The sequence below is a fragment of the Phocoena phocoena genome, chromosome 12 (assembly GCF_963924675.1).
Source record: "Phocoena phocoena chromosome 12, mPhoPho1.1, whole genome shotgun sequence".
NCBI classification, from domain to species: domain Eukaryota; kingdom Metazoa; phylum Chordata; class Mammalia; order Artiodactyla; family Phocoenidae; genus Phocoena; species Phocoena phocoena.
The window spans coordinates 63,001-134,465 of NC_089230.1; the positions used below are offsets into that span (position 1 = coordinate 63,001).

Consider the following 71,465-nt stretch of genomic DNA (forward strand, 5'->3'; position numbering starts at 1 on the left):
CTAACCCTAACACTTACCCGAAGCCTTACCCTATCCCGTACCCTAAACCTAACCCGTACAATAACACTAACCTGTACCCTAACACATACGCTGACCCTAAAGCGTTGTTGTACCCTAACCCGTACCCTAAACCGTATCTGTTCCCTAATCCTAACCCTAAACCTAAGTCTTACCCAAAGCCTTACCCTAACCCATACCCTAATCCTAACCCACACACTAACACTAACCCATACCCTAACACGTACGCTAACCCTAAACCGTTGTCATACCCAAACCTGTACCCTAAACCGTCCCCATTCCCTAACCCTAACCCAAAACCTAACCCTAAACCTAACCCTTACCCAAAGCCTTACCCTAACATGTACCTTAATCCTAACCCATACACTAACACTAACCCATACCCTAACATGTACACTAACCCTAAACTGTTGTCGTACCCTGACCTGAACACTAAACCATACCCGTTCCCTAACTCCGACCCTAACATTAACCGTAACTGTAACCCTTATCTGAAGCCTTACCCTAACCCGTACCTTGATGCTAACCCTTACACTAACACTAACCCATACCCTAACACATACGCTAACCTTAGAGCTTGATCGTACCAAAACATGTACCCTAAACAGTACCTCAGACCTAACCCTAACCCTAACCCTAACCGTAACCGTAACCCTTACACAAAGCCTTACCCAAACACGTACCTTAATCCTAACCCATACACTAACAGTAACCATTACCCTAACACGTACGCTAACCCTAGAGCGTTGTCGTACCCTAAACTGTACCGTAAAACATACCTGTTCTCTAACCCTAACCCTATCCGTAACCGTAACTCTTACCCGAAGCCTTACCCTAACCCGTACCTTAATCCTTACCCATACACTAACACTTACCCGTACCCTAACATGTACACTAACCTTAGAGCATTGTCATACCCTAACCTGTACCCTAAACCGTACGCGTTACCTAACCCTAAACCTAAGCTTAATTGTAACCCTTATCCGAATCCTTACCCTAAACCGTACCTTAATCCTAACCCATATTCTAATACTTACACGTATGCTAACCATAGAGCGGCGTTGTACACTAACCTGTACCCTAAACCGTACCAGTACCCTAACGCTAACCCTAAGCCTAACCATAACTGTAATCCTTACCGGAAGGCTTACCTTAACCCGTAACTTAATCCTAGCCCGTACACTAACTCTACCCTATACCCTAACAGGTATACTAACCCTAGAGCATTGTCATGCACTGACCTGTACCCTAAACCGTACCCTTTCCCTAACCCTAACACTAACACTAACCCTAGCCGTAACCCTTACCAGAAGCCTTGCCATGACCCGTTCCTTAATCCTAACCCATACACTAATACTGACCTGTACCTTAACATGTACGCTAACTCTAGAGTGTTGAAGTACCCTTACCTGTACCCTAAACCGTACCAATTCCCTATCCCTAACTCTAACCCTAACCCTAACCCTTACCTGAAGATTTACCCTAACCCGTACATTAGTCCTAACCCGTACACTAACACTAACCCATACTCTGACACGTACGCTAACCCTAGAGCATTGTCATACACTAACCTTAAGGCGTACCTGTTCCCACCCTAACCCTAAACCTAACCGTAACCGTAAACCTTACCCAAAGCATTACCCTAACCCGAACCTTGATCCTAACCGGTACACTAACACTAACCCATACCGTAACACATACACTAACACTAGAGCGTTATCGTACACTCAACTGTACCCTAAATTGTACCCGTTCCCTAACCCTAACCCAAACCCTAACCATAACAGTAACCCTTATCCGAAGCCTTACCCTAACCCTAACCTTAATCCTACCCCGTACACTAACACTAAACCTTACCCTAACACATATGCTAACACTAGAGCGTTGTCGTACAATAACCTGTACCCTAAAGCGTACCTATTCCCACATTTTAATCCTAAACCTAACCGAAACTGTAAACCTTACTCAAAGCCTTACCCTAACCTGTACCTTGATCCTAACCTGTACACTAACACTAACCCATACGCTAACACATACACTAACACTAGAGCGTTGTCAAACAATCACCTGTACCCTAAATCGTACCCATTCTGTAAACCTAACCCTAACCCTAACCGTAACCGTGACCCTTACCCGAAGCCTTACCCTAACCCATAGCTTAATCCTAACCTGTACACTAACACTAAACCATACCCTAACACATACACTACCCCTAGAGCATTGTAATACCCTAACCGGTACACTAAACCGTACCTGTTCCCTGACCCTAACCCTAATTGTAACCCTTACCCGAAGCCTTACCCAAACGCGCACCTTAATCCTAAACCATACATCCTAACCCATACACTAACACTAACTCATACCCTAACATGTACGCTAACCCTAGAGCGTTGTCATACACTTACCTGTACCCTCAACCGTACCCGTTCTCTAACCCTAACCCTAACCGTAACCGTAACCCTTACCCGAAGCCCTACTCTAACCCGTACCTTAATCCTAGCCCGTACACTGACACTAACATGTACCCTAACACGTATGCTAAACCAAGAGCGTTGTCGCACACTAACTGGTACCCTAAACCGTATCCATTCCCTAACCCTAAGTATAACCATAACCATAACCGTAAATTTACCCGAAGCCTTACCCTAACCCGTACCTGAATCCTGAAACATACACTAACCCTAACCCATACCCTAACACATACGCTAATCCTACAGCATTGTCATACCCTAACCTGTACCCTAAATCATACCCCTTACCTAACCCTAACCCTAACAGTAATTGGAACCCTTACCCGCAGCCTTGCCCTAACCCGTACCTTAATCCTAACCCGTACACTAACACTAACCCATACCCTAACACATACGCTAACCCTAGACCGTTGTCGTACACTAACCTGTATTCTAAAGTGTACCCGTTCCCTAACACTAACCCTAACCCTAACAATACCGTAACCCTTACCTGAAGCCTTACCCTAACCGGTACCTTCATCCTAAAATGTACACTAACACTAACGCATCACCGAACACATATGCTAACCCTAGAGCATTGTCATACCCTAACCTGTACTCGAAAACGTACAGGTTCCCTAACCCTAACCATAACCGTAACTGTAACACTTACCCGAAGCCTTACCCTAACCCGTAACATAATCCTAACCCGTACCCTGACACTAACCCATACCCTAACATGTGCACTAAACCTAGAGCGTTGTCGTAACCTAACCTGTACCCTAAATCACACCCGTTCCCTAACACTAACCACAACCATAACCGTAACCTTTATCCAAAGACTTACCCTAACCCGTACCATAATCCTAAAACGTACACTAACACTAATCCATACCCTAAAACATATGCTAACCCTAGAGCATTGTCGTACCCTAACCTATACCCTAAAACGTACCCGTTCCCTAACCCTAATCCTAACCCTAAACATATCCCTTACCTGAAGGCTTACCCTAACCCTTACCTCAATCCTAACCCATACACTAACACTAACCTGTACCCTAAAAGGTAGGCTAACCCTAGAGCGTTGTCGTACACTCACCTGTACCCTAAACCGTACCCGTTCCCTAACCCTAATCCTAACCCTAAGCGTTACCGTAACACTTACCTGAAGCCTTACCCTAATCCGTAACTGAATCCTAAACCATACTCTGACACTAACCCGTACCCTAACACGTACGCTAACCCTAGAGTGTTGTCGTAAACTAACCTGTACCCTAAATCATACCCATTCCCTAACCCTAACCCTAACCATAACCGTAACCTTTACCTGAAGACTTACCCTAACCAGTACCTTAATCGTAAAACGTACACTAACGCTAACCCATACCCTAAAACATACGGTAACCCTAGAGCATTGTCATACTCTAACCTATACCCTAAAATGTACCCGTTCCCTAACCCTAACCCTAATTTTAACCGTAACCATATCCCTTACCTGAAGCCTTACCCTAACCCATACCTTAATCCTAAGCTGTACACTAACACTAAACCATACCCTAAAACATATGCTAACCCTAGAGCGTTGTCATACACTCACCTGTACCCTAAACCGTACACGTTCCCTAACCCTAACCCTAACCCTGTTACCGTAACACTTACCCAAAGCCTAACCCTAACCCGTAACTTAATCCTAACCCGTACGCTGTCAATAACCCATACCCTAACATGTACCCGAACCCTAGAGCATTGACGTAACCTAACCTGTACCCTAAATCATACCCGTTCCCTAACCCTAATCCTAACCCTAACCGTAACCCTTACCAGAAGCCTTACTCTAACCCGTACCTTAATCCTAACCCGTACACTAACACTAACTCGTACCCTAACACGTACGCTAACCCTAGAGTGTTGTCGTACACTAACCTGTACCCTAAACCGTACCCGTTCCGTAACACTAACCCTAACCCTAACCATAACCATAACCCTTACCTGAAGCCTTTCCGTAACCCATACCTTAGTCCTAACCAGTATACTAACATTAACCCGTACCCTATCACGTACGCTAACCCTAGAGCGTTGTCATACACTAACCTGTACCCTAAACCGTACCCGTTCCCTAACCCTAACCCTAAACCTAACCATAGCCATAACCCTTACCGGAAGCCTTACACTAACCCGTACATTAATCCTAACCTGTACACTAACAATAACCCGTCATCTAACACATATGCTAACTCTAAAGCGTTGTCATACCCTAACCTATACCCGAAACCGTACAGGTTCCCTAAACCTAACCCTAACCCTAATCTTAACTGTATCCAAATCCCTTACCCGAAGCCTTACCCTAACCTGTACCTTAATCCTAACCTGTACACTAACACTAACCCATACCCTAACACATACAGTAACGTTACAGTGTTGTCGTACTCTAACTTGTACCCTAAACCGTACCCGTTCCCTAACTCTAACCCTAACACAAACCGTAACCATAAACCTTACCCAAATCCTTACCCTAACCCGTACCTTAATCCTAAACCTTACACTAACAATAACCCATACCATAATACGTACACTAACCCTAGAGTGTTGAAGTACCCTAACCTGTACCCTAAACCGTACTCGTTCCCTAACCCTAACTGTAACGGCAACCCTTACCCGAAGCCTTAACCTAACCCGTACCCTAATCCTAACCCGTACACTAACACTAACCCGTACCCTAACCCTAGAGCGTTGTCATACACTAACCTACACCCTACACCGTCCCCGTTCCCTAACCCTAACCCTTACCATATGCCTTACTCTAACCCGTACCCTAATCCTAACATGTACACTAACACTTACCCTTACCCTAACACATACCCTAACCCTAACCCGTTGTCATACTCTAACCTGTACCCTAAGCTTTACCCGTTCACTAACCATAACCCTAACCCTAATCATAACCCTTACCCGAAGCCTTGCCCCAACACGTACCCTAATCCTAACCTGTACACTAACACTAACCCATACCCTAACACGTACCCTAAGCCTAACCCGTTGTCATACCCTTACCAGTACCCTAAACCGTACCCGTTCCCTAACCCTAACCCTAACCCTAACCCTTACCCTAGGCCTTACCCTAACCCGTTCCATAATCGTAACCCGTACACTAACACTAACCCATACCTTGACCCTAACCCTAACACTAACACTAAACCTTTGTCAAACCCTAAGCTGTACCCTAAACCATAACTGTTCCGTAACCCTAACCATAACCCTAAACCTAACCCTAACCCTTACCCTAAGCCTTACACTAAACCGTACCCTAATCCTAACCCATTGTCTTACCCTAACCTGAACCCTAAACCATACCCGTTCCTTAACCCTAACCCTAACCATAACCCTTACCCTAATCCGTACCCTAATCCTAAACCGTACACTAACCCTTACCCTAACACATTCCCTAACCCTAAGCCATTGTCGTACTCTCACCTGTTCCTGAAACCGTACCCGTTCCCTAACCCTAACCCTAACCCTTACCCTAAGCCTTACCCTAAACCGTACCCTAATCCTAACCCCTACACTAACACTAACACATACCCTAATCCTAACCTGTTGTCGTACCCTAACCTGTATCCTAAACCGTACCCGTTCCCTAAGCCTAAGCCTAAGCCTAAGCCTAAGCCTAACCCTTACCCTAAGCCTTCCTCTAAGCCGTACCCTAATTCTAACCCGTACACTAACACTAACCCATACCCTAACATGTACTCTAACCCTAACCCATTGTCGTACCCTAACCTGTACCATGAACCGTACCCGTTCCCTAACCCTAACCCTAACCGTAACCCTAACCCTTACCCTAACCCTTACCCTAAACCGTACCGTAATCCTAACACGTACACTAACACTAACCCATACCCTAACCCGTACCCTTTCCCGTACCCGTACCCTAACCCTAACCCTTGCATAGCGGGAGCTCAAAGCTCTCTCCTCAGGCACGGCTGTGGTCTCTGGGGGAGGCAGAACTGTGGTCTAGGAGATGCAGCTGTGGGGTCTTTTCCTCTGCCTGATGACGGATCCCCAAGGTGAGTGTCTCAGGTTCAGGGCCGGTCTATGGGGATGATTGTGGCTTCAGGTGGCTAAGAGGGACTGATTCTCCTTGTTCTCAGGTGTCCTGTCTGATCTGACACTGCAGAGTCTGGCCCAGGACTGGTGAAACCCTCACAGACCCTGTCCCTCACCTGTGCTGTCTCTGGGGGCTCTGTAACCAGCAGTTACTACTGGAATTGGATCTGCCCATGCCCTGGGGAAGGGTTGGAGTGGATGGGGTACTGGACAGGGAGTACAAGCTACAACCTGCTTTCCAAGGCCGAATCTCCATCACTGATGACACGTCCAAGAACCAGTTCTCCCTGCAGCTGAGTTCTGTGACCACCGAGGACACAGCCGTGTATTACTGTGCAAGGGACAGTGAGAGGAAGTCAGTGTGAGCCCAGACACAAACCTCTCTGCAGGGAGACAGGAGAGGCTGGGCTGTAGGGGGAGCTCAGAGACTAGTCCCAGGAGCCGGTGCAGCGGGTGGCAGGGAAGGTGGTTTCGGTTGGGATTGAGAATTACCTCTCCACGACGTTCAGCTGCCCCAAGGGACATTTCAAGTTTTTTTCTGTCTCTGAATTCTCATATTCTCAGTGCAGCCAACAAATGAGAAAGTTATATTGTCTATTTGCAGATGGGATATCATCAGTCACTAGGGATGTGTCCATCAAGTTCCTATATCTTATTTATTTTTCTTGACAAAGAGAACATCCAGAAGACTCTCAGCTTCCCTGTGATTCGAAAACATTTCCACAAAGGGAGGTACCAGCACATTTCATCAACTCTGTGTCCAAACCCAACTTCGACCCCCTCACGCACAGGTGGCCCACATATAGGACCTCCTGTCAGACAGGCACATATGACCTCAGGGGGTTATGATCAGTGCATCCCCAGGACCTCTGTTCACAGGGTCTCTCTCCCCCCAGGATATGTTAACCTCCTGCTTCTGATTTACTGGGGTGGATGTTGAACCCACCCCAACATAACGCTCTGCCTTCTACCTTTTAAATTCTCCCTCTACCTGTCCTAGACCCTGAGCACCGTGGGGTTAGGGTTAGGGTTAGGGTTAGGGTAGGGTTAGGGTCAGGGTTAGGGTTAGGGTTAAAAAGAAGCACACAAGAGCTCAGAAAACCAAGTAGTGTTTCCCTCTGTAAGGGGAATTTATGAGGTAAATCTCCATTTGAAAGGGTGTCTCCCTCTCTGTACCAGGAATAGGGTAACTGAAGCTCAAGAAACTTTTACCTATGGCGAAGGTCTGGACTTAAATCTACATAACAAACATACCCTTGTTTACTATGCACTGCCTGATGACCTCCTTTAACTGGCTTCCCTCCTCTCCCAACACCTTTTGTTTTTTAACTGAAGATGGTATATAAGGGAGATTAGGTCATTTCCTGAGTTAGTTTTCCTGGTGTTGACCTGAAACAAACAGCCAGATATTTCTCCAGCAAATATGGGTTTATTCTCAGGATCGGGAGAAAATCACAACTTGGAGGTCTGCAACCACAGCAAGGCACATGAGCATCCCCATGAGTCAAGGGAAGGAAACACCTCTGCAGAAAGGAAGAGGACCCTGGACAGGCTATAGCAAACAGTACACAACTTTTTATTGGCTGAGTCCTTGAGTCCTGGCTCAGTCCTTTCCTGAGGCCAGGAAATGAGAGTCTTTCTTCTCACTGTGGGTCTCCGCAATTGCGGTAACGCATGAGAGCTCTCCGTTCTGGTCTCTCCGTCCTACTTGAGGTTTCTGCTTATTAATTTTTACAACACTAACCCCCAACTCTTAGCCCTTGGCCCAATCTCTAAACCCAAACCTAACTCCTAACCCTTAACTCTAGGCCCTAACCCCTAAGCTTATCCCTTCCCCACCATCCTAAACCCTCTCCCTAACTGCACCCTTCACGCCACCCTCCGTCCCTTTCCTGGATCAACTGGGCGAATGACATTTCTGAATCTTTCAGCATCTCCACCCTGCCTCTCCCCGCCACCCTACAGCCCCGCCTCCAGGGCTCAGGAGGCGACTGGGGTCATCCGCCCCTAGGTGAGCGGATATGTGCTCCCAGACCTAGAGCGTTCAACAGCGTCTGCAGGACGCGCCCAGGCCGTCAGGAAGTCAGAGAGCCCACGCTCCGACTTAGCTCACCTAAACGCCCTCCAAAACCTCCACGTGACCCCCGGGGACTCAACCGGCTTTGCGCCCCTGCCCCAGCAACCAATCGTAAGTCAGGGACAACGAAGCCGGCCCACGCCAGGCCTCCCCATGGCCCCGCCCCCTCTACACTGCCGTCCAATTGCTTCTGGCCGGCCGTCCTCCGCGCTTCCACGCCGACTTCCGCTGTCGGCGGCGGGGCGGCAGTTCGAGGGGCCTGATTCCTGCACCCATGGCATCCGGGAGCGTCGGGCTGGCTGAGCTGGGTTTTGTGGAGGCGGCGCCGGCGTGGCGGCTGCGCAGCGATCAGTTCCCCAGTAAGGTGGGCGGCCGGCCGGCGTGGCTCGGCGCAGCCGGACTGCCGGGGCCCGCGGGGCTGGCCTGCGCGCTGTGCGGCCGCCCACTGGCCTTCCTGCTGCAGGTGTACGCACCGCTTCCGGGCCGCGCCGACGCCTTCCACCGCGGCCTCTTCCTTTTCTGCTGCCGAACGCCACCGTGCTGCGCCGGCCTACGCGGTGAGCGGCCCGGGGCCCGGGTAGCGCGTGCGCGGTGAGTGGCCTGCGGCCCCGGTCGCGCGTGCGCTGCCTTGCTCGTGGTCAGGGCCCAGGGACCGTGCAGCCTCCTCTGCGACCCCGCCGCGGGCCTCTCCCCTGTACCCCGCGAGCGTTTCCGGGGGTGGGGGTTAGTTTCAAGGGCTCGCGCCTTCTTCGACCCCAGCTTTTTGTTAATCAGTCGGTAGTGGGTGTTCAGATAATAGAACCTGTAATTTTTCGGAAACCTGGGTTCCAACACGTTGCTCATATGTATGTAGTCTGACTTAATGTTACTTTTGTTACTAATTTGAACAAGCTCAAAGAGCCTACTTAGTTGTATGGACTTTAAAAAGTTTCTCGTTTTCACTCTTATTTTTTCTTCCTTTCCAGCAAATAAGCTTTTTGAAAGCAAAAACTTTCTATTCTTTTTAAAAAATGACTGTCTTTTCAGTCCTGTGTGAAGGCTCAAGTATTTGAATTGCTATGTTGTTTTATTTAAACATGTGTAACGTTTCTCCTCCTCTCTCCTTAGTTTTTAGAAATCAGTTGCCTAGGAGAAATGACTTCTACGCCTATGAGCCACCTTCTGACGATCCTCCGCCGGAGACAGGAGAATCCGTGTGCCTCCAGCTCGAGTCCGGTGCTCATCTGTGCAGAGTTTGCGGCTGTTTAGGCCCCAAAACATGCTCCCGATGTCACAAGGCACATTACTGCAGCAAGGAGCATCAGACTCTGGACTGGAGATTGGGACATAAGCAGGCTTGTACACAAGAAGGTCAGTCAGTTCTGTTTTTATTTTTAAATCTGAGCTCAGTTTCATAGTGTCTGTCAGGCCAAATCTTTCATTTTGAGGATAAACGTTAACATTACAAAAGGTGTAATACTTTTCAAAGCTTTGGTTAACTAGTGACATAAACACCTTTATGAAGAAGGAACTGTGAGGTTTTCCCACTCACGTCCCAGCCTAGCTTTAGTATAGTCATTTAATTTATGAGCCATAATCTAAAATGCTGGAGCTACGTATGTTAATTACTAGGGAAAACTGTTATGACATGGAATACACTTCAGATATAGGAAATTATTTGACCTTCCAAACTAAATGATTACTAATGATGCTAGTTACCTTACTTTGTTTCAGGTGATTTGGACAGTACAGTTCCAGACCACAGCTTCCTTTTTCCAGAATTTGAAATTGTAATAGAAACAGAAGATGAGATTATGCCTGAAGTTGTGGGAAAAGATGATGAATCAGAGATTATAGGTAGCATGGGTAAGGAATCAGTTTCAAAACTCATTCATTAAATATACACTACTATGTATAAAATAGATAACTAATGAGAACCTACTGTATAGCATAGGGAACTCTACTCAGTGCTCTGTGGTGAACTAAATAGGAAGGAAATCTATAAAAGGGGATATATGTATAAGAAAAAAAAGGAAAAGGGTGGGGGGAAGAATAGTGAATCTAGTTGAAGCAGAGAGAAAGTAGAGGGTCAAGTGTCCCAACATTCCAGCCTCAAGGGACATGTTGTCACCCATTTCAGGGGACACTGACGACCTGCCATGGAGACCTAGGGATTAGAGAACCAGTTTGGAGACACCCGTCTTAGATCATTGCTAAGACAAAAAACGTTTTTCTGTTTAACTAACATATGAGGAGATTCAGTGCCAGATGTTTAAAAGCACCTAGGGAGAGGGATGCTATGTTTGTTGGTGGGTAGTAGTGTTAGAGAGTGTGCTTTGGGGAAGAATTCACTGATGAAGGAGTCTGATAGAAAATTTCCAATAACAGGTGAGAGAGAACTCCCTGTATTGAGTGTCCAGTGAAATGAAACCATGCTGTATCTAAACTGGACAGTGCATGCCATTGATCCACACTGTCTCTACTCCCTCAGACATGGGGCCAATAAAGTAATAAGCAATAGAAATGTAAAAAAAAAAAAAGAATAAAAAACTCTTTCATTAAGTGATTAAATATAATGCTTGAAAGGAAGGGCTCAAGATGCCAAGAAAAGAAGCACTGATAGGAAAAGGCAACTCACTTGGGAGGCTGCAACCTATACTTTTCAAATACTGCCTCATTTGAAGATATCCTTTCTGTACTTCCCTCCTTGGCATATACAGGAGCGTTCTGGGTCCTGTAAAGGTGTCAGAGGAGGTATCCAGGTGGTCAGCGGGGTGGGGCTGCACAGGATGCTGGAAACTTGGGAAGTTTATCTGGCTCCAGGGTTTGTTTCTCTGATTGAGATGGTGGACATGAGAGTGCCTAGCAGCGTTTGGTGGGCAGCAGGGGGCCCTTTTATCTGGCAAGTTTCAGATACTTGATTTCATCAGTCGCCTCATGGTTATCAGACTCTGGAGCAGTGCCTGTGCTGAGACTGAGCCGTAGCCAGAGTTTATCCAACACTCACTCTGTACCACGGGCCTTTGGTGCACGATCTTACTAAAGTCTTGACATCAGAACAGTATGTTAGAAACTCTGCCCCATTTTGCAGTGAGGAATTTGAGGTTCTGGGTATAACTTGCTTGGTCGTGTAACTGACTAAAGTTGTTAAGTTCTAGAGCTGAAGTTTGAGCTCACGCCTTACTGACTCCAAAACTTGAGCTCAAAATTTAGATTTCAGAATCTAAATTAAATTTTGGATTAGAATGTCACCTTACTGGCTTACAGTTCACTTTCAGGGTATCAGAAATATCTTCTGAGTTACAAAGACTTGATCCTGTTGGGGATGGCGGTGTTTCAGGTAGCTGAGATTCCAGAGGTGAGTGTGAAGGAGTGAGCTGGTAGGGTTAGGGCATGTGATGACTGAATGAGTGTAAGGGAAAGGAGAGATGAAACATGAAGAGATTGGAAGTAAGAGTCCAGATGGGTGAAGGACACTAGTGATAAGCAGGGCTCATATTTTTTGGGTGCCATTTTGTGTGCTGGGCACAGCAGTCCTCAGACTGGGACTTGGGGTCTGTTCTTTTAATTTGGAGTTTTAAAGAGAAGCTCTTACTAGGAGCCGGCATAGTAATAATGCTTCATGGAGTACCTGCAAAGTCAGATGGTCTTAAAGCACAAACATTAATGAATTAAAATAGGAAAGCCTGTGGAAACATCTGGCCTTCACTGTCTGATTTAACACTAAGTTGGTTGTTTAAAACTGGCTTCCCTCAGCATGTGTTTATTGTCCAGACATGGAGATTATTCCTGTTGCATAATAGTTATGTTGATAATCTTTTAGGTGAAGCACCTGAGGAAGAACTGGATTCCATGGCAAAACATGAATCTAGGGAAGATAGAATTTTCCAGAAGTTTAAAACCAAAATATCCTTTGAACCAGAACAGGTAAAATAGAATTCATATACAGCTCCTTCTGTTCTTTTCAGGTGGTGGTTTAGGGGTATAAACCCTGAGTAGGGAATTCCCTGGCAGTCCAGTGGTTACGACTCTGCACTTCCATCGCTGGGGGCCCAGGTTTGATCCCTGGTTGGGGAACTAAGAAACCAACCTGCAACTTTAGCACAAAGACCACTGTGGTTTTGTGAAAAGAATAATGGGTTTTGCTGTTATGAAGAATTCTGGCTTCTTGAATTACATATTGACCTTCTGATGTAATTGTATCTACAGTGTGGGGAAAAAAAAAAAAAGAGTGGTTTTGAGGATTAAGGTAGATTGTAGACTCACGGTAAGTATTCAGCAAATGTTTTCCTTTGCCTCTTTTCTTCCATTAACTTTATTCCCCTTAACTTCCCTTAACATAAACATAAATCACTAAAGAAGACAGCTAAATTCCCATAAGTCAGTCGCTAGAGCAAATAAACATCCAGGGGCTTACAGGAAGAGTAGGTCTAGGTCCTAAACACTGAGAAGGTAGTTTTTAGCAACGCATATGCTTTTAACAAGAAATATTGAGGAAGGTCACTCATTTGTTATAAGATGTTATAACAAAATTTACTTCTGTTTTATTTAAACACTGTGGCTCACTTGGTATTTGTTCCTTTAAAAATTGTTAACTAAGTTTCCTTATATCTGTGTGAAGGTAAGCACAGACCCTGGGCTGCATGTTAGGTTGACAACCTGGTGATGGGGAAACAGGATTATTGTTAGTCTCTTCACAAAACAGTCATAGGATTCAGATTCTAACCATATTGACATCTAAGAAAAATAATTTGGATATCCTGAATCAGATAAGCTGAAACAGTCCCTTTGATCGGGGGCCCCAAACCCTGGGCCAAGGACCGGTACCGTGAAGCTTCAGCTGCCACTCCCCGTCGCTCGCATTCACGCCAGAACCACCCCCTTCCCCCTCCCTGTCCGTGCAAAAATTGTCTTCCACGAGACAAAACCAGTCCCTGGTGCCAAAAAGGTTGGGCACCGCTGCCTTTGATGACACTGAGAACGGTATTAATTGTGCCCAGTGGAGGGGCGCAGGGGGACAGACAATAAAGTGGTTTTCAGATGAGCGTTTCATCAATCGTAAGAGTATGTACAAAGCTTCTCTAGATGATCCTCAGATCACATGAGATGTTGCTGATTTAAACTGATCCTTATTGATTTTAGATTCTCAGATACGGCAGAGGGATTGCCCCCATCTGGATCTCTGGTGAAAATATCCCTCAAGAAAAGGATATTCCAGATTGCCCCTGTGGTGCCAAGAGAATATTTGAATTCCAGGTATGACCTTAAATAAGTACTATTTTAGTATGTAATTACCCTGATTTATAATTTTAAGCATTAAAAAACTTTGCCAAAGTAACATATGTATATGGGTCCCTATGGTGTTACGGAAGGTTCCCTATAATGAAAATCAGTAGTTTCCTACCCCACCTTAGGGCTTGTTACAAGGAGGGAATTATCTTTTACTGGTTATCTGGTAGTTATTTCTATCTTTAAATAGCATGCTTTTTCTGAGATTTATCAGTTTACTAGTTTTTTAGACATCTGTTGACTGACTTCTGCAGTAGTGAGGATTTAAATGTAGTCACTCACACCATCTAGACCATCGCCCACTTCCCAGTGTGGTTAGGGTCAATATTATTTTAGTGCCTCTATTGTTACTTTTATAATTTAAAATAATATACCTTTTTTACAATATTTGACTCTCTCCTTTGTGAGAGTGTTTCAGAACGCTTACTCTGTTTAGTCTTGGTTTGTAGATTTGTTAGGAGAACAAATTAATGTAATCATTAAGGTAACTGCCCCCCCCCACCCCCCCCGCCAGAAGTTGTTAGCATCAAAATCTGTTTGAGTTGGGCGGAAATGCTCCTGAATTGTGTATTCACTAACCTTATAAAGTGATATTTGTCTCTTAGGATAAAAAAAGGATTTTTGTGGACTGATCCAAAACTAATTGGTTCTTACTGCCAGAGCTCTGACTGACGCCCAAGATGAGCTGACGGTGGTTATATAAAGCAACTTGATAACAGTAGTGGCAGTGCTGGCTCTTACTCTTTCCCATGAGACCACTGACTCCTAAGACCCATTTCTAGTCTATACAAATACATCAATAGATTTCCTTTCTGTATTCTACTAGGTTAGTGTTTCTTCAGAGTCATAGGAACAGCATCTGCTATTCAGGTTGTAAATAACCCAAAATAAGAGTTGCCCAAAGAGAAGCCTCATCCCTATTTTGTGGCATATTATTAATAAAAAAATAATTAGGTTAACAGCCAGGTCACATAGATCAGCTGATCTTATTATACTTAGGAACTTCTTTCTTAAACGAAAAAGAAAGACACCAAATAGAGAGGGACTTTAAAGAAACATAGTTGCAAAGTATTTTTAGATTGTTAAGTATGTTAACACCATTAATGTCTGTAATCTTGCTGTGGAGATGGAGAGACCAGGATCCCCAGGAAGGTCTGGTCTGTTGAAAGCAGACTGTGCTCATCACCGCCAAGGAGCGCTCTGACTGTGCTATCCTTTTCCCAGGTCATGCCTCAACTGCTCAACTACCTGAAGGCCGACAGACTGGGCAGGAGTGTCGACTGGGGCGTCCTGGCCGTCTTCACCTGTGCTGAAAGCTGTGGCCTGGGCACTGGCTACACAGAGGAATTTGTTTGGAAGCAAGATATAACAGATACCGCCTAAAGACAACTGTGTGAAGCCTCAAAATATTCATCATCTCTTAGACCTTCCAATTCCATTTCTAGGACTTTATCCTAAGGAAATAATTATACCAGAGATACACAAAGATGTTGTTTTAGGTGTTGTGTATCTGTCCAGCAGGAGGCTACACAGTCTTAATGATACAGACTTATATGCACATCAAGTAAGATAAAGATGCCAAGGTACCATTGTAGATGGTATTCATAGTATGCTATTTTTGTAAAAATATTTATACACATGTATGTACACCAAAAATATCTGGAATGAAATGCACTAGGTGTGAACTGGTTAACTGAACAGTGGGACTAAGTGACATGATCTTTTTACTTATATGTATATTTCTTTCTATAATAAAAATGGGTTATGTGCCTAATTAAGTCAAACCATCACTCAGAGCATTTCTCCCCTAAAATTTGCAAAGTTAAAACAAGGAGAAAAATATTTGGGTAAAACCCCAAGAGACTTCCTGAGTTCAAAGAGAAGCTCTACTTCAAAACTGACTTTGGTCAGCCAGTGGCACTGCTTATAGACCAGAGACTGAAAGGTCTTCTCTTTCCATCTCCCCATCTCACAGCACTGTCCACATGGCAAGTAAACCCAAATAAGGACAGGGAATCAGCCACTGGAATTTCCCTGGGTCAGCCTAAGGGAAGGCTCTGAGGTAGCTTTCAAGTGAGGGATATTGTTTCCTATGCCTCTGTTTACACAAGCGGTTCCTAAATCAATGCCATCAACCATGCTAAGGCTCCTTCCAGCCCCAGGTGATTTATACTTGTGATAATTCCCAATTCTCTTACTGCTGGGCAGGCTTCACTGCTGCTAAGGCAAACTTAGAGACATTGCTGTCGATCACTGCGTGAAGACCAGCAGCTAGTTCCGGTAACATCCCTGCTAACCCTGAAATGCACTGCCACCATAAACACATCTTTTTGGAGGTAATATCACTTGCTAATATCACTGACTTGGCTATTTCACTATAGTTTTTTATCAGGAAAACCTGGCCTTTTAGTCCATATCACGTGTGTGTGGATATGTATGTAATTTATATAAAGATACATAAAATACTGGACTAGTGGGGCCTTCATAGCCCAAACTATAAATCAGAAGTTTGCCCCAGTAGGACAGCATCCTGACTGCGAAGGACTTTTTAAGCAAATTGTTTAGGGTCTGTCTATTTGGAGAGATCCCCAGATTATGTAGACATTCTTGCAGGCATGTTGGTAACCCACCAAGCTATCCTTTAGGTGTGTATCCCTGCCAAGGTCTGGAGATGACAGCAAGTTCACCGGGCATTTCCATTTGGAGACAGACTTCCAGCACTGACTTGGCAACCATGTCCAAAAAAAGCAACTAGTTGAAAATAACTAAAACAAAAATAAGAAAATTTAGATAAATAAAAAAAGCAACTCAGTTGCCTCTAGATATGTCAAGACATTTAAAAACCTTCATGCCAACCATGAAATGACCGACACATCACACCCAGCAGCTGCTCCTGCGGAGGACATCAATCACTACTGCCAACCCATGCATGCTGTCCCCCAAACCTCTGCTTGGCCCAGATACTGCCTGACCAGGCAGCTCACCCTACTGTAGAGAGCAGTGCATTCACCTGTCCTTTTCTGATACATTGTATGCTGGTCTCATCATCCTTTGACAATTCAGAGATCACAGCAAAGAAAAAATGTTTCAGTGCTTTTGATATTCATATTAGTGGTAGTGTTCTGTTATTCTAACTAACTCATCATCCCACGTGTCTTTAAAAATTAAGGGTTCTCAGCGTAAAATAATATAGAACTGATCAAATAAAAACCCCGTAGTCTGAATCTGGATTGGATATATTAGTACGAAATCATGAGGTATTTTATCTTGAAAACTTTTAAAGGGAACGAAGCAAGCAATTATCCTGCTATGTGAAAGAAGTATATAACTATATAAAAAAGTATTCTAACAAATCATGAAAAAAATAATTAGAATTTTATCTTTTGCAACCCACTAATGAATTAGTGGATCAATCAGAAGACGCCAATCAGACATTAAATCCCTAACAAACACTACTTACAGTCTTTACAAAGGGATCAAGCCTTTAGATGCAGTCACCTACCAGCAGGAAATGCAGAAAACAGAGGGACATGCTGGCTGCACCATCCTGAGTTTGCAAATAGCAAGACAGACTGTAAGAAACTACTAGCCAAACAGCCTATAAATTTCCTTAAATGAGATGGCAGGGGAACTTAAGGAATAAAGCAGACATAAAAACATCAATTTATTAAAATGGAAGACTAACCTATATTGGTGTTTAGGTAATTACTGTAAAAGGATAATAATGGTTATTTGGGTGGGTGGTGTGGCTGGACTGGTGCATAAGGAGTAAGAAGAATTCAGTAAAGTGGAAATAAATATCAGCAATAATTTTAAAGTCTTATGAAAAATGCCGTTAATAACGAACTAAAATACTTAGGAATTAACTTTTATGTAATGTAAAGCCCTATATGAAAAAAATTACGAAACTGTACTGAAGAACCTAAAGGAAGACTCACACGTGGGGAAACAATTCTTTCTTGAATAGAAGGAGATTATACTGGACTGATGTCTTTCCAATTCATCCATACATTACTGACATCACTGATGACTGGAAAATGCAAGAAGAGGGCACCTCACACACCATGTCCTCTCTGGACTGTAACCTGGTATGGATCTATCAAACCTAGAATCAAACCTAGAATCAATGCATAAATGCTCTTAATACAGTGACTCCTCTTCTAGGCATGTTACTACAGAAATGCCTGTACTTACCCACAAGTGCACATAAAAGGATGTTCCCTGCAGCACCTGTTTATAATAGTAAAACACTACAGGTAACGTAAATGACCATGATTACGGAAATGGTTAAATATATAAGCTTGTGTAACCATCAGATTCCATCATGTGGCACCATCAGATTCCATTTCCTGGCAGTATGTTTGTCATGGAAAAATGTGTATGATATAGTGACTAAAAAAAGGAAGCTATAGGGGCTTCCCTGGTGGCGCAGTGGTTGGGGGTCCGCCTGCTGATGCAGGGGACACGGGTTCGTGCCCCGGTCCGGGAAGATGCCACATGCTGCGGAGCGGCTGGGCCCGTGAGCCATGGCCGCTGAGCCTGCGCGTCCGGAGCCTGTGCTCCGCAACGGGAGAGGCCACAACAGGGAGAGGCCCGCGTACCGCAAAAAAAAAGGAAGCTATAAAATCAAACATATGCTTTACTATTTTTTCAATATGATAACAAAAGCACCCCCAAAAGAAAAAAACCTGAACAGAAGAGGGCTGGGGAGGTACCCACCAATCTGGTAGTTAACCTGGGGAAGCAGACAGAAGGAGAGGAAGGAAGAAACTTTCTGGTTTCTGAAAAAATATTTTTACAATTAAAAAGAAAAACACACACCCGAACAATGAACCCCAAGAACTTACACGTGCTCACCTGATATTCATGAGAAAAACACACCTCACCAGTCAGTGGACGACCCCAGCTCTAACACTGAAGGCCTTTGGCTTAGAGCCGGTGTTTGCCACTTAACGGGCTCTGTAACCTTGGGCAGACCCTCAGCTGGGGCCTACCTTACCCTACTTGTGAAAGAGGAACAAAACCTAACTGCAGCTTTTGTGAGAAGGCAACATATCTGGGAAAGGGGAGGTGCTCAACGTATGGGATGTAATAAACATGTTTTTGAGCAACTTAAAATTTTCAGACAATTCTTCCATTTTCACTGCAACATACAATGAAATGTTGATTGAAACAAACAACAAGCAAGCAAGCAAACACACTGAAATGGTTTCAGGCATTATATCTAAAATACGACTTTTTAAACAGTATGATCACATGAATCTTACAAAGTTTCATTTATAACATCAATCTAACACTTTTATAAACAGCATTTATTGTACAGAGTACTCTGAAGGAAGAAAAATATGTACAGCCATTTGTTTTCATTAATACATTTCTATTCTGTCCTGCAATACTGGAAAGGCGGAATGTGGCACAAAAATAACCCATAGGAGTTACAAATTAGAAAACAACACTTTTTAAAAAGATTTTTACTTTTCTGGTAGAAATATAAAAACTGTGGTTTATGGGGAAGAAATTAAACAAAATAAAGTCCAATCGATTGTTGAGGTGGCTTTAACACTAAAGTTTTGTCCCTTAAACCAACTTGTCAACAGCAGTAAGTGTTTAAAATCTAAATATAAATAAACGGGCAGCGCTGCCCAAATAGCAGCACAGTTCGAGCAACTTACAGTAACACTTCGGTGTTCTCTGTGCAGAAATAACGCCCCCTTCCTGGCATCCCTATGGGGTACACATGCAGGGGAGCTTCACCTCGTGCTGCAACCTAAAACCAGACATCCATCCTCTCATCACATGGGGCCGTCCACAACACCACTAAATGTACCAGAACTGATTTGTTTTAAAAAAAACAAGTGGGTGGGGGAGGCAGGAGTACATGACAGCCATTACGTTGTCTTCCTGAAACCCTTTAGAATAGGGTAGATGTTCTCAAAGGCTTCATAAATTTCTGCTCTGACTTTAGCACCTATGAAGACAAGTTGGAGTAGAGAAGAGTGTGAAACGTCATTTCTTAACATAAAACCACAAGCACAATTCTCTGCACACCTAGTAAGACAGATGCATTAAAACATTAACGATGGACCCTTGTCATAATCCTATTTTTGTTTTTAAGGTGGTATTTTTTTAAGTTGGCTTTTTAAAAAAATTACAAAAGCAGCGCCCCAGGTGACTCCAGCCTCCTTCCCCACAGTCTGCCCATGTGACTGGTGTTGGTCTCTAGACTGTGTCAGAACCCAGCAGGGCAGCAGTGAGAGTGGCTGAATCTTATTCTCCCAATCGCTGCCTTCAAACAAGCTCTTTTGAATCTTCCTTTGTTGTCACAAAATGATAATGGTGATGAACCCCAAAGTTTTAGACAATGGTACCCAACTTAAAACGCCATCTGTTATGCTGTAATGCCCACCTCCCCCTTCCCCACCAAGGTCATGCTTCAGCTGAAGAACCAGCAGGGCTCTGCTCTGACTTCCCTCGGCTCACTCCCTCTGGTGGGTGTGTTTCCCATCAGAGTGTTAGGGTCAGGGGAAGACAAAAAAGGGGCAAAGCTTCTTTACAAGTCACTAGTCAACTGTCCCGACACTGTGATATTACTTCTTAGCACTGAGAAAATGCCATTCTTCACACTTTCCAAACTTCGAACACTACTTCCTGTTGCAACTTACCTGTTAATACAACTTTTCCAGAAACAAAAATAAGGAGAACAATTCTCGGTTTGATCATTCTGTAGATTAAACCAGGAAATAACTCTGGCTCATAACTAGAAGGAAAATGGCAAAAACAGTTTAGAAATTAACAGCTGCTCATGCCTTTAGAAAAAATGGGGACCTGAACAAGGGAAAATACTGGGTAAGCAGCAAACTAATGAGGAGGTGAAGCCCAATTCTTGAGGAGCGTCACAGGAGAGAGTGCTCAAGTGAGGCCGGCTTTGTAACTGGCACTTGAAGACCAACTAACTCTATTTCTAATGAATCTGGATTTCCTGACATAAGAACAAGAGCTTTATAAATATGTTCTATAGTCTCTGACCTTTATCAAGTTTCATTCTGGACAAGCTTACACCGACTTACAAGAGCCCAATAATCATTCATTTATAAGATCTGACAGTCACAGTTTACCTTGTAATCATTCACATCTCATCTCCTTAAACTGAAATATCTCTAGCTGTTAACTCTGTTCAGGCAATTTAACCAAAGTGATAGAAAAGATACTAGTTGGAGACTGAATCTTTCCCTGACTATGTTGTCTGACTAAATGCACTATTGGTATGTTTTATTCTAATCCTAGTAATCTCATTTTCTTAGTTAGAGAGATTGAAAACAGTTAGGATGTGTGACTCTGTTTAACCTAGTGGAAAATTCAAGATAGTCCTCTCTGAGGAAGAGATGCTAGGGTGGATATGTGAAATGCCAGTGGGACTCTCCTAGGTGAAAAGTGAAATAAGAGTGTGCCAGGTATAAAAGTGGGATGTGCAAGGGCCCTGGTGCAATAAGGGCATGATAAGCCTTGGGGGTGCTACAAGCAGAGAGGCTGGAGAGGTGGGCAGGGACCACCTGCCTTGTAAGTCTTCATCAGGAAGTAGCAGGGAAAATAAATGTTGACTAGCACAAAAGATTCAAACAACTGGGGAAAAAACTGATACAAGAGGTTGTGGACTTTGTTCATGTATTTAAAATGTATTTAGTGAGCAATAAAATGATAAAACATACAGAAGGGGAATCAATTTCATCCCAGTAAAGGGGACTTTTGGGTGTCGTTAAGTGAAATGACAGGGAAGTAGGAGGCTGGTGAGAATAATAGGTGTTACCAAAGACATCAGGAAGAAACTTCAACATTAAATATACCTATAAGTATATCATTTGTTCTTACATACTAATTAGTTGGCACATGTTTTATCATGAACAATGTTTAAATAGATTATAAATTAATTGTTGCCAAAAGCAATCACAATCCATTTCAGACTCACCTACTGAACTGTTGGTGGGTAAGCACAAGGCCTTCTAACCTTATAGGGAACTTCACATCGCAGCTCCCCACCATATTCTGAATCTTGAAGTCCAAGAACTTAGCTGGAAAACCCAACTTCTGTACAACCCTGGCATATTTTCTTGCTGCTAGTCTGGACTGTTCTTCACTAGGGAAAGAAAAAGTGAAATATTCATACTCAAAGACAGCTAAAATAATTATTTAGATGAAAAACTTATAAAAAGTCCAAATTAGGAAAGATATTTTATAAAGTGTAAACTGATCACCCCTTCCAATAAAGAAAAGCTCAACAGACATTAACAGTTTTATGTACAAAGTATTCCTGTGTCCTTGACAGAAAACGTAGGCCTACCAAAATGAATCCCTCTTCAATTCACCAAATTACTGATAGCCCTAGATTTTTTTTAAAAAAATAGTTATTTATTTATTTGGCTGTGCCGGGTCTTAGTTGCAGCACACGGAATCTTCATTGCGGCACACGGGATCTTTAGTTGCGGCATGTGGAATCTTTAGTTGTGGCAGGCAAACTCTTAGTTGCCACGTATGGGACTTAATTCCCTGACCAGGGATCGAACCCAGGCCGCCTGCATTGGGAGCACAGAGTCTTAAGCCACTGGGCTACCAGAGAAGTCCCAACAGCCCTAGATTTTATACGTGTGAAACATAATATCATCATCACCATTATCATTAATATTATTGTATTTTAGCTCACAAATTTCTACTGAGATGAAAACTAACAAGCTTCATTTGGATAGGAAAATAATGATGAGACTTATACTCAAAGAATGCACACACTAATTCCTCTTTTATGTCAAGTCTTTATCCATTCCTAGAAGTCATCTCTTGGACAAAACTATGACTTAGCAGGGCAGGGCTCATGTAACAAAAGCATAATGATAGCAGTATCATCGTCGACAAAAGGCTCTCAAGTGCAGGGTCATGAATGACAAAAATGAGGCATGCATACATGCTGAATTGTATGGAAATAAGGTGATAGTATACACCCTAAACTAATGCCTGGTTTTAAGAAAATGAAGTTACTGCTGTCTAAAAGTGATGAGAATCAACTATTTTAATAAGAAAGCAACAATAACATTTTATTAAAGTATTAGCCTAACACCTAGAAACCATGACACAGCCATTTCTTTCACAACATACAGACCAGGACAATGAACTCCTTTAAACCCACCTCTTGGCTCCTGTGCACACCATCTTCCCAGAACTGAATATCAGTGCAGTGGTCCGGGGCTCTCTTATCCTCATGATTACAGCAGCAAACCGCTAAAACAGCCAGAGACAATAGTTAATGATGTCATGCCAGACTGCTGACTTCTGTCAGGAGAACTAGACAATGAGAAAAAACACCCCAAATAGTAAGAAGGACCTGGTACTTAGACAGTTATCAAGATATCTGTCATGTGTTTCCATACAGGGCTCCCTTACATCACCATGTGCCACACGTCTTTTGCATATGGAGCAAGCACACAAGTTGTGACTCTAAGGCGGCTGGACCAAGATCTCTGTGTTCTGTCATACATATCCCAACACCTGAAGACAAGGAATATTTGCAAAAATATCTTTAACTATAAATTTTGTTTTATTAATTTTTTTAGGCAAATCTACTGATAAACCTTTTCCACCTCCAGAAGGAATTAATAAATCAGATTACAAGCATATCAACGCATAGTGACGTTACCTCCCATTTCCAATAGACTTTTAGAAACTGAATTGGTGGATTGGCATTTATATAAATGTAATGGCCTCAGTGACTAGGTTACATGATATAAAGCAAAAAATTAGTTTCAAATTTTAATATCTGCTATCTAATTACACATGAAAAAATTCGTATTATTTCTAATCAAGATCACTCTTTGACAAATTAGATTGCTTTTACAATTTTAGTTTAAAAACTACTATATGTCTTCTCTCTGATTTTACCACCATGTAAAAATGCTAGCATTATATTCTAGTTTATACAAGTCCCAGGAGATGCCTAATTATTTTGTATTTCCTAAATTCCCTCTACTGGTTTTATTGCTTGGATAACTAATATCATTTCATTAGAAAAAATTATGTAAAATCATGTATTCAACTTAATAAAATTATGACAAAAGATTAATTCTTATAATGCTACATTCATATGGACTTTCCATATGCATTAGGCTGTTTTTTAAAAATAAATTTATTTATTTATTTTTGGCTGCGTTGGGTCTTCATTGCTGTGCACGGGCCTTCTCTAGTTGTGGCGAGCGGGGGCTACTGTTCATTGCGGTGCGCGGGCTTCTCTTTTCGGTGGCTTCTCTTGTTGCAGAGCACGGGCTCTAGGCATGCGGGCCTCAGTAGTTGTGGCTCACGGGCTCTAGAGCACAGGCTCAGTAGCTGTGGTGCACGGGCTTAGTTGCTCCGCGGCATGTGGGATCTTCCCAGAGCAGGGATCGAACCCATGGCCCCCGCACGGGCATGGGGATGCTTAACCACTGCGCCACCAGGGAAGCCCTAGGCTGTTATCTTAAAATCAGAAAACTTGTAGGTATTTTTCCCTTAATCTTTTTATTATAAAAAAATCGGCAGTTATACAAAGGTAGAAAATATAATAAACTTCTTGTACTTATTATCCAACTTTAACAATTATTAACTTTTGGCTAATCTTGTTTCATCCATATGTCCCTTTCCCACTTCTCCAACTGGACTATTCTTAAGTAAATTCCAGGTAGCATGGCATTCTATTCTATATAGTTTTCAAAACATAAATGGGATCATACTATATATTTTGTTCTGTAACTTCACATGATCCCCTCACAATGGATATGTCAAACTTTATCTTGTGGACTGCTGTATTCCTAGAGTCTCTTACTTGGCAGCTATTCAATAAAAATGCTGCATATTTTGCTTTAAATCCTTGTTTTGCTGGTGTCAACAAACTTAAACACAACATATTCTTTTTGATCTAGAGACCTTTGGAAGAAAATTCTGTATTATTATAGTCTGAAATACATTAAAATTGTTCTGACCTTGGGATTATATTCAGCATTCCGGGCACGAAGTGCAATGGTCTTCAGGTCAAGTTTACAACCAAGATTCACTGTGGATACAATATTTCTGTAAGAAATTAGAAAAGAAAACATGATTATTTACTGTTAGTGTTAGATGATTACTTAGAAATTGTATTCTTTCATTAGAACTAATTTAATGAAATTTAATGAGATTAAATTAGTTTAATTTAAACTATCTTAATTTTTTTAATTAAAATTTTAAAAAATTGCTGACATTTATTAAGTGTTTAAACAAGTACCAAACACCATGCCAACATTTTACAAAGATAATCTCACTTAATACTTACAATGCACTATGAAGTAATAACTATTAGTACTGCCATTTTCAGATGAAGAAGCTGAGGCTTAAGTGGGGGTAACTTGCTCTGTATACACATGGCTCCTAAGTGAGGCATGACTTTCTCACTTCTCTCAAAATAAGTATCTTTTGGAAGAACAAAAGTTCAATTATCTTTGACAAAGGAAGAAAACCAGCTTTTTCCTCTGATTAACCCTCAGTAAGTCAAGAAAAACAAACATCACCATTTATTATCTGGGTCCAATGAACACTTTTCATTTTTTAATATTCTTATATAATTTTATAAATAACTTATAAATGAGTTGTAACATCACTCTCTCGTGAATACTGATCCCAGATTGCGAAAACATCTCCAACTGTTCCAGCTCATGGCTGCTTCTGGGTCTTTTTTTGGCACTGTCAAAATGCAATACCTTTGAAAACTTGATGGCTCATAATTAGGTTGAAAAGAGGTTGGGTGTCTTCTTTAATACACAATTGTAATGCCAGTTAGGTTGATCAACTCAATGTTCTCATTTCTACATCACCTATTTCCTTCCAATCAATTTTACATACACAAGTTCACAGAACTTTCTTATAATCTACTTTATTTGTGTAGAATTGGTAGTAACATCCCTACCTCCTTTTCTGATTTTAGTAATTTGAGTCTTCCCTTTTTTTGTTAGTCTAACTAAACGTTTGTTGATTTTTTTCAAAGAACCAACCTTTTGCTTCATTGATTTTCTCTACTGTTTTTCTTTTCTGTATTTCATTTATCTCTGCCCTAATCTTTATTATTTCCTTCCTTCTGCTAGCTTTGGGGTTAGTTTGTTCGTTTTTCAGTTGTAACATTAAGTTATTGATTTGAAATATTTCTGTTTGTTTATTTGTTTTTTGGCTGTGTTGGGTCTTCGTTTCTGTGTGTGGGCTTTCTCTTGTTGCGGCGAGCGGGGGCCACTCTTCATCGCGGTGCGCGGGCCGCTCACTGTCGCGGCCTCTCTTGTTGTGTAGCACAAGCTCCAGACGCGCAGGCTCAGTAATTGTGGCTCACGGGCCTAGCTGCTCCGCGGCATGTGGGATCTTCCCAGACCAGGGCTCAAACCCGTGTCCCCTGCATTGGCAGGCAGATTCTCAACCACTGTGCCACCAGGGAAGCCCTCTTGTTTTTTAATGTGATCATTTGTAGGTATAAATTTCACCCATAGCACCACATCTGCTGCATCCCATATGTTTTAGTATGTTGTATTTTTGTTTTCATTTGTCTCTAAGTATTTTCTAACTGCCCCTATGATCTTCAATCCATTGGCTGTTTAAAAGTGTGTTATTTGGACTTCCCTGGTGGCGCAGCAGTTAAGAATCCACCTGCCAAGGCAGGGGACACGGGTTTGAGCCCTGGTTCAGGAAGATCCCACATGCCATGGAGCAGCTAAGCCCATGCACCACAACTACTGAGCCTGCACTCTAGAGCCCACGAGCCACAACTACTGAGCCCGTGCACCACAACGAAGAGTAGCCCCCGCTCGCCGCAACTAGAGAAAGCGTGCGCATGCAGCGACAAACACCCAACGCAGCCAAAAATAAATAAGTTCGTAACAAAAATAAATTAAGAAAATACAAGTATGTTATTTAATTTCTACAATCTTGTGAATTTTCTGGGACGCTTTGTGGAATACCAGAAATATTACGGTGTTGGCGAGAAACAAACACCCCATCTGAACTAGGTAGAATTTATGATTTAAACCAAAGGTACAAACTTAAATGCACATAGGAGTCAGCTAAGTGTTAAAAGACAATAGGGTGTGGTGTTTATAGAGGTGAACTAACAAGTGCTTATCTTTCTAAAACCATTAAGATTAAAATTATTTTGTTTTTAAAATTGTTTCAGATCAAACAAACACCCAAGCAAGATTTAGGCCACTGGATAAGAGTCAGGATCCATGGCTAAACATTACTTAGTTCTAAAAATGATCAGGAATGACTTACAAGAAAACTGGGTAACATAGTTGTTACAAATAACCCCTGATATGGCCATAAACTTCCTAAAGGCAAAAGCTATATACTTCTCGGTGACAAATATTTAAGAATATTTGTTTGTTTTTCAGGAAGGAGAAATTTTCCCTACCCGTCCCCTACCCCCCAGTTCTGTTACATACAGGCCCTAATGCAATTAGATAGAAAAATACATTTCAGACAAGAACAGCCATCCTCAGCTTGTGGGAAGGGCACAGTTCTTCAAAAATTTACATGCAGCCCTTACAATGACCAATGAAGGAAAACAAGGGCCACTATGAACTATAATGATTCTGTGACTAAGTAATTAATCTTCCCAAAAACTAAAAATATCACACGGGAAGGAGACTACATAAAGCTTCATTTGGTAAATCAGCTACAGCGAAATGTCTACAATAACAATAATGCAATCTAAATTGGACTTCATTGGCCCAAACATATAAGCACAGCTACTAAATTTCTGAAGATGTTATGAGAGCCTTTTACTGGGGGCACTGACTCACTAAGACAGCTTCCCTTTTCTTTTTAAAGCGAGTTTTGATGCATGATCGCTATTAGTGCCACACAAATAACTCAATCCATCTGAGAACAAAGAACAGCAGCACAGTTCCAGGGGACCCCTCCAGGGCAGGGAAAGGACGTACAACGAGTACTCACTGCAGCTGCGGCACAATCCCAGAGCTCTCCGAGGCTGGCGTGGCAGGGGTGATGGGGGTCATGGGAGTCATGGGGGAGGGATACAGGGGAGTGGTGCCCGGCAAGGGTGCGGTCGTAAGAGTCTGTGAGTGGAAAAGCTGTGGTGTCTGGCCGGAGGCCCCCTGGGTCGCCTGCTGGGAGGTCGACTGCTGAACGGCTGCCACTGCCGCCTGCTGCTGCTGCTGCTGCTGCTGCTGCTGCTGTTGCTGCTGCTGCCTTTGCTGTTCTTCCAAAATAGACAGACTGCTGGTGCTCTGAATAGGCTGTGGAGTCAGTCCTGTGCCATACGGCATCATCGGACTAAAGATAGGGATTCCAGGAGTCATGGCCCCCTGTGAGAAGTTAGGAGAACAATGGGTTAGGCTGGCTGGTGTTTGTGTCTGTAGGACTTGGCTGGTAGAACAGCAGGTGAGATTTGCAAAGACAGGCACCTTCCGAGTACAAAGGGGGTTATATAGCAGTAATGGGGAGGAACTTGCTGTTCTTACACACATCACTTTCTTCTTCAGCATAACACAGTAGGTAAGAGCTTAGGATGTGGAAGCAGACCTGGGTGTGAAATCCAACTCTGCTACTTACAACACGTGAGAATTTAAGGAAGCTCCTTAACCCTTCAGGCTCTAGAGGATAACAATGCTTTAAGACTTAGAAAAAATCGAGAACTTCTACTCTTTGAAAGATACCATTAAGAAAATTAAAACTTGGGACTTCCCTGGTGGTCCAGTGGTTAAGAGTTAAGAACCTGGCGTGCAATACAGGAGACGCCGGTTCGAGCCCTGGTCAGGGAACTAAGATCCCACAGGCTGCGGGGCAACTAAGCCCATGTGCCACAACTGGAGAGCCCGAGTGCCACAACTACAGAGCCCATGCGCTCTGGATCCTGTGCACCACAATTAGAGAGAAGTCCGTGCGCCACAACTAGAGAGAAGCCCACGTGCTGCAACGAAAGATCCCATGTGGCACAACTAAGACCCTACGCAGACAAAAAAATAAAATATTTTTTTTAAAAAAAGAAAATTAAGCCACAGACTACGAGAAAACATCTACCATACATATATCTGAGAAAGAACTCGTATCCAGACTACATAAAGAACAATCAAAATTCAATAAAAGATGAAAAAACAGACCAATAAAGAATGGGCAAAAGATGTGAAGGACATTTTACAAATGAAGATCTATAAATAGCTAATAAGCACTTGACAAGATGTTCAAGATCATAAGTCAGAGGAAAATGCTTGTACTTCTAGAACGGCTGAAGTAAAAACCCAAGGGCCGGTGAGCACGTGGAGCAACTAGAACTCTCACGTGTCGCTGGCAGAGCCTCAGAACATGCTTTCTTATAGAGTTAAATATGCACGTACACAATGACCCAGCAATCCCACTCCTGAGTACTCACCCAAGAGAAACAAAAACACAGCCAACACGGAGAAATGTACACAAACGCAAAGCACCTTTATTCACAATGGCCCCAACCTGGAAACAACCCTAATGTCAGCAACTGGAAAATGGACAAACTGTCGGACACCCATACAACAGAGGGCTACTTGGTGATAAAAAGGAACTTGCTGATACACAAAGAAGACAGACACAAAAAAAGCATACACTGGTATGGTGCCATTTCCATGATATTCTAGAGTAGGCAAAACTATCTCTAACTCTGGAAAGCAGATCATTAGTTGCCTGGAGCTAGGGGAGTGACTGCAAAGGGGCAGGAAGGGACTTTTAGGGTGACTGAAATGTTCTATAACCTTCACAGGTGCATACACTTATCAAAACACATACTTAAAATGGGTGTTTTTTGACTTCCTGGTGGCACAGTGGATAAGAATCCACCTGCCAATGCAGGGGAAACGGGTTCGATCCCTGGTCTGGGAAGATCCTACACGCCGCGGAGTAGCAAAGCCCATGCGCCCCAACTACTGAACCTGCGCTCTAGGGCCCACGTGCCACAACTACTGAAGCCCACACACCTAGAGCCCATGCTCTGCAACAAGAGAAGCCACCACAAGAAGAAGCCCACGCACCACAACGAAGAGTAGCCCCCACTCGCTGCAACTAGAGAAAGCCTGCGCGCAGCAACGAAGACCCAATGCAGCCAAAAATAAATAAAATTAAATCTTAAAAATAATAGAGTGTTTTTATTTAAGTATGTAAACTACACTTCAACAGAAGTTACTTAAAAATTTAAAAGTAGCTACATTATTTGGAACCTTAAACATAAAAATGAAAAGAAAACTAGAAGATAATTTGGTTAGAGTTATCTCCAAAATCAAACACCCTATAATCACTCAGACCACTTTCATAAGTGCTTTTCAAAAGATTAAGTTTTACAAATACACATTTTAGCTTCCAAACAAACTCCCCAAATCAAACACTATCATGTTTATTCAAAGCCTAATAGAACTTCTCAATGAAATAAAGGAGGCTTAAAAAATATAAATCCATTTTCAACAACAGATGGTTAAATTCCCTTGCTTCCCTTTTACACTGTCTCTAACAATGCAGATTCTGTCCTAAGTGTACCCTCCCTCCAGTTGTATTACCTGAGGGGAGGCCAGGCCCTGGGCATAAGGTGGGAGGCTGTTGTTCTGATCCATGAGGTTCACTTTCTTCTTGGCAAATCAAAAACCTTTGGACTGGGAATCACCTCAGCATTCAGTCTTTTCCTAGAGCATCCCCAGCACACTCTTAGCGACTTCCTCAACTCTCTGGGTTATCTTCATGCACACGAAGAAACAGTGATGCTGCTTTGAAAAAAGTTTGAAGTTTAATGTAAGAATACAGGTAAGCTATACAGTCTTATAAACCAGTTTCATGGTTAAACAAAAAACAAACAAAGAATAAAAAAAACCAACAAAACTATTTTGGAATATATATTTTTTTACCTTACAAAGCTGAAATCTTATTCCTTCCACATTTCCTGTGACTGCATGCAAAATTGCCAACAGAACAAAAATTGTTTTTTTATGTGTTTAATTTATAATCTTATAAAGTTAAAAATTAAAGTACATAATCAGCATTAAAAACTTTTGGGAAAAAACACCCAGGGAAAACAAATTCCTAAGGAACCTGTCATATCTGAGTAGAAATATTTATTATGCATTGTATACACAGTGCTATTAGGCTAAATTCAAGTTTTAAAATATTCTATTCAGCATTCTATCCTCTACAATGTCTTGGGCAATAAGTTTAATAAATTTTGAATTGGATCCAATACACTTTAGTGTGCTCATTTACTGAGCAACTACTTTAAATAAAACACTGTGATAGAAGCCGTACAGACATAAAAATAAACATCATGTTTTTATATATGTAATAACTTTAATTCTTCAGAACACATAAATACAAACCATGCCTGCATCTGGCTTTCCTTAAATCATGTCTTTACTGGCTACACGTCTGAAATTTCTTTTAGTCAAAAGAACCGAGTGACTGATGAACTACCTTTTATTGTTTAGTTCAGATGGACTCCTACCGTGCTCTGGGTTGCTGTGAGAACTGACCGATTCAAACAGGACTGATTAACACCTCAAGAACAGCATCTAATTATCACACAGTAAGCACAGGATAAATGTTAGCTATTATTATTAGATTTCAGTTTAAACATTACCATCTAATAAGATATTCTCACACAGAACTTACAGATCTTAAAGTTACAAGTTATATGTCAAAGACACACGTGTAACTCAAGCATGTTCTGGTACAAAATAAGCACTCAGAAAGAATCTGATAATGACTTTGAAAGGACAAAGGACCCCAAAGACTATATATCCTACATATTCATCAATGGAAAACAGACCAAAAAAAAAGAGAAAACTCTGCTTCAGAAAACATCAGACATATAAGAAAATTATGCTCTTTCAGACATTGTTATCCTCTTACAACAACAGAAGTGCTGCAAATATAAAAATGAAGAGGCATTTGATCCCTGGCATCAAAGAGTTCAATTTGAAGGATTTGTAAATAATCACTGCAAAACTTAAGTGCTGTAATAGCAGATATACACTATGCTAAGCCCCTTGAGTGAAGAAATCAGCAATATATGTCTTTGTAATCTCTGTACTTAGTACAGGGCCTGGCATATAGTATGTGATCATGAATGAAAGCATACATGCTACACAAAAGAAGACAATATAACTGCCAAGTGTTTTGAAGAGTATATTCATAAAGCAGGGACCATATGACTTGGGTCTAGCAAGGTGAGAAGGAATTTACATTCAGCATTTCAGGCAGAAGAAAGATGAAGCAGAAAGAGACAAACACTGAAAGAGCACGCAGTATGCAAGCAACAAATTTAGCATGACTGCATGGAACGTTCCTGCAGGGGATGAGACAGCAAATATAAGTGAGGTCACATTATCAGGATTCTAAGTCATTATTACATAAGCAATATGAGCAGTGACAAGATTCTGAAGTGCACCATGAGTAGATCTACTTTGGCAAGAGTGTGGATGAATTTCAATAGATAAAACTGGAGGCTGGAAGTTCGGTTTAAAACTCACTGCTGTGGTTCAGGCAAGAGCTAATGAGGGCAGGATTTAAACCACTCATTAATATGACTACAGATTATCCAGAAACTGGTGGCTCCAGACCCCTTTTTACAAACTAAGTCTAGAGAAGAATCTGTGGAACTATGTTGAGGCCTCACGTAACCATTTTCAGAGCTCATCTCTCACTCCCAGTGATGGAACTGACCATCTTTCCTCCCCTGTGTCCTTAAAACCGCACAACTATTACCGCACTACTGTATCCTCACAAAAGAGAGTTGTTTGCAGAATCTCATGTTTTGATCAAATTCGATATTTTTTGGAAATAATCACTGATAAGGGAAAAGACTCAATTAATTCTGCATAGCCTTCTAGTGACTGCATATGTAAATCAAGCATAATCTTTTCAGAGACGCCTACCTGGAGTTTTAAACGAGAAAACCACACAGTCCAGGGCCTAGGGAGGGAGACCTCGTAAGGAAAGTGGTGTGTATTTGTATCTTAACGCTCTAGCGTGCCTGAACTCTCCGGCCTCTGACAAAACGTTAAAAAGTCTCAAGCGCAACTTTATTATAAAACCACCACTGCTGGTAGCAAAACAGGTGGGCACAGGCCAGGATGAATCTCCCTTTCAATATCGAGAGGAATTAACGGATGGCAGGACATAAAGACTCCGCGTCTTGGATGCGCGGGACTGTCCTGTCTCAGGCCCCGCCCAGCACCCTGCACCACACGCTCGTACAATGGGAAGCCGCTTTCGAACTACGGCAGAGGAAGGCACTCGGTGGGATAGGCAGCCGGTACAGGCCGAAGCTGCGGCAGCACGAGCGGGAGGAACAGCCCCCGCGCGGTGTCCCCGTCCATTCCGCGCCTCCTCCCACCATCACCCCAGGGCCCCGCTGCAGCGGTCACCTCTACACGAAACCTCAGAGAAAAGCTCAACGGGCTGTTACCTGGAGTCACTGCAGTGACAACTAACAGTCGGCGAAAACGACGTTAAGCCGCAAACGGCCCAGGCGCCCGCTACGGCGACCGTTCCCGACCCTACAGAACTCCTGGCGCGCGTTGTTAACGTCACTTCCGCCAGTTCCGCCCTCGGCTTCGGACGGCTGCCCACCGTGGAGCGCGGGCCTTGGAAAGTGTGGGTGTTGCATCACTTCCTGTGATTTGCGGGGTATTCGGCTTAAGGGAAACAAGGGGCGGGGCGGAGCTCTTCTGCCTTCCGGCGAGGCCACCCTGTCAGAGTATTTTACGATTGGTTGTTGCTGAATGTAGTAGGCAAGACTGATTTTTAAATGTTGACTGTTTAAACCGACTAGCGGTGTGACATTTAGCAAGTTACCAGACCTCTCCGCCTCAGTTTCTTCGTCTGTAGGATGGAGTAATAATAGCACGTGTCCTCTAAGGACTGTGAGATGGATTAAGGAAATGCATGAACAGTGCCTGGCACATGGTAAGCATGTTAGCTATTCTCAAACATGTAGAATGATAAAACAAACAAAAAAAAAACACACCTGGTTTACAAATTCGATTATATTTTAATTCTGCTGCTACCATCTTATGCAGTATTTTCACATTGGTCACAAAGAGACTATAGGTAGTTGGACCCCAAAGTACCTCTCCTATGGCTCATTTAGGCATAATTACATGTTGTAATGCTTGTTAATTTGCTTCCTTTGTACTTCATATAATCAATGAGGTTGTGAGCTCCTTAAGGATAGGAAATGTTTTACAGAATTTTTGTATCCAGGCCAGTACCTGAATAAGTACAATACTTCTCTGTCCATAACCATCAAAGGAAATCCTTTGTTTAAGTAAAGTATGGGGAAAGTTTTAACTAAAAAAGTACTTTTCAAAAATCTTCTCTGCTTCCAGAATTGCATGTATATATCAGACAGTCCATTCTATATTAGCCAGCTGCTTGTCTGCTTTTTTACATAACATTTTTAAATTGTAAAATATAATATTCATATACAGAAGTACATAAACCCATGTACAGATTAACAGACGGTATTAAATCAAGTAAAGACAACCAGTACTGCCAGCACCACGACCCGGCCCCAGCCACACAGGCCCTTCCTACTCACTGTGTACTCCTGAAGTATATAGTATGTATTCTTTTGCTCAACGTTAGAAGACTCATCCATGTTGACGTGCCTTCGCTCTAGCTGAAGTAGGTTAATTTTTTTGCTGTGGCACATCCCTCAGTTGCTTTATCCATCCTGCAGTTTATGGACATTTAGCTCATTTCTACTTTGGGGCCATTAAGAACAATGTTTTATGAACATTCTTACACGTCTTTCTGGCCAGGGTACATACCTCGGCGTGACACTGCTGGGTCATGATGCGTGTGTATTTTCAACTATGCCGAGTAATGCCAATCCCTGTTCGAAATATGGCTGTACCAATTTACGCTCCAGTAGAGTCTTCGAGCTTCCGTTGCTCTATAGTTTTGCCAATTTCTTTGTAAGGTCACACCTTAAAACTTTTATCCATCAAGAGTGATTTCGAGTGTTTCCTTGGGAGAGAAAGCCTTTACCTCGCTGTCAGCTCTCTTGGAAGAGCGGGCGCCGGCTGCTCACCGGAAGGTTACGGCGCTTGCCTCTAGGACCAATGACCGGCGTGAGACTGAGCGGCCGGAGGCAGCGCCGCGAAGCCGGAAGTGGCGCCATTTCCGGTGGGGGCCGCCATCTCGCCGTGAGACAGCAGAAGCGGAGCAGCGGGATGTTGTCCTCGGTAGCCGCGTACTCGGGCCCGGGCAGAGACCCGGACATGGAGCCTCACAGCGCCGTGGGCCCTTTGCAGCTTCGCTTTTCGCCCTACGCTTTCAACGGAGGGTAAAGCCCAGAGAGCCGCCGCTTCCTCTTTCTCCCCCCGTGTCCCTGCCTAAGGCTGTCGGCATGGCTACCCGGCTTTGCCCCGCCAGCCGCAGGCCTCCCTCTTCGTGGTTGCTCGGTTCGATCTTGTTCCTCAAGGCTTCACCGTACAGGCCGGTCACTGGGTCTCGATGTGGACGGGCAGGTTTGCGTGGACAGGAGGTAGAAATTGATATCTGGGCTGTGCTTTGGAAGAGCTTTAAAAATGTACCTAACCGTTCGTTACTATCTGAACGTGTTTCTCGCGCCAGCAGGCAAGGGGCAGGTTGAGCAACTGAGATGAAAGAGTTAGGCTTGATTGGCTGTGTCGTTAGATGTAGTTGTGTCTGTAGCTAAATGAAACTACTTTATCATTTTCTGTTATTTTAAATAGCGGGTAGGATTAGTCGGCCAGACTTAGTTTCATAGATGAGTGTTTATTTTTAAGGGTTAGCGTTAAGGGAAAAAAATACTCAGAAGGGGGACCTTTGAATATTGTATTCTTGCGTGTTGCATTCAAGTTGTCTTTTTTTTTTAGTTACCATCTTTATCTTAAATAATACTTTTCCTTGATAGTACACTAAAAGAATCAGGGTTATGGAAAAACACTCTGTTGAGGACTCCTAACAATGAAGAGCTGTATATTTAAGCACTGATTATAGTTTACCGACCAAACTTTGTACTTTAAAATATCCCCACCCAATTGGAACAAACAGATGGTCCTTTAAGGCAACCAGGTTAATTAATCAGGTCCTTATGGATTTGAAATTTTAATGCAGATTTTCACGGTATGTTGCAAACAGGGTGGAAGGCTATGATTTTAGCCTTGTTTCTGCCACTAAAGAGCATTGTGGTCTTTGGGTACCCCTCAACTTCTTGAACCCAGATTTCCTTGTCTTTCTTAGCTACTCATATTTTGGCGAGGGGAGAATCAAAAGAGAAGCATCTTGTAAATTGAAAGCAGTTATCTTTTTTAATCCTTATGATGACTGAGTGTTAGATGGTATATGCCTCAATTTTACAAATGAGCCTGGGCCCTTAGAAGTTAATTTTTTGTGTGTTTTTTTAAAAATTAATTAATTTATTTATTTATGGCTGTGTTGGGTCTTCGTTTCTGTGCGAGAGTTTTCTCCAGTTGTGGCGAGTGGGGACCACTCTTCATTCCGGTGTGCGGGCCTCTCACTGTTGCGGCCTCTCTTGTTGCGGAGCACAGGCTCCAGACGCACAGGCTCAGTAGTTGTGGCTCATGGGCCCAGTTGCTCCGCGGCATGTGGGATCTTCCCAGACCAGGGCTCGAACCCATGTCCCCTGCATCGGCAGGCAGATTCTCAACCACTGCGCCACCAGGGAAGCCCAGAAGTTAAATTTCTTTTTGTCACAGAGCTGGTGTGAAGTTGAGCCCCAGGATTTGAATCCATAGCTGTGTTGCCCTGGAGTTTATGTATGCTTTTATTATTGCACTTCTAAATATTTCCTATGACAACTAATGAAGTAGTTATACCACAAAATACGTTAATAGACCCATTTCATGAGGCAGTTGCAGATTCTATATAAGACTTATACGGTATTCAGTGTTCATTACCCACTTTTTAACCTTTGTAATCCAGTTACTGCCCTAAAGTTAGTTGCTATGGCTTTTCTCGTTATTGAATTACCTTTTCTCAGTCTTCGTTCTTTTTCTTTAATATTTACTCCTGCTGGCTCTTGGGCACCCTTTGCTTCTACAAAATAAGACTTAGTCCTATGTCTTTTTCTATTCTGACTAAATGTGGTTAAACCCCAATTGATTAGCCTTCACATTTGTCACTGAGTACTCTCACGTGTTTCATTTATGGGAAGATATTCCCAGATCTGTTTCTCCAGTTCTGCCTTTCATGAGCCCCTCGATTCTGGCTTCTTAAATTCAACTTTCCACCTGGATTTTCTGCTCTCACCATAACTTAAGATATTAAAACAAAAAGCAGGGCTTTCCTGGTGGTGCAGTGGTTGAGAGTCCGCCTGCCGATGCAGGGGACACGGGTTCATGCCCCAGTCCGGGAGGATCCCACATGCCGCGGAGTGGCTGGGCCCGTGAGCCATGGCCGCTGGGCCTGCGCTTCCGGAGCCCGTGCTCCACAACGGGAGAGGCCACGGTAGTGAGAGGCCCGCGTACCGCAAAAAAGAAAGCAAAAAGCAAACTAATTATTCCTCTCAATCACTTCTCATTTACTGCTTATAATTAGGCCATCATGTTGCTTGTCAGAGTTTAAAATCTTGGATGTCAAAATTGGCTCTTCCAGCGTCTAACACATTTTGGTAGTTACAAAAACCTGTACAGTTCGTGTGTTTATGTTTTTTGGATATACCTGTTTCTTCCTGTTCACGTTGCTACCTTCCTACTGCATTAGTCTTACTGAAAGAGTTTCCATCCTAATTTCACATATAGTGTTATTATCACAGCAGTCTTCTTAAAACTCCACTTTGCAAAAGGAACTTTTCTCATTCCACTCGTATAACCTTTGATTCCTCACAAAAATTCCTATATCTGTGCTTTTCCATGTGAGATTTTCTGCTGTTGGATCTGTCCATCACATAAGCCTTATGCCACTTCACTTGTATACACAAAAAGGGACTCCTGAATAAGTTGTTTGAATGTTTTATTTGAATTATACCAGTTTTCCTTTCTTCAGTGTTCATGTTGTGTGCAATGCCATCCTTTTGTACTTCAGAGTTTTAGTGCCATCCCACCTCGGTAAGAATAATGGCCTAAGATTTCTGAGCGCTTATGTTCTGTGAGGCACAGTGCAGGTGTTTTATGTGGGTCATGTCGTCTAATTCTCACAGCCACCCTTTAACACAGCAGCTGCTGCTATCATCACCTTGAACTTGATGATTTGTCCAAGGTCACAGAGCTGTTCAGTGGCAGGGACGGGTTTCGGGTAACTCCAGAGCCCAGGTTCTCAGTGATCATACTCTGCTGCCTCATGCTTACGCCACAAGGATCATAGCTAACACTTTACTGGAGGACCAGTTATGTGTCAGGCACTGGTATGAGGGGTTAACAATTATTAACTCATTTAATCCTCTTAGCACCCAAATAAGGTAGCTACTGTTATGATCTCTGATGCGCATATGAGGACATTGAGGCCTTGAGAATTTAAGCAGCTTACCCACCATCTCGTTACCTGCTAAGCAGGAGAGCCAGACTTAGAGCCCAGACGCTCTGCTTTTAGGGCTCATGCTCTAGACCTCCGCTCAACTGCTAGCATGAGCCACACAGCCACAAAGGGAAAGTCTGTTCTTTGTTGGTCCATTTTCCAACAGATAATTGGGTGTCTTCCTGAGTGCAAGACATAATATAAAGACTTGGATATAAAGAAATGAAAAACGTTAAGCCTTTGGACTTCCCTGGAGGTCCAGTGGTTAAGACTGTGCACTTCCAATGCAGGGGGCAGGGGTTCCATCTTAGTTCCCTGGCAAGGGAACTAAGATCCCACATGCCGCTTGGCGTGGCCAAAAAATACAAAATACAGAAATAATTTTACGGGGGTGGGGGGTGGTGGTGTGATGAATTGGGAGATTGGGATTGACATGTATACACTGATGTGTATAAAATGGTTGACTGATAAGAACCTGCTGTATAAAAAAATAAATTTAAAAAATAAACAGTGGGATAGGTTCTTAAAATGAGCAAATATATATTTATTTATACATATGTGCTTATGACTTTTATGTGCAAGAGAATAGAAATTTTTAAAAAACAGAAAAAAGAATAAATTTTTAAAAAGAAAAGAAAAACACTAATCCTCTCTTCTCTGAGCTCAGATAGCTGGTGTTGTAGCGCCACTATCTACACGTAACTGCCCTCCCACCCCCCCCCCACCCCCCCCACCCCCCCCACCCCACCCCCCGGCGGGCAGGGCCATGGCCTTTGGCTGTTTTATAGTATCGGTAGATGTTAATTTTTTGATGATGGTGATAATTTAGTGATTTGTTTCTGTTACCTTCTGCTAAGGAACCTTTGCTCTGATTGAGGCTTGTGTTTTTTATGAAGTACTTAATATTTTTTCCCAGGTGACTTGTAGCCAGGGATCCTTTCCCCTTATCTTTCCTCTGCCATCTGAATCCTGCACTTGCTTACATCTAGTATATTTTATCCCACTATATGCTGTGGAGCATTCTCATTTTGGGAAAGGTGTTATTACCATCCAGAAGAATTCATTAATTTTCTCTTTTGTCTTTCTTTTCCCCTCAGTACTGTATTGGCAATTGCTGGAGAAGATTTTTCAATTGTTGCTTCTGACACCCGATTGAGTGAGGGGTTTTCAATTCACACACGGGACAGCCCCAAATGTTACAAATTGTAAGTAAATATTTCTAAGGGCATATTCTCAGCATCTTGTGATGATTTAATGCTGCAGGAGATTTAACTTCTAAATGACTTGTTTCATGAATTTTTAAATTGCCTGTTTGGAGCTTAGCTTGCATTTTTGTTAGGAAATTGTTTTCTAATAATTCAGTATGTAGTCTTCATGATATTTGCCATATCTGGGTACCAACAGTGTTTTTGGTAACTTAAATATTTTTTACTTCAACATCTTATGAAAAATTTCAAATATACGACAAAGGTAGGATAATTTTGTAGTGAACACTCATACTATCACCTATATCTTATCAGTATTTTATTATTACTTTATCATACGTACTTTCATCCTTCTATGCATCCATTAATACGTTGAATTTTTTTTTAATCTGCACCTTAAAAAAGAAAATAACCTGAAACATTCAATTTAACCATATCGTAAGCAGTTGTATCCATGGTTCACAGTTTTAATGGGGTGCTTATATTTTTTCTAAAACATAAGAAAATAAAGTCATGTGTACAGGGGAAGAAAGTCTGCATAAATTACCTAAATGCATCTTGCATGTTAGCAGTGGTTTGTATTTAACATTTTTAGACACAGTTAAAAGTGGTGGTTACGCCTACGTTAGTCCACAAGATGGTCTTAACCTTGAATTGTAGCAGGAGTGGACTGATGAGGTTCGGGTCCTTTGGGTGGGCCTTGCGGTGCTGCAGGGCATGAGCTAGCCCACATCTTAACCTAAAGAACAGTAACCTTGTCTTCATCTTCCCAGTTCCCTTTCTGTCCTCTTCTGTCTTTTGATACCCCTTTCTCTTCTTTGATTTGTACTGTACCCATGCTATAATTTTTTCTTCTAAGTTGTAACTTTTATAATTTGAAAGTAGTAACGTCATAAATAAAATTTAAATACGTAATTTTATATATATTATCCTTGTGCAAGATTCTGCTCATCTTTGTAATGTTCTGTTTTAGTTTGTGTGCTGCCTAAATGAATACCCATTTTTTTTTAATGAAATTCTTCAGGTATATAGAGACAGAACATTAATGTGTTCCTGTCATGCATGTTTTGCACTAGACAATACATGCAGTTGAATTGCCTGTGTGCCTCTGATCCCATGCCCTTTGGGGCTGACCTAGAGCCAAGTCTGCCTCTTCCCCACCTGTTTGAGACTTACATTTCCTCTTTATTCTTTGCATAAAAACGCCTCTTCATTTATGTACCTGGATATTTGGCAAAAGCATTTTGAAGCTCAGATTTTGTCCTACCCTCTTGGTACTGTCAACTCTTTTTAGTAGTATAGGCAGTGAAGCCTTATGGTGTACTGGGGGTCTTAGGCTCAGTGCAGTGAGGTTGGGTATAGGGGTGGATCAGGAAATGCTGGTGGTGCCCCTGGAGGTGCCAGTGGTCTCCCCAGCTGGACACGTATGTTTTGTATGAGTCATTCTTATATTTCTGAAAGGAAGGGTATCGTGTGGCCTCTGCTGATTATCTCTTGATGAGATTGGTTTGTGTTTCCTTATACATGTCAAGACTTGGGAATTAATTTTTGAGACATAGATGTACCAAAATTTTACCAGTTTCCCTCTGGTGGGCATTTGGGTTGTTTTTGTTTGTTTTGTTTTGGAGAGCCATTAAAATAATACGTATACTTACACACAAGTGAACCCAGAGTATATCTTTGCAAACTTGCATAAGTATATTGACTGGATGAATTTCTGGCAGTGGAATTATTGAGTGAAAATGGTGTGCATTTAAATTTCTACTAGATACTGTCAAACGAGCCTTCTAAAAACTTGCATCAGTGTATCCTCTTTGCCAGTATCTGAGAGTACACATTTTCCACAACGTCACCAGCATTAGGCATTATTAGTCTAATAGATTGAAATCATCTCTTATTTAGATTTGAATTTCTGCTTGGCATGGAGGTTCTTTTATATGTTTATGGTGACTTGTGTCTCTTTTTATGTGACTTTCATATAAGTTACCCATCTTTCCATTGTGTTTTTTTTTTAATTGAGGTATAATTGACATATAATAGTTTCAGGTATACAACATAATGATTCTGTATTTGTATATATTGCAAAATGATCACAATTAGTCTGGTTAATATCTGTTACCACACATAGTTACGACATTTGTTTCCTTGTGGTGAGAACTTCTAAGATCTACTCTCTTAGCAACTTTTAAATACGCAACACAGGCTTATTAACTGTAGTCACTATGCTGTGTATTACATCCCCATGAGCCATTGTGCTGTTAATGCTTTCCATATTTTTAGGAACCCTTTGTAGAATAAGGAAATTAAAATTAGACTTTGGTTGTATGTACTACAAATATATTTCCTTAGTTCTTTTTTTTTTTCTTTTTGGCTATGCCGAGTGGCTTATGGGATCTCAGTTCCCCGACCAGGGATTGAACCTGGGCAACGGCGCTCTTGGTTCTTTTTTAAAACTTTGTTCATTGTATTTTTATAGAAGTTTTAATTTTTTATGTAATAAAATTTATAAAGCTTTTCTGTGTGGACATTGGGTTGTATCATATGTAAATTGGCTTGAGTTGTGAGCTAAACTAGCTGCTCACAACTCAACCTAAGGTTGTAAAAAAATTCAGTCATATTTTCCTTAGTCCATTCATAGTTTCATTTATTCTTTTGAGTGAGATGTTGGGATACAGGACCTCCCAACCCCCCCCCCCCCCCGCCTCCCCCCAAAAAGAGCTAACTAAATAGTTGTCCCATTACCATTTGGTGAATAATGGGAATGGGAGTTTTCAATTTAAAATTACCCAAGACATGTCTTCCTCTACTGTCAAACCAACTCAGTTTCCTGAAATGTGGTTTTTTTTACAGAACAGACAAAACAGTCATTGGATGTAGCGGTTTTCATGGAGACTGTCTTACCCTGACAAAGATTATTGAAGCAAGACTAAAGGTAGATGCCTTTGTATATGTCTGCACTATTGAAAGCTAATAACAGTCCTTTAGGTTCTTTTAAGCATATACATCATGACTTGCTCAGAATAGCTGCAGAAGAGCTAGACGTCTAGCAGGTGAAACTCACCTATCCTGGAAGTGAAATGATAGTGTTAATGCAGCATCATCAAAGTAGCACAGTATGAAACTACAGCAAGTTCCTTTTGTTAAAATATATGTACAGTATAAAATAAAGGATTATCTACCTTTTTTGAGGCAGACTGGGAGGGGTTTCTTCTGAAGACACTCTTCCCTCAGAAATGAAACAAATCAATTTCTGCAGAGGAGGCAAGCTTTTAGACCGAAGCTTGGTCTGGAGCACCGCCAGCTGACATGCTCTCTTTATAGCACTGCACTGTTAGCAAGAGCAGGAGAAGAAGGAACAAACCAGCTGTTTGGACCAGAGGCACAACCTGCGCCATTGTCACCTGCCCCTCAACAGGCTTTAGTTGACAGCTAGCTGAGGAAGGAGATTTGATGCAAGGTGGATGAGGGTGGAAGAGACGAAAAGGGTGGTATTCGGAAGAAGTAAGAGAACGAGACAGACTAACCTGTTTTACAGTTTTTAAAGGGCTGACATTGCCTGCATGTCTTTTGTGGGAGCTGGGGAGGCATAAAGAACAAAGGAATGCTGACTTGATGAAAGCAGAGGCCCGTCTGGATTTTGATCATCGCCTGTGTGTATTAGCAGTGTTTGCTGCAAGTAGTTTCAGGGAGAATAGGATAGGTGTAATTTGGACTGTACTAAAGTGGATTTTATCTGTAATAATAACCAGTAACTACTCTCTTCTTAGTTGATAACAGTATAGGGTTGGAGTAGGATTCTCAGTCACCATATGTCAGTATTCAGAAATGTAGCTCTGTCTCTTAATCAGTTGCAGCCTGCTGACATTTTTTAAACTGCTGATATTTACAGTGTCAATATTATATGCTGTTAATTTTCTTATTTAATTTTGTAGGCTACGTGTCATAATTTTTAATTTAGTAGTTGGTTAAGTCCAGCTGGTACATGAAAAAGTGAGCCGGGTTGGTCGCGTTCTGTTTTGCCTATTTGTGAATAACCTTTAAGATTATGTGTGATGTCACTGGAGTATGTAATGAATTTGTTTAACTGATACTTGCTTTTTGAATGTGTAGAAATGATTTCATTTACTATTTATCAATTGCTAACATTTATTTAAAACCTATTTATATTGAAAGCTTTAGTGACTTATATTTGTTGATGTATTTGTATGATTCCTAATGCATATTTTATAAATGGCATTTAGAGGACAAAAATAAACATGACATGGAGAGTTGTTAATAAAATAAAACAAGCAACAGTGAGTTGAACTCAATGTACAGTCCTTGAAATTTTTCTTTCATATATTATTGTGTAAATGTTTAGGTGATTAAATGTTGGTGCTCGGTTTTGAAATGAAATGAAATGAAGAATTTTCTTTAAAACCGTGGAAAAAATGTTTCTATACACTGATTTATCCAAGTAGCTCATTTCTCATCTTTCTTCAGTATTTGTCATTGTTTGATTTTATAGTACTTCTTAGGTTTCTCTTTAGAGATGTTTGCTATGTAGCTGACAAATTGGTGAACTTAAATTTATTTTATTGGATAATTTGGGATTCCTAAGGATGTAGTAAATCTGAGATTGGCAATCACTGTATAAGATGCTGTTTGGGGTACTTCTGTTCTCCATGGTAGATGCTCTAAGGGTCAAGACCACTGTGCTGTATTCACACACAGTAAGGCCGCTGCCCTCGCACCTCACAGGTACCTACTCTGCAAAGAGACGGACTTACGTCTGAGTCTGATCAGGAGTTAGCATAGCAGATATCTTCAGCTTTATGAGCCATTTGGTTTCTGTGGCAACTGTTCAACTCTGCCCTTGTGCAAAAGCAGACGGACAATATGTAATGAATGAACGAGACTGTGTTCCAATAAAACTTTATAGAAACAAGTGGTGGTCTGAATTTGGCCCATGGACTTTCCTGACCACTGTCTGTTTGCAGAGTGGAGAGCTGGATTTGGAACATCCTCTCCAGGTCGCCTCATATGCTCTGTTTGTATATATTTGCTCTTGAGTTAGCAGTGCCTGGGATAAGGATGGCATGGAAAGTAGTCTTTAAACCAAAGAGCTGAGGGCAAACTTAGCATTCTTTCCGATAGAAGTGTTTGTAGCCCCCAAAAATGATAGGACATAATAAAGTATTTTATTTTAGTAGTATTATGTTGTTTGATCATGAAAGAAACAGGTATCCTTTCCCATTTCACCAAGATAGGCTTTCATTCTTTTCAATTTACTGTTCATTGTTCTAGTCTTTAATATATTCTGCCTCTACATGCCTGTTATTTTTGTTAATAATTGCAGATGTACAAACATTCCAATAATAAGGCCATGACAACAGGGGCGATTGCTGCAATGCTGTCTACAATCCTGTATTCTAGGCGCTTTTTTCCCTACTATGTGTACAACATCATCGGGGGACTCGATGAAGAAGGTAGGATGTTTTCTTTCTGGGTGATGAATGGGGTGGCATTTCTTAGATGTGTGTGTGTTTCAAACCAGAGTTGAAAAGAACCGGATACCCTCTTGCCCAGCAACTTCATTTTCTCATAATTAAAGCAGTGAAGAAACTGAAGCTAGGGCTTCCCTGGTGGCGCAGTGGTTGAGAGTCCGCCTGCCGATGCAGGGGACACGGGTTCATGCCCCGGTCTGGGAAGATCCCACATGCTGCAGAGCGGCTGGGCCCGTGAGCCATGGCCGCTGAGCCTGCACGTCCGGAGCCTGTGCTCCGCAACGGGAGAGGCCACAACAGTGAGAGGCCCGCGTACTGCAAAAGAAAGAAAGAAAGAAACTGAAGCTAAAAGGGAAATAAATGATTATCCAGAGACACACAGGAAGTGGTGTATTAAGTGAATGTTGGGCAGTCAGTTGTTTTACTATTTTCTCAAGATCTTGCATGAATTTGATAGTATATTTAGCATTTTAATCTTACAGAAAGAAACCTGACTTCGAGAAGCTTGACCTAAGTATGAGTCTAAGTAAGACAAACATACTTCAAAAGGTTTTTATGAAAGTAATGTGTTAAAGAAGTGCATTCCCACCAGTATTTTTGGATAATTTTAAAAATCCCTCTTGGATTTTCTGTCAGAGTCATACCAGGAGGGCCAGTGAAAATCAGCATCATTACTTGACATTTCCATGCTGTTTTTGATCCAAAGCATGGATCCAAGGGCAGCAGTGTTTTTCACCAGGTCTGATTTGAATTGACTTGTAGTTGCTTCCAGAAATCAAATACAGTCCCCAGGACAGGTCTGCGCTGCCTTTTAGAGTAGTCCAGTGTAAAAAGGAGTTACAGAAATGTCTTGGGTATCATTGAAACGAGTCTATCTTTCTGAGAGGGAAGGTTTCTGGGTAGGATGGAGTCAGGTTCTTCTCATCTCCTCTCTCGTTTTTACTCCTGTCCATTCCTGTTCCGTGGGTTTTTTCTTTGTTCTCCCTCTCTCTCTCTCACCTCTGCCCCTGTATGTGACCTCTGGGAGCATTCCGATCATTTTACCTACCATGGTTTATATGTAGACAAATTAGGTTGACACAGTTTTTTCAGGCTTTCAAACTTGCTTGAAAACGAAGAGAAAATATAAAGCACAGAAATGGTGCATAGAAATTAATTACACTTAACCTGGGTAATTAAATTCTAGCCACAGGTTAGCTTGCCCCAGCATGCTGGACACTTCTGGTGCCTTTTTTGACTTCAGTTATGTCTGACTTGAATGTCAGGTTAATAAATTCAGATTTTAACAATATTAATAATAGCTACCATTGAATTTCAGCAGCCCAGACAACGTCCTTTGAGTTTTTCTGAGCATCAGACTGATTGGAGAAACCTCGTGTGTGCTGAACGGCAGAGCTAAGGCTTGGATTTGCTTGACTTCACAGCCCTCTTCTTTGATTTCCAGGAGATTACACTCGCTTGTTTTGGTGGTATTCTCAGGCATTTCTAACCTTTTTTTCCCCCCTCTAATCTTGTCTGGTTTGATTTGATTTGATTCCTTAGAGGAATTTATGTGTGTAGTAAAGCAGTCCTTTGCCGCGTTTTTCTGTTTCCCAGGACAGCCTTCAGCTCTTTCACCCGTGCTTTCCTCTTTCTTGGTTTATTTCCTTGTTTGGTGGTGTGCATCTCTAGAGAAATTTCTGAAGAAAGGAATCAGGAGACCTTTTTGAGTCCTTGTTTTTTGAGTCTTTTCTTTATCCTGCTGTTCTGAAAGGTTCCAGCGAGGCTCCTCGCCCAGAGTCTTGGCTCATTTATTTTGTCTCCTCTACTTTCCTCCTCCTCTCCCAACCCTGCCTTCTCCACAGCCACCTGGGTTATGATCCATAGTTTCTCATTTTTTCCCCTGCATGTTGTCCACCTGTTTATTTTTTTGTTCTGCTCTGAAGATTTCCTCAACTTCAATGCCTCATTCTTTACTGAGCTTTCTATTTTTGCCATCATTAATTTCCAAGAGCTTTTTCTTTATTTGTTAGCTCCTTTATTTTTAGTGTCCTGTTACTGCTAGATTTTTTTTTTGTACTTCTTTGAAATTTTCTTGTGTTCTCTGCATTTTCTCCAACTGCTTTTTTTTTTTTTTTGCCGTGCGCCGGCCTCTCATTGTTGTGGCCTCTCCCGTTGCGGAGCACAGGCTCCGGACGCGCAGGCTCAGCAACCATGGCTCACGGGCCCAGCCGCTCCGCGGCATGTGGGATCTTCCCAGACCGAGTCACGAACCCGTGTCCCCCTGCATCGGCAGGCGGACTCTCAACCACTGCGCCACCAGGGAAGCCCCAATTGCTTTTTTTTAATGCATAATTTGATAAGTTTGGAATATGTATACACCCACTGAGACAATTTATTCCTTTTTTAAAATTTTATTTATTTGTTTTTATTTTTGGCTGCATTGGGTCTTCGCTGCTGAGCGTGGGCTTTCTCTAGTTGCAGCGAGTGGGGGCCTGCTCTTCATTGTGGTGCGTGGGCTTCTCATTGTTGTGGCTTCTCTTGTGGAGCACGAGCTCTAGGCGTGCAGGCTTCAGTAGCTGTAGCACTCGGGCTCAGTAGTTGTGGCTCGCGGGCTCTAGAGCACAGGCTCAGTAGTGGTGGCGCACGGGTTTAGTTGCTCCACGGCATGTGGGAAGAGATCTTCCCGGGCCAGGGATTGAACCCCTGTCCCCTTCATTGGCAGGCAGATTCTTTACTGTGCCACCAGGGAAGCCCTCAGATTGCTTTCTTCATCTTGTTTATTTTTGGCTGCTGCCTTCTACATTGGAGGCTTCCTTCAAATTTCTTTTGAATTTTGGCCGTCCATTTGTACTAAAGATTGATAATCAAAATTTGGTCATAAAGGTCTGCACTGAAGGAGCACATCAGCTCTCCATTTAACACTTCTGTTTTTGTACCTGCCTTTTACCCTGTCTATGCTTAAGCCTGGTGCCTCCAAGTCCAGAGCCTCTGCTGAAGTTTTGAGACTTTTTTTTTTTTTTTTTGGCTGCCTTGGGTCTTCATTGTTGTGCGCAAGGAGCAGGGGCTACTCTTGGTTGCGGTGCGCAGGCTTCTCATTGCGTTGTCTTCTCTTGTGGCGGAGCATGGGCTGTAGGTGCGCGGGCTTCAGTAGCTGTGGCTTGTGGGCTCTAGAGCGCAGGTTCAGTAGTTGTGGCACACAGGCTTAGTTGCTCCACGGCATGTGGGATCTTCCCGGACCAGGGCTTGAACCCGTGTCCCCTGCATTGGCAGGCGGATTCTTAACCACTGAGCCACCTGGGAAGTCCCTGTTTTGAGATTTTATTTCCTGTCTTTTGTGTTGGTGGAAGTGGGGCTCTGTTCCTATGGAGACCCTCAGGACACTGGGTCAACAGCTGACTTTAGCACACAGTCGACAGCTATCTACTTTGACCTCTGTGCCCTTACCTCTCCAGTTGCAATCATGCCCTCTTGTAAAAAATTTTCCCCAAGTTAATGAGGGCTTTAGTTTTTCTGTAATGAAAACAATAATGCTTATAGAAGTCAAATAGTACTGGAAGATACAAAGATAAAAGTAGTAATCCCCCAAAGCCTGTCCCTAGAGATAATTACTATTCAACTTCTAGTGAACATGCTTTTAGATATCTTGGTGTGCATACGTGCTTGTACACTACGTAAGTAGGATGTAGTTTATACGTTCTTCTGAGACTGTCCAGTGGATGTATTATCACTGAGGTAGCTTTATGCTGGTGGATAAAGGCATGCATACTGATTCCAGGCTGACATGGGATAGGGCGGCACCATAGTTTCCCCACCAGTCCTCTGAGGATTATTTAGGTTGTTTCCAGTTTTCTTAATATAAACAATATGACAACTCCTGTACATACAATTTTGTGTATTTCTCCGACCCAGCTTATCTCCCTGGAAAAAATTCCTAGAAGTCGAGCTTCTGGGTCAGAGAATATCTATGTTTGCATCCTGCTGACACCATGGGCGTGCCCTTCAGAAACAGTCCTCCTGCACTCCACCAGCAGGGGTGTGAGTACCTTCTTTTGTTTTGGGTTTTTTTGGTTCTGTTTTCGCATCCTAACCAGTCTTAGAATTTTAACACATTCTAGGTCTTTGCCTAGTAAATACTTTGTTGTTTTAATTTATATGTATTTTTTGTTTGTAGAGGTTGGGTGTCTTCGTGTTTATTGCCCTTTGCATTTCTTTGGAGACTGACCCATGTCTTAATCTTTGCTTATTCCCTTATTCGCAGGTCAATCTTTTTCTTACTGATTTATAAGAACAACTGTGTTAACCCTGTGTAACGTGTGTGGCAGATGCCGTGCACGAGCGTTCTTGGTCTCTGACCTTTTGGGATGTGTCTTGAGCTATACAGAAGTTCCTGACTTTCATACAAATCTGTCAGTCTTTTCTTTATGGTATTGAGTGTCTTATCTTTGTTAGAAACGCCTTCCCCATCAAAGGTTTACCTGTGTTTTTTTCTAGGACTTGTCTGGTTTTATTTTATTTTTTACTTTGAAATCATCGCACTTTTTAAGAATTTTTTTTTTTAATTTTTTTTTTTTTTTTTTTTTTTTTTTTAGCGGTACACGGGCCTCTCACTGTTGTGGCCTCTCCCGTTGCGGAGCACAGGCTCCGGACACGCAAGCTCAGCAGCCATGGCTCACGGGCCCAGCCGCTCCGCGGCATGTGGGATCCTCGCGGACCGGGGCACGAACCCGTGTCCCCTGCACTGGCAGGCGGACTCTCAACCACTGTGCCACCAGGGAAGCCCCAAGAATTATTTTGATGAGGAAAATCCCTTTATACTTACAGCCAAGATTCATGCCTTCTGCACTCATGTTACAGATGTCTCTTGCTTTTTCTAAGGGAGTCTTTGAAGCTGTGGTCTTGGGTATATTCCACTCTTTTGTTTTCCTCAAAGCTGGTGTGTGTGGTTTTCTGAGATTGGTTTACCCTTGGGTAAATCTTTTGAGCCTCATTTTACTTGTGGCCTATTGGCCTCATGAGCGATACGGTTGTTCTTTTGGCTTTATACCTCATAGCGCTCCTTTATGTGTTGAAGTTAGTGGCCTTGCTTGCTGTGACCTTGTTTCTTGTTCTAAGCCTGCTCCCAGGAGAGCACTTCTCCAGGCTCTTTCAGGTGCTGCCTCCTCAGCCGGGTTAGGGTTACGGTTATATCTCCGTAATTCTGTGGTGGGAAAAATACACACAGCTAACGTTGGCAGTTGTCCATGGTAGTAAGATTGTCCTTATCTCACATCTCCCAGGGTAACTACTGGAGTGTTTCAGTTATGGCATACTGTGTTTTAAAAATCAGTTGTATCACTTTTAAGTCATACCTTATAAATGATCCGTGATTTCTCACACTCAGAACACAGTTGTTTTAAAAGGCCTTTTTAAAAGTTAGTGACATGTATTCTTTGTAATAAACTCAATACCAGAGCATATAAAGTGATTCCCTTCTTTTCTTGTCTGTAATCCCACAAAGATGAGTAACTACAGTTTACTTATTCATCTTTCCATATGTTTTTGTGTGTATATATAAATGTGTGTAGTTTACTCAATGCCTTTAAACAAAAATAGGGCTGTACTCTACATAGCACAGAGCTCTTTATTTTACATTGTCCTATGGATGTGTCCCACAGACCTGTCCTCCTCTTCCTAGTCTGCACACTGCTATGTTGACATACCATTTTCTGCTAATGGATTTGGTTGCTTGTAAATTTTTGCTCTGTAAGAGATACAGAAATGATCTTGTACATATTGCTTTGTGTGTTTATGTAAGCATTACTTGTAGGTAAATCTTAATTCTGTAAGTGAAATTATTACTGGGTCATAGGGTACGTACTTTTTCTCTAGTTGCGGCGAGCGGGGGCTACTCTTCGTTGCGGTGCGCGGGCTTCTCATTGCGGTGGCTTCTCTTGTGGCGGAGCACGGGCTCTAGGCACGTGGGCTTCAGTAATTGTGGCTCGCAGGCTCTAGTGCGCAGGCTCAGTAGTTGTGGTGCTCAGGCTTAGTTGCTCTGTGGCATGTGGGATCTTCCCGGAGCAGGGATTGAACCCATGTCCCCTGCATTGGCAGGCAGATTCTTAACCATTGCGCCAGAGAATTCCAGGGAAGTCCCTGGAATTGCTTCTTAATTAAATTGCTTTTTTATGGTGCTGATGCTAAAGAGTGTGCTTTCTATTAGTTTAAAAGTACACAGTAAGTTTTTCATGCTTCTCACGTTTAGCACCAGGGAAATCTTACACTTGTGTCTATACTGCAACTACACCAGTTAGATTTTTAGGAATGTTGTGAGGAGTTTGGTGCAGAACTTAGAGCAGGACCTGTGATTGTTAACTAGTGAACCTGTTGAGACCACATACATAGTGGGAGCCACGGCGTGGTAATCGGTGACGGTAGCTTGAACAGAGCATGACGCTCCTGGTGGCAAACGCCTTAGTGGACAGGAGTGGGCAGGTGGGCCTCCGAGTGCATTCTGAGGGGAGGGGAGGGGAAGGGCAGACTGCACTAATTCTGAAATTTTAGCCAAGTTGATAGTCATTTTGTATCACATTTTGAGTAGATTTATTTTTACCACGATTTGGGAATGTGGTCAAGATGCATCCTTATGGAGACTGTTTTCTTCTTCAAGGGAAGGGAGCTGTGTACAGTTTTGATCCCGTGGGTTCTTACCAGAGAGACTCCTTCAAGGCTGGAGGCTCAGCCAGTGCCATGCTGCAGCCCCTGCTTGACAACCAGGTAATAAGACTGCGTCCAGGGGGCGGTGGCATTAGCACGAAGTCCCTCCTCTGCGTTCTCTTCACCAGCCTGGGGGAGTGTGGGAGTCAACGCTTTCTTGTAACTCGCTGCTGAGTTTGCTGGGCTGATTTGCCCCACCCAGCCTTCTTGTCTCTGTTCCACTGGTTCTCCTGCCGCCCCTCCCTTCCACGGCTCCAGCTTCTTCCCTGTTCTCACGGCTTTGAAGGCGCCTCTGTCTACAATGGTTGGTCTGTGTTTTTGGTTCTCCTCTTGCTATTTTTACCTGAAATCATGAAAATGCATTTCTCCCCCAATCTCACCGTTTCTATGTCACCTCGTTTTGTATTCTAATTTCCAAGTATATTTTTAATTTGCCCCCTTTTCTGTTACTGCTGGCTACATTCAGGCTTGCATGGCATCTTGCCTGGATCACTGTGTTTATTTCCTAACATCCTTTTTGCCTCCAAGCTTACTTCCCTATTTCATCCTCCTTGCTTGTCTAAAATTCGTTGCGTAGTATGTAGTTACTTCTGCTTATCGCTTATCTGCCTCATCTCCTGTCGCTCCATATTCCACTCAGATCCTTGAAGTGATGTGCCTTCCCATCTCCATCCCTTTGGAGATACCACAGCCTCCATCTGGAATGTTACTCCATCCTTGAACTCATTTATCCTTTAGCACTCCTCTACTTAGATGTATTTTCTGCTGAAGCCTTTCTTTTCTTCTCCCAGGAGATTTAGTTAGGACAGCTTGGGGCTCTCCTGGCTCTATTTTCTTCTTAGTTTCAGTAGATTCTGTAACGATAGTTTGCTTACATATGTTCACGCCTCTGCTGTGTGCTTCTCAAGAGCAGGGGCTTTGTCTCGGTGGATATTGGTCAGGTGTTAGGTACGTGTAATTCAGCCAGGTCTGGAAATATTTCAGTTGAGGGACATTTGAAGTTTGTGTGAGGTACTCGTTTTGAACCCTGAGACGTGTGAAAGCTTTGGGGGAGACTGGACTGCCTTTGTGTGGTCACATGATGCCTCATCCGAGGTTTCTGTCCTACCAGGTTGGTTTTAAGAACATGCAGAATGTGGAGCATGTCCCACTGTCCTTGGACAGAGCCATGCGGCTTGTGAAAGACGTCTTCATTTCTGCTGCCGAGAGGGACGTGTACACTGGGGACGCACTCAGGATCTGCATCGTGACCAAGGAGGGCATCAGGGAGGAGACTGTGCCTCTGCGGAAGGACTGAGTTCTGTGCCGTTGTCCTTGATTAGTTCAAAATTGGTTAAGTTTGTACCTTGGAACTGTTGGACTGATCTGTTTTATTAAAGAATAAAACCCCAAACACTTATTTTGTTATGACTTGTTTTCTTCCAGGACAGAACTAGGAAGTAGAGTTTCTTTTTCCTTTCGTTTTCTTCATTCTTCCTGTATTTTTCTGTCATCCAGAGCTATTTTTGTATTTTAAGGATACAAAATCTTTTAGCTTTCATCTATCTGGGAAAGTTCACTGTTTTGATCAGCTTATCGTCTTATGGTAGGTCAGCCCATCTTATGAAGAGAGGGTTTGGAATTTATTTAGTCCACCCAGCTTGCCTTGAAGGGCAGATTACCTTTAAACCACCTCAGTTTTGTTAAGGCATTAATGGATATAAGTAGAATATGTTAAGATTTATCATCCCTGGGATTGTTAAACAGTCTGGAATGGCTGTTTTGGAGGAAAATCTTTAAATCAACCAGAATAGAAGAAAACTGTAAAAGCAAATAGCCCTTTAAACGGGCTTTAGCCAGAAATCTGGAATAATTTGTATAAACACTTTGGAAATGTTAAAATTGATACCTAAATTTCGATAGAGTGTTTGCTTTAGAGCTAATGTTAAGTGCACTTTGGCTCCATCAAATGGGATGGAGTCAACATTGGATGTGGGAGTAATTTTCTTGATGTCGAACAAGTCAAATTCTGTGCTACGTAGGGGTGTGATTTGCCTCGCGGCCAATTTTACCGTTGGCCTTCCATGAGGAATTTAAATGATCAAAACCCCGTAGAGGATACATATTTTAAAATTTGCTCGAGAGGTATTTGTTGAATACTCTGTCACAGGCACCAAGGATGCAGTGGTGGCATCTCATTCATTTCTCTTAAAACATCACAACTGGAAACTAGACTATCCCATTCAAAGTACACATTTGTCGTCTTTATTATACCAGTTATCCAGAGACACAGAATCAGTAGGATACAGACGGAGATTTATTATTGGTAACTGGCTCACATGGTTATGGAGGCTGAGGCGTCCCATTTCCTGTGGTCTGCAGCCTTGAGACCCAGGAGGCGGGGGGGCATGGGTTCCAGTTCGAGTCTGAAGGCCTGAGACCAGGAGAGCCGACGGGGTGAGATCCTGTCCCCAAGGACGAGGGAAGGCGGCAGTCCTAGCTCAACAGGGAGCGAGAATGATTGGGTGATGCCCACCCAAACCGGGGAGGGCAACAACCTCCTCACCCAGAAACCCTCACAGACGCCCAGAAATAATATTTAGCCAAATATCTCGGTACCCTGTCATCCAGTCAAGTCGACGTTAAATTAACCATTATATAAGCTACAGGTGTATTTTACTTTTCATTTCAAAGGATTTTCTGTTGATTTGGGGTTCAGTTTTTCACTGCTTAAAGTTATGTATATTGTGCCTAAAATGTTTCTATAAGGTCCTCACCTCCTGAGGTTTCTAGGACCATTTTTTCCCCCACCCTCAGGTGCAAATTATTTTAGCATAATATTCCTCTAGACCGTGAACGTGGTCTCATTTGAAGGCCTTGTCCAGAATGTGCTAGATATGGACCCTTCTGGAGCTCCCTCTGACTGCAGTTGCTTGAGTGGCTTTTATAGGTCATTCAATCACAAGTGCTCACCTTAAAAAGGCAGCCTTTTAGCACTTTGATAGATCGGAGGTGCCGGCCTTTAAGGTCCTGATTAGAAAGCTGCCGTTACGTTGTGACTTTGCTTTACAGATGAGTTACATTCCCGCCTGTAGCACAGAATTGAAAGAATCTGATAATATTGGAAATTGTTGGGGGAAAGGAGTACTTACTCTTTGGAGGTATTGTATTAGCCATGGCTTTGATTTACACACACACTGAATTGGGATGCTGTGTAGATGTTTGGTTTTTCTTTAATTATCAGAGCAGAAATGCTTTTTTGCAGTCTGCTCGACAGGGCTGCCCAGTTGGGGTAGCGCTGGCTCAGAGTTGAGCCTGTGACGGGCAGGGGCTACTCTTGTGCCTCTGAGTTTCACACGCAGCCACGTTGCCTGCTCTAACTGCAAAGACAAATCAGGCTGTGAGACAGTGACTTTGCAAGCCTACTTGAGAAGAACATGAACCACTTAGTAGGAAAATCGTCTTTATTACTAAAATATCTCAGTGATTACCCTGATGGGTTTTCCCACTGCTTTTCTGTACCTGTTACCTAGGAGAGCCCTTCAGTAATGTTTTCTGACTCCAGGGTCTACCATTCCCTCTGTTAGTGACTTTCAGGGTGTGACTAGTAGGTCCCCTCTATCAGAATTATGTAGAGCGCTTGTTAAAAATGAATTCCTGGGCCCACCCCGGACGTATTGTCCTGGTTTCTGGACTAGGCCGTGAAAATTTGCATTAGGAAACAAATAACCCAATTTGAAAACTCCCTTAACTCTTCAGGCAGGCCCAATCAGAGGAACAACCCTTAGGAGACATATAATGAAGGCTTGATTACAGGTTTGACCTTGTGCCGTTAAGAGGGGCCGGTTAGATGTGTGTGTGCTTGGTGCCAGAGCCTAGTCTGCAGTGCAGCCTAGGCTGTTGGGAAGGGACAGTGGGTGTGAAGGGAACAGATGGCCAGTCTGGAAACTATGAACTGGGGCCTGAGGACATTCTCAGCAGCCCCACTACCCGCAGAGATGGCTACAAGGGGCTGAGCTAAACTCTCACCCGGCACAGCAGTCGGGAGAAGCTAGAGGGACGCTGGCAGGAGCTGAAGGCACCACCATGCCCACCAGATGGGCACGAAAGGAAGACGGATGCTGCCTCACCTCGCCGGCCAGCCCTCCTCCTGAGTCGGCAGCAGCAGGCCACGCCTAAACGTGGGAAGTACATTCAGGTTCCCACCCCGCAGAGGAGGCAGCAGCTATGTCCATGGGCAATTTGGACTATGGGCGGCCTGAGGGCATGGAGAGCAGGGTGGCAAGAACCTCCTCCTACCGTTCTGCTGGTTAGGCCAGAGGGTATGAGAGCTGTCTGTCAACATCCGGGCCGGCTTACTCTCTTGGACGGGGAGGGGCTCACGGTGTGTCTGTAGTGACTCTGGGCACGTCCGGACAGGAGGAGGCCCTGACCACCACGGCCACCATTACCCTCTCTGAGCCAGTGCCCGGCGTCTCTGTCCTGAAGGCATCTGTTCTCCTCTCTCCTCTAGCATGAGATTAGCTGCCCATGTGGCTCTCCCTGGTCTGAGTGCCTCCTTGGAGTGTGTAATCATCTTTGAAACATGTTTTTTCTGTAATAGGAAAATCTTTTCAAAAAACAGCCGGGGAAAACAAAAAGCAACAAAAAACCACCATGGGGTATGAATTGATATCCACAGGGCTGACTTAGAAAGTACCGGTGACCTGGAGTGTGGTCTCACACACTGTCCTCAGGCAGACCCACAACCTGTGCCTCTTCTGCAGCGAGATGCTGCTGGAGGGGCCCAGCTAGAAGCTGTGGGTTTGGAGGAGGAGTTGGCTGCGCTCCAGGGAGGCCATCGGACCCTCACTCTTAACGGACGTCAGATCTGTGGGCCACTCTCCCCGAGGCCACTTGATGGCAGTGTTGTCTCATTCGGCTGCCCATCCTGCAGCTGGGGACCTGGTGTTCGGTAAGGAAGCATGTTGCTGGCCCAAGTTCTGCCAGTGCAGACTGCTGGGCTCCTGTGAGAGCCCTGAGCCTGGTGGTAGGTCCTGTTTGGTGACCTGGAAGGAGGGTTGCGTTGCTATGCGCTAAATCCCCTCATCTTCATATCAAAGTGGAAAGGACAGGAGATAAACGCAGAAAAATTGGTAGTAATCGATACCGGTAGAGATCAACCGAAAAGTTGGTAGGTAGTTATCTATACTGGAGGTCCTGTGTATGTGTATGGGTGGGAGGGGAGAGAGGGAGAAAGAGAAAGGAGGGGGGAAAAACATCAGAACACAGTATTTCTGTGGAAATGGGGAAATTGACGGGGTTTGCTCAGGTAGCTGACTGGTGGTAGGACTGAAATTAAGACAGTATTTGTTTTATGCTACTGCACTCTCTCTCTGGGTTTTCTTTGTTTTCTGCTACCAGTAAATCCTTTTACTTCTTGAATTTCAGTATGTTCCTTTCAAATGAAATGTGATGTTATGATGCTCTAAGGACCCAAGGCTACAAATGCCGCTGAGATTCGTGGGTGAAGATTTTGTGTAGGCGCTCATGGTAGAAATTAGCCACAAAGTCATGAGCACAATGTCCATTTAATGAAGTTCTAAATCCCAGTGAGTGGGCTGCTTACTTCAAGTAGTAACTACACCCCCAAGAAAATGCAAGAAAAGACTTGCTTTTCTTGCATTTAACTTAATGCCTTTTGATTTAATAGGAGTTGGCTTCTACTGATTTCCTGTGCCACTGGCAAGGGGTACATGTGTTTTCCTTATATATCACAGGTAATTTTGCCTTTCTTCTCTTTTGCTCAGAAGAGAGATCTGGTAACCCCGAGGCTGACCTGCCCTAACTGGAAAAAGTTTAAAAAGGAAAAAGGAAAGCTTGCCATTATAATGACCACATTTTCTAAGCCAAAGGTTGAAACATGCTGTAATATACGGTCTGACCAAACATTTCAAGTCAAGGCTGTCTTTCAAATATTAACACTTGTAATGGACTTGTTAAGAGTACCTGTTTAGTTTTGGGTTTCTTTCCTAACATTTATTTTTAACTATTTCAAAACCTGCACCTGGATTCTCTTTTCTTCCCGTTTTGATAATCTCATTTACTTTTTGAATTGATTGTTCAGAGCCACGAGGCTGGCCTAGAGGGTGAAGACGCTGCTGGTCCGTTTGTGACGACGTTGCTGTTTTTCCTCTTCATTTAGGATGCTAAGAACATCCACCTACAAACCCTGAAATGTTGGCTAGCGTCTCAGGAGGTCATCTCGGACTGTACGAACTCTGTTATCAGAGTTCCTTCCTGGGAGGGGTGCAGTGCACGGATCTCTGGAAGCTTGTAGGCTTGGGGAAGGCCTCCTGGAGAACTGCCAACCATCCCGCTCCCGGGCTCCGAGGCTCTGGAAGCCTTAAGTGTCATAGAACATTCCCCATTTGTAGGATCCTTGTGAAACTTCTCAGAGGGAAGGGGAAGGTGTGAACAGGGAGAAAGACACAGGGTCAGGGACAGGAGACCCCTGGGTAATGTCAAGGAGCCAGGGTGGTTGGTCATATTCCTTTCTGCAGGCTCTGAAAAGAGTATGAACCATGTGAGCTGGGACTTGAGAACAAAGAAAAGCCAGGGGTTTGAGGATCTTGGGGATGAGTTTGCAAGGCTCATTTGTTCACCCAAATACCAGCTGAGCACCATCTCCGTGCCAGGCCTGAACAGACACCAGTCCTCTGGAGAAGCTCATCTTATGTTGGGGGAAGGGAGACAGTCAACACAGAGGAATATAGGTTCTAGAGGGAGCAGAGCAGAAGGGAGACTGTGCTGGTGATTCTTCCTGAGAAAGAAGCCAGGCACTTAGTGGCTCCTGTGTTGTGCCTCAGAGGGAAGCTGGGATCCTAACACGAAGGTCATGTGTTGAAGCCTCAGCTTCTTCTTGTGCGGTGTACGGTTCCCTTTGAGAAAAGCACTGGGACTCGGCCCATGTGGGCTGTTGCTAGTGGGGGTCCTGACATGAAGCACATCTAGATAAATAAAAACCTCGTCCAGACGGTGTTTCTGTTTTAAGTTCCTTAAAAACTAACAATTGGGAATGATTGAGCAATTTATGAAATACTACCTAGGAACTCTGCAGCCCTTAAAAGTAGTGCCCGTGAAGCCCTTGTGGTAACACTGCAGAATATTAGGGCAGAACATTACATGAAATCCACAGAGTGAAAATTGTCTGTGCGCCATGACCAAAGGTATGTGAAAACATGAATATAATAATGCAGAAGAAAAGACATCCAAATTAATACAGTGGAGTGGCCCAGTATGGGTGGTTTTCCTTATTTTATAGACCTCCATAATGATATTTTGTCATTAAAAAAAAAGTTTTAGGTAAAGTTTTGTAAATTTAGAATTCTACATTTAATAACTCCTCTTCCATTTTTGCCAACCTCCTCACAATATTTATTTTGAGTGTGGATGCAATCTAGTAATCAGCTAACTTAATGAGAAAAATACAACTGGTAATTTGGTTTGAGTTGGTAAAAAATTAGGTTGTTTGACAGAGTATCTCACTTTTAACCAGCCATGCTGACATCAAGAGATATACCTGATCATTTCCTAATTATTAACTAATAAAAACTATTGTTTTCATGGTGCTATTTTCATAAGCCACAAATATTTCGGGGGTGGGTAGGTGGGGCAAGGATGGGGCTAACTGCAGAGCGCATGCCTGCTGTATTTCAGGACTGTTGGGCAGTTAGGCAATGGCATGGCCAGAACACTAGTCTTGCTTATCTGTCGAATTATGAAACCGAAACCCTAGCCTTTTCAGAAAGAGGTGTACAAAGTCTGTGGGTCGTCTGGAGAAAATCACAGAGAATTCTGACTTCCCTCAGGCTTCATGAAGGTGAAAGGAGTTTTAACCTTTAGCAAACATTACAAAATTCTAACAAAGAAAATGATATTGATGGGTGTAGAGTTTCCCTCAAAAAGACACGCTAATAAATGCTTAGAGCCAATATGTCCCCCACAAAACAATTAAAGAAAAACTCCAGGGAAAATCACCAATGCCTTTTTTATTCCATTGGAAGTTGGGAGTAATGTCAAATATCAACACTTCAAAAACAAGAAAAAAACACATTCCTTCTTACAGTTTTCACAGATTGGAGGGAAACAAATTACTGGTCAAAACTTATCAGGAGGGCTTCCCTGGTGGCGCAGTGGTTGAGAGTCCGCCTGCCGATGCAGGGCACACGGGTTTGTGCCCCGGTCCGGGAGGGTCCCACATGCCGCGGAGCACCTGGGCCCGTGAGCCATGGCCGCTGAGCCTGCGCGTCCGGAGGCTGTGCTCCGCAACGGGAGAGGCCACAACAGTGAGAGGCCCGCAAAAAACTTATCAGGAAGTTTGGTGTAGTTTTGGGGGGCATTTTAACTTTCTCTTCTCCCCTTAATAACTTTGTATTGTCCTGTATCCCTCGTAATTCTATGAGAAAAATACATATGTGATTTTACACTGGAGAAAACTTTAATATGAGATCTTCATTTGCTCAAAATTTACAGCCAGTTTTGAGCCCTCCTGATACTTCAGTGCCTCCTGTTCTGTATCTTCTATTAAATAGAAGAAAGAAATCTTCTGTTTGATTCTAAAGAATCTATTTGATGTGAAGAAATCAGATGAAATCCTATAACATCATCTGTAAATATTTCAACCCTCTAAAAGATAATGATCATATTTTAAAATATAATCAGAATTTCATAATCATACTTTAAAAGATTAACTCTAATTTCTCAACGAAATATCCAGTCTATGTTCAAATTTTCTCGATTGTCTCACAAATGTCTATTTACAGTTCATTCAAACCTGGAGCCAAATAAATCAATCTCTCTCTTCAGTCTCCCTCTCTCTCGCCAATCTCTCTCTCTCTGTATTAATCTCTTTCAATCTCTTGAAACTCAAAGGTCAAAGAAGCCAGGTGCTTTGTACTGCAGAGTTTCCCACTTTCTGGATATTACTGATTATATTCCTGTAGCTTCTGTACTTGTCTTTTCCTATAAATTGGTGGTTAGATTTAGAAGCTTGATCAGATTCAGTTCAATTTTTCATCAACAGAGCAATCTAAGTTTATATCTTACCATTGCTTAGATCGGCAAATTTGACCTGTTTCTATTAGTCAAACAATAATCTACTGTGATGTGACACATATCTAAGTACGATTGATTGTTTTAGTTTATGCCGTTGTAAGATAAACTTCAGTTTCTAAAAAAGCCACAATGTTCTTTCAATCATAGGTTCCAAACTCAGACAGGGCAGGGCTTCAAGCTTCCCGCTTGTGCAGGTCAGATGTTCCTTTCCCCCTGCCCTGGGGTGGGGGCACCTGGCCTCTGCATGAGCATCTCCAGGGATGGGGGCTCGTCCACTCAGCCCATCCCCGGGCCACGTAGGAAGCTCCCTCACAAGGTCACAGCTTCTCCTCCAGGGCAGTGCATTTTCTTCCAAGGTTTTTGGTTTTTTGTTTTTAAACGGGGTTTCTATCATGTTACCCTGCTCTGTGTTAATAATGTAAATATCACTTGCTTTCTCAAATAACACACTTTCCAGACTATCTGGCCCACTAACTGAGGGAGTTTGGCTTGCTCTTGTGAATCTTCTTAGTTTAGCCCCTGTATTCAACACTCTATCTCCTATGCCTGCTTGTGGTCAACACCTTTGTTCATATTTTATTCTAGGGATCATAGTAAGAATGCGTTGCTATTAGTTTCGTTGTCACCTCTGCCTTTATCTTTATTGCTCCTGTTGGGACTGTTTCTGGGAGAGGGACTCAGGGAACCTACCAGCCAAGGGTCTGTTCCAGCTCAGCTCAGCTCCAGATGGCTCCTCTGGGCACCGGGGCAGAGGGTCTGTGTGACCGGTGCCTCTTCTGCGAGGCCCAGGCTGTCAGGCTCCCTTTTAGACACTTCAGAGTCAAGCTATTCGCAGGCATCCAGCTGCCCTGCCTGCTCCCTGCCTGCCGGGCTCAGATCCCTGATGGCCTTAAAAGGAGAGTCAGAGGGTGGGCTGCACAGGCACAGCTTCTCTCTGAAAGCGCCCAGGGAACAGTTTGTGGGAGCGAGAGGGTGCCTCCCAGAGCTTGGCCTCAAAACAGCCCGGTCGTCTTGAGCTACCCTTAACAGCCGGCCATGAATCAATCACCCACAATCTACGTAAAGCCTCTGTAAACCTATTTATATTTTATGTTTGTGCCACTCTGAAGGAGAATTGAATCCAAACGATTATTCCTGAGCATATTCTTTCCTATTTTCCTTAAACTAAAGCTATCTTTAAGTTTCAAAGGTGTCCTCTTGCCTGTATGACCTGGAATTGGGTGGCGTGTGACATGTCACATCCACTTGTGAATGTGCCGTGGCGAGGTCCAGCTGCGTCTATGATACCAATTCATTGTCACTGTCACTTTCAGATGGAATACTGTTGCCCAAGTGACATCAGTTTCTGGGCGGAAACTAAGTGCCTTGCCTTTTGGAGTAGATTCCATCTCAAGGAATTGTCCAGAAAAGGAGACACTTATTTATCTCAGCTTCCTCCATGACTCCGTTCCAAAATCAGCTTCTATAGGGACAGTATTCCTTGCAAATGTGGCAGATGGTCAGGGCAAGATCACAGCTCTTCTCCTTCCTTTACAGCTGTGACAAGTGTATGTGACAGGAGGTTGAATTAAGGAAAGTTACAGATAGGAAGCAAATCTACGTGGATTTCCACCCAGAAAGAGTCAGAGCTGGGCTCATTCAGCAGCCGAGACAGACTTGGATGCCAAGAGGAAGCCAGGGTGTGCCATGAGCCCCTGGGTGTTCACAAGATGCCAGCTTAGAGGGGGCATCCAGGGACAACATTTTGGAAAATCTAACATGAATTGGACATTACTGTGAAATAAGGCCCAGGAAGAGGCTCCGCTTTCTCTGTGTTTGCAGGGTGACTGTGCAGCGGTGCAGTGCATGGCTCTGTGCTCGCGTCTGCACTACACGCTGCCCGCTCCCCGCCGGCACTGGAGCAGCTCTGCAGACCAACGTGGCGCAGCCGAGCCGCACCAGCACCCTCAGGTCCTGGCCTGTCTTCCCACTGTCCCTTTCCAGTGACGACAAGCTGCTTGCTGTGGGCCAAAAACACTTGCAGAGTCGGTGGCTGTCGGCCCTGGGGCCCAATTCCCTCACTTCCCAGCCACGCGGCCTCAGACATCCTCACCTGTGAAATGTGTGCAACGTTAGGAGGAGCAGATGAAGTGACACGTGTGAGTGCTCAGCCCGGACCCCGACGCGCAGCAAGGCCTCAGTGAATTGCAGTTATTTTCTTTAAGCCTCAGGCTGTTCCCGTTCTCTGGGGGGTCCACAACCGAACCCCCTTCTATCTGCCTGGAAACTTTTTTTCTTTCTTTTTTTCTTTTTGGCTGCTTTGGGTCTTCGTTGCTGTGCACGGGCTTTCTCTAGTACTCTTTGTTGCGGTGCGCGAGTTTCTCATTGCGGTGGCTTCTCTTGTTGTGGAGCTCGGGCTCTAGGCGCACGGGCTCAGTAGTTGTGGCTCGTGGGCTCAGTAGTCGTGGCGCACGGGCTTAGTTTCTCTGCGGCATGTGGCATCTTCCCAGACCAGGGCTCGAACCCATGTCCCCGGCATTGGCAGGCGGATTCTTAACCACTGCGCCACCAGGGAAGCCCTACTTGGAAACTCTTATTTGTCCTTCTTCTCCTTCAAGTCCCGGCTCAGGGGTGCCTCTGGGAAGCTGCCCCTGACCCACCTCTGCCTCCTCTTCTTTCCCTGCCTCGTCCCCGCTCCCCTCTCCTCCTGCACAGACGTCCTGAGGAGGGTAACTCCTCACTGCATGGTGACTTCTGACTCTTACCCTAGAGGGCTCGACATCCATGTCTACCATTACTGATAAATACATATTTGTTAAAATAATTAAACAAACTCAGGGCTTTATTCAATAAAACTTTGGCTGGAAGCTATAAATATCTTTGATTCTTGAAGCCTCAGGCTGTTCCCGTTACTTGTTGTTCTTGTTACTGTTCTTGTTACTAAATGCAATTTTGTAAGAGAAACCTTCCCGACACAGGGTGGGTCAATGGAGGCGGCGTGGGAAAGGTAAAAAGAATTCTTGGTGGTAGGAAGTTTGAGGAACCGCTGCGCTAGCTTCTCCTCCCATCCCAGCGGGAGCCTGATCTCCGAATTAAGCCTTTGTTTCTGAGCTTAGGAGGCAGCAGCTGCCACTGAAGGTAGGATACAGGGCTTTGCCGCTGACCAGTGCCTTTCCTGGGTCACTTCCGCCTTCTGCCTGGCATGTGCCCCTGTTGGCCTTCTGTGGGCTGTAGCCACTCCCTAAGGTCCCTTGGGGTTAGTTTGATGCAAACAGTTGGATGGGACCAGCTCCTCTCACTTCCTGCCATTTTGCAGTTAAAGCTCTATGCATGCAAAATTTTGTAAATGACCCAGCATGATATGGTGACTATATTTTCAGACCCCAAAACTGAGTTTGTTAACCAAAGATTGATTTCAGACTGGTGAACTCTTTTATACGAGAAGTCTTATAAAGTTACAAATATTAAATCATATTTTATGATGTATTCTTTAATAAATTTATTTATTTATTTATTTTTGGCTGCGTTGGGTCTTCGTTGCTGCGCGTGGGCTTGCTCTAGCTGCGGCGAGCGGGGGCTACTCTTCGTTGTGGTGCGCGGGCTTCTCATTGCGGTGGATTCTCTCGTCGCGGAGCATGGGCTCTAGGCGCATGGGCTTCAGTAGTTGTGGGTCGCGGGCTCTAGAGCACTGGCTCAGTAGTTGTGGTGCACAGGCTTAGTTGCTCCGCGGCATGTGGGATCTTCCCGGACCAGGACTCGAACCCGTGTCCCCTGCATTGGCAGGCAGATTCCTAACCACTGTGCCACCAGGGAAGCCCCTGATGTATTATACTATCATTGTACTCTCCTGCCAAGTCTATACTCCTATATGCACCTTTCTCTCTTTATTCCATCCAGATACAACTGGAGAAGGTCCTTCCTCCTAACAAAGATCAATTATTTCACAGGAGTTTCAGACCCCTTTCCCTCTCATTGTGTAGGTCTTCTTTCCTCCTATTACGCTCTCCTCTGTTGTGAATTACTGGTCTTTCTTTAGGACTTGGTCATCCTCACTGGCAAACTGATGTGCTTTAGGGCCTCCCACATAAAGAAACAAGAGAACCCCTCTGGCCTCCTCACCCCCCTCCGGCTACTGTTCCATTACTCTGATTCTCTTTATAGTCAAATTCCTCAAAACACTTTCTGTAAACACCACTCGCCATGCTTCCCTCCACGTGACCTCCTGTACTCTGACACATCAAAGTGCTCTTGTCAAGGCGCCCCGGATGTACTCAGGCCAAATCTAAAAAAGAATTCTCTTGCTTGGACTCCCTTCTGTCTGTCTCGGCTTTGTGACAGTGCATTCTCTGGAGCTTGCTCTCGTTCCATTAGCTGCACCTCGGACTTCTGTATGCTTTCTCCTTCCTTACCCAAGTTCTGGTGGTGGGTGTTTCTTAGGGCTCTGGAGGCCACTCTTGAAGGAACTTGGATACGCTTGGCTTTTGTTATTTAAATTTTTGTTAGTATATTATGCTACATGACTATACCTTTTCATTAAAAACCCACAATTACATAAAGAGTCAAAATCCCACTAACCACTCCCACCAGCCCCATTCTCGTCCACAGAACTAACCGCACCCCAGGCCTGGGGCTCTGGAGCCTCGCCAGCCACTTCGGGCCTCCAGGCCACCAGCCACCTCGCCTTCTCCCCTCCCCAGACAGATGTCTTCACGCCGTTAGGAAGGGCTTCCCTGGTGGCGCAGTGGTTGAGAATCTGCCTGCTAATGCAGGGGACACGGGTTCGAGCCCTGGTCTGGGAAGATCCCACATGCCGTGGAGCAACTAGGCCCGTGAGCCATGGCCGCTGGGCCTGCGCGTCCGGAGCCTGTGCTCCGCAACAAGAGAGGCCACGACAGAGAGAGGCCCTCATACCGCGATGAAGAGTGGCCCCCGCTCGCTGCAACTAGAGAAAGCCCTCGCACAGAAACGAAGACCCAACACAGCCAAAAAATAAATAAAAATAAATAAATTAAAAGAAGGCTCAACATTAAAAAAAAAAAAAAGAATAAAGCCTCTGGGAGCAGCAACTCTGTGTCTCTCAGTGTTTCAGTCCCAGTGCTTGGAGCAAACAGGGCACAGCTAAGTAGTACAATACACGGATGGCAACTTCAATGCAGCCTATGTTTGGTGCCCATCTCACATGTACATACCCTGAGACTACATGTATGTGTACATACGTATAGTCAATCCTCATTACCCATGGATTTCATACTTGTGAATTTGCCTACTTGCTAAAAATTTCCAAGGAAGGAGATCGGAGATGCACAACCTCCCAGAAAGGCAAGTGAGCAACACAACCCAGCACAGCACAACAAACACCACACAACAGTCATCAACACTCGAGACGTCGGAGCACGAGAGCCTTCCTCCCAGATATTAGCTGTGCTCTACTTCCCAGAGTTGAGATGTCGCCCCAAAGCCTTTCCCCAATGAAGAAACCTTCATTTCTTTTGGCCTCAACAGGCCATGTGTCCGGAGTTGTTTGTTGTCTTTCATACTCTTTAATAGACTTACTTCGTTTAAAGGGGAAAAATTTGCCTAAGAACCTGGCTACTAGAGATCTGGTCCAGTGCCCTGTTTCTCTGGCATCTAGATGTTCACAGATGTGGTAATGACAGTGAGGGAAGGCACAGAAAGGCTTGAGGATAAGAGGGGGTTACTGCTCTCTCCCCTTCTGGGAGTCCCTGTGCCTGCCCACGGGCCGTGGGGAGTGGTGCTGAAACCCGGGCAGCTCCGTCGCCCAGATGCTTCTGCAAGCTGGTACATTCCCGCTCTGTGGCATGGAGGTCAGAGGGCTGTTGCCAGATACTCTCTTTTCTGCAGAGCTTTCTGTCCAGAGCACCTGCTGGTTTCCCAGCCCCTGCGCCCCATTCTGGGAGGAGCCGCACTCTTTCCCTGCTCTGTTGTAAACAGTAGGTGCTCAGAGAGCTTGGGCCCGAAAGGCAGGGCAGGAGGCCACACGTAAGCTGGCGGGGGAGCAGGGCCCCTGCGAGCGGGCGGGAAGCTGGCACCGCCCGCCCATCCTGTGGGACGCCCTGCGCAGGTGTCTTGCTCAGAAGCTGGGGTTCCCTCATCCCTTTCTGGAGCACCACGCCCTCCCCACCTCCGCCATTGTTTCCTGCTGCGGCCCCTTGCGCAGCGTCTGTCGGTTATAATCTTGTCCCCTATCGGCTGCAGCCAGGAGGGCAAAGCTTCACACGTCTTGCTCGCTTGGACGGGTGCCTGGCGCTCAGGGTGCACAGCACCTGGTTGTGGTGAACAGATCCAGCCCCTGCTCGGCTGGTGACCGTCTCTACTGCACAGCCTGTGACACGGGACAGATCACTTCAGGCCTCTGACCCTCCGCTCCTTCGAGAACACGGGTTTTGAGGGGACTCTGTGATTCTATGTCATGAGCGTGAAGCCACACTGGGAACCAGCAGACACAAGCTGGGGAGTCGCCCTGGACAGAAATGGGTAGGCAGGAGGGCTTCCAGAACCATCAGAAAGCACTCCGTGGGGTAGAGGTAGGAGGGCGGCAACCGAGGGGACAAAGGAAAACTCCTGCCCAAGGGCCAGTCCTCAGACTCCGCCCTCACCAGCCCCTCTCAGCCTGGAGGCTCAGCTCTGACCAGGAGGGCGGCGTCATCTGTAACAGAATTCATGCCATTTAAGCCCGACAGTAGTCCTACTTTGTCACACAGATGAGGAACCTGGGACTCAGGTTAAATCCTTCCCCACAGTCACAGCAGCTGGAGAGGCGAGGAGATCGCATCTGACCCCAAAGCCTGAAATGTTACAGATCTCTTAGCTTCTGACAGTTCCCTGAAAACTGCAAAGGACAGCGGTTGTTAGGAGTTCAGGCTCTGAAGTGAGAACGCAGGGTGAGACTCCTGGTATTGCCCTGTCTGTGCCTCAGTTTCCACATCTGTAAAATAATGGGGATGATGGTAGTATCTGTGCCACAGGGTTCAGTGGCTTAAACTGAAAACACACCTGACAAGTAATACGTGACCAATAAGCGTTAGCTATTACTATGGTTATTATACTTAAAGAATTACTACAATGAGGACAAAACCTGCTTCTCCAGGCTTATCTCCTGTTGCTTTTGAATCCCCTCCGACTCTGCTCTAGATGAGAAATCCGTGAGGAGAAAATACTCAGACAGTCCATGCTGGTGGCCCAGACCTGTCTGAGGTCCCCACTTACCAGCCTTCTGGGCAGAGGAGAGGGAGAGCCATCCTCTAGGTGACATCTGCCTGACTGCTTTCAATGGTGCCTCATTTCTTTCAGGTTTTGGGATTAGCTCGTCAAGCTAGCTTGTGTGGCCACTTTGAAGGAGACCCGATCCTGGGAGAGCCAAGGACTCGGGATGACAAGGGGTCAGGGTGCGGCCGGGCCTCTCGAAGGCCTGGCTGAAGACAAGACACACCCCCAGACGCGGAAGGGCCGATGTGGCCGCGGCTCAGGCCGACCCTCCCACCTGGGCTGCAGGGGCTCATGCGGATGCAAAGGGGGATGCAGCCTTCGGATCAGGAGGGGTCAGGAGAGGGAAGGAAGATGGTCGGCCCAGGACACGCAGCCCCTCTTAGGTGGCCCCTGCGCCGACCCCGCTTCTCGTTACCTGCTCTCTGTGTGTCTTCTGGCTTTGGCTTCTGCTGCCTGTCTGTCTCAAGTTCCAGCTCCTGCAGAGAAGCTGGCCGTCCCCTCAGTTTCCCATCAGCCCCCTGGGCCTTCTGCCTCTTGGGCCAAGGGCAGATTCAGACGCTACCCTTGAACTAGAAGTGACTTAAGAAGGGCAGTGAGCACGGCAGGGGCTCCTATGTGCGTCTTCTGGACGCCCAGGGCTCAGCGTTGAGGCCAGGTAGCCAGGGCATGACCGTTAGGGGTGGAAGCAGAGACAGAGACAGAGAAAGACACAGGCAGAGAGAGAGACAGAGAGACAGGGGCAGAGACACACACAAAGAGGAAGGAGAGGTGTCCAGCACCTGCTGGAGGTGAGCACAGCCGCCTCTGGCTCAGCCACACCTCCTGGAAAGGACACCCCCATTTTATGGATGAGGAAATTGAGGCTCAGGGAGATTCAGGGGCACCTGGGTTTTGCTCAGCTTGTCTGAGCCTCCTTACTCCCGGGGAAGCTGTGGAGGAAATTTAAAAGGAAGAGATGGAGAGAGCAAAATTACTATGTTTGCATTGGGCCTGAGGGCAGTTTGCCAAAGGTGGAGGGAAGCCACACCTGTGCAGACCGGAGAGGCTGTGTGTCCCCAAGTCAACTAGAAGTTGCCGGGAAAGGCCGCGATGGCAAGCACGACAGCTCCCCTTGGGGAGGAGTGAAGGCAGCTTGGCGTGGGGGGAAGGTGGAGGCGTCTGTGTTTATTAAATCACACAGCGGGGTCTGGAGGGGGGCGGTGCCGCGGGACTCATTGTTGTGGAAGAGGTTCCCTGAGTGCATCTCACGTGGGGGCCTGGCTGGGAACGCAGCCGGCAGAGCTGAGCAAGGGAACGGACACACAGGACTAGCTGTGGGGCGGCTGGGGAGGAGGGTGGAGATGGCGGCCCAGGAAGGCTTCGAGGGGCTTGCGGATGCCCCTCCGTCTGAGGCTACTGTCCTGGTGGTGCCCTGCCCCACCTGAGGTAGCAGAACCACACCCGGAGGGTAGGGAGACGCCAGGGAGTTGCCTACAGAGCACAGCGTCAGTGATCAGACCCTTGCACGGTCCTGAGATGGGTGGAGGGAAGAGAAGAACCGGGGAGAAAGGAATTCCCAGCGAACAGCTGGATCTCAGACACCGGTAGAGACTGTCAGGCGACGGTGTCTCAACGACAGTGCGCGTGTGTGTGTGACACACGAAACCGTCTAATGTCTCGTTTTATTCTCAAAACCATGCTTGGGTGCAGTAACCAGCTATCGCTATGACAACCCTGTGCCCCAAGTCATCACCCCGGTGCTCGGGGGCATTGGGCAGTAAGCTCCCTTTCTCACTCAGCATCTGTGGGCCGCTGGGCTGTGGGCAGCGGGCCTGGCAGGCCCCCTCCCGGGACGAGGGGGCAGCTCTCCAGGCCTGGCTCAGGGTGGCGAGTCCTCACCACCCTCCCGTGAAGGGGTGGGAGGGTTGGAGGTGAGGACTCACTGAGCAGTAACTCAGCCGACCGGCTTGTTTTCTAGCTAAGGAAGAACAGGCCCAAGGGTTCATCTGCTCGTCAACAGTATTCTTCACCTCCAGAAGGGGGCAAGCGCAGGCCCGGCTGGGGGCAAATGCAGGATCTGGGGGTCAGAGTATAGCTGCAGATACCTGCATCTATTTGAGCTGGTTCAAGCAGAGGAGGACATAACACAGGGAACAGGCACTTCCGGAGTCTGAAGCAGAGGGGCGGGCTCTAGCTTGGACTTCCAGAAACAACCCCTGCCCCACCCTCTCAGGACTAGCCCCGTGAGAGGGCTGGCGCTCCTGCTTCCAGGATTAGAATTCAGGGCGGTCAGATGCCCTGCAGGCACGCAGACCTCAGGAGAGGGTGCTGGTAGCCCTGTGGGCTGCCAGGCCCCACCTGCCTTGTTCTTTAAACAGTGAAGAGTAATCTGTGGGGACTTAGGGCTTCTCTGCTAAACGGCACCGTAAGAGTCTGCAGATGGGACCAGAAACGGAGCTGCTCTTCCCGCAGCCCCAAGCCTGACCCTGGATGCTCTGTGGCCGCTGTGCCTGCGTGCAGGCCCTCGGGCCCGGGCGGCCTTCTGAGCTGCCCTCGGCAGCGTGTGCTGGTGTGTGCACACGTGTGCCTGCGCGTGCGCGTGCCTGCCTACTTGAGGACGGACCTGGGTTTGGATTCTGGTTTGGAACCCTGGCCCCACCACTTGTTAGCTGTATAATCTGGGGCAAAGGCACAGCTTCTCAGACCTCGGTTACTCACCCGGGGAGAGGGCTGCCAGCACCAGGTTGACTGCCCGGGAGACTGGGAATTTCCCCAGGAGCCGGAGGGTGCTGCTGGGGTCTCCGAAAGGGCCCTGACAAGGCGCCCTCCTCCGCATCTGGGTCTCAAGCAAAATGAGACCCCCCCACCCCGGTCCTGGGTCATCGTGCAGCTCCAGCCGGACCGGCGACTCCCTTCCGCGAGAAGACAAACCGCGTCTTGTCCAGACACCGCGACTGTGCTTTCCAGTCGCAGGCGGTGGCGCTCGGGGCCTCACTGATAAACATTCACTGCCCAGAGCTACTGCAGACAGCGAAGGACGTCATGAAGTCAAACGCCAAATGAACGTGGCTTGTTTAGGACTCACTGGCTTCCCTAGCAGGACTTGGGAGGGTCTTTCATGGGAAAGGAACTGACCGCGGCGCCACGCCAAGCAGGAGTGCAGACGGCCTGTCTCAAGACCACCTCCCTCCTCCACGCCCCACGGCTCGCCGCGTGCCAGGGCCACCTCTTCCAACCGCAGCCCCGGGGACAAACCCCGCCAGGTGGCCCCCGGCGGGGCTCTCGCTCATCCTTTCTTCGGACGCACCACTGACTGTGCTTCGGATCTCAGCTGAAGTTCGGGGCTGACCAGTGAGACCCTGCCTGACAGAAGGGTGGTAGGGGGTGAGTCTGCGATTCCTGACTTTCCTTTTTGGCTGTCTGG

The 71,465-nt window shown here is 44.5% G+C and overlaps 3 protein-coding genes across 3 annotated transcripts; 2 read left to right on the top strand and 1 right to left on the bottom strand.

Annotated features, from left to right (window-relative positions):
- Nucleotides 1-8,923: 8,923 nt before the first annotated feature.
- On the top strand, nucleotides 8,924-15,300 carry PDCD2 (programmed cell death 2). Its single transcript, XM_065888772.1, has 6 exons — nucleotides 8,924-9,206; nucleotides 9,757-9,999; nucleotides 10,363-10,494; nucleotides 12,452-12,555; nucleotides 13,771-13,884; nucleotides 15,142-15,300. Exons 1-6 carry the CDS (start codon nucleotides 8,924-8,926, stop codon nucleotides 15,298-15,300), a joined length of 1,035 nt encoding a protein of 344 aa, XP_065744844.1.
- A 3,888-nt stretch (nucleotides 15,301-19,188) lies between these two features.
- TBP (TATA-box binding protein) lies at nucleotides 19,189-30,685 on the bottom strand. The gene is made up of 7 exons (XM_065888500.1): nucleotides 30,480-30,685; nucleotides 27,898-28,268; nucleotides 24,912-24,999; nucleotides 23,090-23,181; nucleotides 21,881-22,048; nucleotides 20,580-20,674; nucleotides 19,189-19,885 (listed from the first exon to the last, which is right to left on the bottom strand). Exons 1-7 carry the CDS (start codon nucleotides 30,531-30,533, stop codon nucleotides 19,806-19,808), a joined length of 948 nt encoding a protein of 315 aa, XP_065744572.1. The 5' UTR covers nucleotides 30,534-30,685; the 3' UTR covers nucleotides 19,189-19,805.
- A 4,418-nt stretch (nucleotides 30,686-35,103) lies between these two features.
- Nucleotides 35,104-53,180, top strand: PSMB1 (proteasome 20S subunit beta 1). Its single transcript, XM_065888770.1, has 6 exons — nucleotides 35,104-35,260; nucleotides 39,513-39,620; nucleotides 42,471-42,552; nucleotides 44,959-45,088; nucleotides 51,735-51,841; nucleotides 52,893-53,180. The coding sequence occupies exons 1-6, from the start codon at nucleotides 35,148-35,150 to the stop codon at nucleotides 53,076-53,078; spliced, it is 726 nt and encodes a 241-aa protein (XP_065744842.1). The 5' UTR covers nucleotides 35,104-35,147; the 3' UTR covers nucleotides 53,079-53,180.
- Nucleotides 53,181-71,465: the final 18,285 nt, after the last annotated feature.

Bases quoted from the DNA above. Each gene is read 5' to 3' on its own strand.
- PSMB1 (XM_065888770.1), top strand. From the start codon at position 35,148: ATGTTGTCCTCGGTAGCCGCGTACTCGGGCCCGGGCAGAGACCCGGAC. The intron at 35,261-39,512 runs GTAAAGCCCAGA...TTTTCCCCTCAG, and splicing joins CCCTACGCTTTCAACGGAGG to TACTGTATTGGCAATTGCTG. The intron at 51,842-52,892 runs GTAATAAGACTG...CTGTCCTACCAG, and splicing joins AGCCCCTGCTTGACAACCAG to GTTGGTTTTAAGAACATGCA.
- TBP (XM_065888500.1), bottom strand. From the start codon at position 30,533: ATGGATCAGAACAACAGCCTCCCACCTTATGCCCAGGGCCTGGCCTCC. The intron at 23,182-24,911 runs GTCAGAACAATT...TGGCTGTTTTAG, and splicing joins ATGCTGAATATAATCCCAAG to CGGTTTGCTGCTGTAATCAT. The intron at 22,049-23,089 runs GTGGGTTTAAAG...TTCTTTCCCTAG, and splicing joins GTGTGCACAGGAGCCAAGAG to TGAAGAACAGTCCAGACTAG.
- PDCD2 (XM_065888772.1), top strand. From the start codon at position 8,924: ATGGCATCCGGGAGCGTCGGGCTGGCTGAGCTGGGTTTTGTGGAGGCG. The intron at 9,207-9,756 runs GTGAGCGGCCCG...CTCTCTCCTTAG, and splicing joins GTGCTGCGCCGGCCTACGCG to TTTTTAGAAATCAGTTGCCT. The intron at 10,495-12,451 runs GTAAGGAATCAG...ATAATCTTTTAG, and splicing joins AGAGATTATAGGTAGCATGG to GTGAAGCACCTGAGGAAGAA.